Source organism: Phaenicophaeus curvirostris, chromosome 2 (assembly GCF_032191515.1).
Source record: "Phaenicophaeus curvirostris isolate KB17595 chromosome 2, BPBGC_Pcur_1.0, whole genome shotgun sequence".
NCBI classification, from domain to species: Eukaryota; Metazoa; Chordata; class Aves; order Cuculiformes; family Cuculidae; genus Phaenicophaeus; species Phaenicophaeus curvirostris.
Genome location: NC_091393.1, coordinates 121,620,790 through 121,692,878, shown reverse-complemented (window position 1 = coordinate 121,692,878; position 72,089 = coordinate 121,620,790). Strand labels below are relative to the sequence as shown.

At 37.3% G+C, this 72,089-nt stretch overlaps 1 protein-coding gene across 1 annotated transcript; it reads left to right on the top strand.

Annotated features, from left to right (window-relative positions):
* Positions 1-18,915: 18,915 nt before the first annotated feature.
* Positions 18,916-55,792, top strand: APOB (apolipoprotein B). The gene is made up of 29 exons (XM_069850587.1): positions 18,916-19,046; positions 20,623-20,661; positions 23,306-23,421; positions 24,197-24,342; positions 25,597-25,750; positions 25,935-26,090; positions 27,073-27,197; positions 27,394-27,479; positions 28,232-28,451; positions 29,451-29,678; positions 29,864-29,981; positions 30,104-30,250; positions 31,267-31,478; positions 31,833-32,070; positions 32,614-32,790; positions 33,092-33,283; positions 33,960-34,127; positions 35,342-35,553; positions 36,095-36,277; positions 36,502-36,623; positions 37,248-37,458; positions 38,741-38,916; positions 39,045-39,232; positions 39,494-39,639; positions 41,928-42,304; positions 43,263-50,840; positions 51,639-51,753; positions 52,571-52,754; positions 53,782-55,792. Exons 1-29 carry the CDS (start codon positions 18,989-18,991, stop codon positions 55,606-55,608), a joined length of 13,899 nt encoding a protein of 4,632 aa, XP_069706688.1. The 5' UTR covers positions 18,916-18,988; the 3' UTR covers positions 55,609-55,792.
* Positions 55,793-72,089: the final 16,297 nt, after the last annotated feature.

Sequence of the window (72,089 nt, the reverse complement as noted above, 5' to 3'; positions counted from 1 at the left end):
ACAACCATTTAATAGAGGTTTGATAAGCCCGTGAAGTAATCACCTTTTGTCTAACCATTTCCACTGCCATGTCTTATACTGAAAGCATTTGCAAATCACAGAGAGAGATACTCAATAAAAGGTTTTTCTTTGCACTCATTTTACATTATTTTTAGTTTAAGAATGCTATTCTTCTTGGTTTGTACAATTGTAAAAGGGCATTTGTACACGTGTGAAATTGCTACTCAAAATCTACACATCTGCTTATGGCACCGAGCTTGGAGCAGTGCTTAATTCTATACTGTAGGTATCAAACACAAGCAAATGCTGACATTCTCTCTTTTATAATTTAAATGAAGAGTTAGGAACTTTACAAATTTTATTTTAGAGTTAATTCATTGTCCTTGATACAAGCAGTGCAATTTCCCATACATTGCCTTCCTGAAGGAGCAGGTAAGGGATCCTATTTCAGATTATAAAAGGTAATTTATATTTTATTCAGTCTCCCAAGTAGTAAAAGTTTTATTGTTGGTTTAGAAAGTACTGGTAATGGTGAAATAAATATTGAAAGCACATATGAAAACAACCTAGATATCTATGGAGCAGTAACTTAATCCCATTTTCCATAGCTTTTCTTATAAGGAGGAGGAGTAATAAAAGTTTAGACCATTTAAGAACACCCAGAGGATAAAATTCAGCTCAACTTATGTAACTGTAAACACACAATCATTAAGCATCTATATTAAGTGACTCATCAAAGTTAGACTAGGTTAGATACACAAAGTTATATGAAATAATACCTGGGTAATTAAGATATTTATAATCTCATTTGATTTCAGCAAGACTTAAGACTCCCAGGGGATGTATTTTAAAAATTCTTAGATGCCAAAATGAGAAAGTAAACACTTTCTGAGATTTTATAAAATTTCTTTATATTTTGGAATTTAGAAGAGTATCTCTTAGAAATATTTACAGTGTACCATTAAAGTCTGAATCAGCTGTCCAAGATAGTTTAATATTCAGTGGAAAAATGTTGGTATATTTAGCTTGAGTCAACTGCTCTGTTTTAGATACAACTTTAGGAGGAAATGAGTTCTGCCTAGAGACCCCTTTTTCTCACATTAGGTATGGGAGGAACCTAGGTGCCAGATGAAATACATATATTTGTATTAGAAATGTTTGGTCCAATTAATCCAAACAGCGAATTCAAGATTATAGATACCCAACCAAAGTTAGGTGAAAATAACTCCACCTTCATTCCATACCTGTAGGTAACTAAATCCCATTAAAATGTTGCCTGAGGATGTGAATCAAGAGAAAACAAAACCAACAGTAAACTGGAGGTGTTTTAACATAAAATGTCTTGCTATTACATGGAGCCTTCTGATGTAGGGAGTCCCTCTACAACCCCAGGACATTTCGAGCAGCTGAAAGTAAAATGTTCACACTTCAGTAGGAAAATATCCTCCTAGGTGAAACAGGAATAGACTGCATAAACAAGGACAGAATTTACTATCTAGTGTACACCTAAAGGTTTTTTTCTGAATAGGGTGAGTAAATCAGTAATTTCCCACAGAATTTTTTTCTATGCTTTGCTCTACTCCTTTTTCTACTTGTAACATTGTGATGTTAACAAACATCTACTTGGTTTGTTGGAAATGAATGATCAGATTTGTTCTCTGGGTATAAAAAGATAGAAAAACATGTTATTAATTTTCAGAGGAACCCAAAGGCTGATACAGCAAATCTGTTTTAATCCTTTCATTTGCACATGTTACATTTTGTGTGCTTGTTATGAGGAACATCATAATCATTTAAAAATGAGAATCTTCATTTTGCTCCTTCTGTATGAGGTTCTAATAATTCAGCATTTTCTCTGGCCATAAGGTGCATGATGGGACTGGTCTGGCAGCTACTGGTTATCTGTGGATGAACTCTGTCTGTGTTTGGAACCCTGGGGGAGATCTGGTTTTACCCTAACTGGAAAACCACAAGGGTTAACAGCACAGAGGGAACCGAGGAATTAGATTCATAAAAAAATGAGAGAAGAATAAAAAAGGGAAACAAAATGAGTGGAAGTTTCTATTTAACTCAGCTTGCAAACCTTATTCTAATGGAAGATACGTGGTACAGAAATTAGGGAATTAGGGAACATTAGGAAAAAAATTTTCACAGAAAGGTACATTGGGCCCTGGCATAGGCTGCCCAGGGAGGGGGTTGAGTCACCTTCCCTGGAGGGGTTTAAGGGACGGGTGGATGAGGTGCTGAGGGACATGGTTTAGTGTTTGATAGGAATGGTTGGACTCGATGATCCGGTGGGTCTCTTCCAACCTGGTGATTCAATGATGATTCTATGATGAAATCTTGCATAGATTTTACTAAACGAAACACTTAAGGATACTTTGGCTCCATGTCAGGTTACTTCACTGTGAGCCCCGTGCAGCCCCCTGTACTCACACAAACTTCTACAAACCAGGCTACAATCTTCTGTGATTTTTGTATACGTGTCCATATTTTTCAAGATGCTGACCATCATTTCCTCAAATGACTATTTGCTTACTCCTTAGCCTGGAAACATCATGTGCTCTCTTCAGCTGGGCTACCAAACAAAGAACCAGCATGGAAGCAGTGGTCACATTTGTTGGCTTTGATTTGTCTATGTCCTCAGTTTATGCAATTGTCAAGTGACCACCCTGTAGTTCAGAAAGCCAACAACGTCTAGAGATGTCAGTAATGCTTGCAGTGCATTTGACAAAAAATGATATAGGAAGAATCATAATAAGGCGTTTAGATATCCAGTTTTTTAAGACACAAAAAACCTTTGTCTACCTCCATGAAACATACTGGTGGTTCCATATAAGTGTGATGAGACCATGTCAGCTCTAAAGGAGCCGGCCCTGGTATCCTTTAAAGTTCTTTCCATCACGTCTGGCTCTTTTTTATCTAGTAAAATAGATTCTGTCAGTCAACCATATCATGGCACACTCCCTCATATCACAATATTATTTAGTTTCTTTTTAAATGCCTTCGTTATCTGTTAGGTTAAGAAGTTTATGCTGAATTTCTTTACTTTGATCTTCCTTCTTTTTATCCCATGCACTTTGCTCCTTGACCCCTTCCTCAGTTAAACTGAGTTCGATTGGCATACATCTGTGCAGCGCATGGAGACAATCTTGAACTTGGTGACAGGGGTTCTGGTCTCAAGCAGAGGCAGAGCAGAGCAGAGCTCAGTGCAACTTCAGTGCCCAGTCATGCACTCAGCTTATTAGTTGAGGTTTGCAGCTTGCTTTCAGCTTTGATATCAGGACTGATAACAATCTAAAATTGACCTTCCCTCTCTTTTACTGTGCAAAATCAAAATTCATACTTGGATTGTAGCAACTCACTTTTTAACCAATGTTTTAAAATCTAATGGAGGCTACTAGCTTCCATAAAAATTCTCCATGGTTTTTATTTTACTTGGTTAAATATGCACTCATATTTAGCAGTTAGCAGCCTCATTTTAATTATCGCCATTTTTCAAAATCTTGGCTCAGATCTTTTCCGTCATTAAATTTTATGACTCTATCTATATCAAACTCCAATAAATATGTAACTTAATAATGTCTCTCTCTTAACTCTCTTTATGACATCATGAGTTTTTCACTGTTGAATTTATGCTCGTGCTAGTGAAACACAGTGTACATGTTGTCCCCCCACATCGCTTGGAAATCACCCCCTGGCTGACATAAGTAGCTAACTGTAAGCCAACAGAAAGAAATCTTTAAAATATTCATAAAATTTTTCATGGCTAATGACAGAACAGGAGATTAATAAACCCCTGCAAATATGAGAATAGGTAGTACTTTCTACCAGTAAAGTGTCAACATTCCGTTACAAAATTAAGTGATTTGTGAAGCTCTTTGCATGGCCTTCACATTGCCTGAATTATGACACAAAGATAAATTAAAGCTGAAAGAGAGTTTGACGAGTTCTGCTGTCACTCAGTCATTCATTGAAATGCCTTCTATTCCTCTTAATTCTTTTTTTGCTACAGAATGGTACAAATTATCATGCATATTCTAATAAATAGTGATCTAAAAGGTTGGTTTTATTTATAAAAATCCCCACAGTAGGAAAAATTATTTACAAGCATTTTGGGAGAAAAGCTAGCGAAGGGCAAAATGGCACCTGGCAAAGTGTGACTGTCGATAGAAGTGGCTAAAGAAAGTTGGGGTGACCCATGAGTGGCTTCTTACGGTGTTGAAATCTACATCTGTGAAAATGACTGTCCCTAAATCCTGTCCGTCACTTGCTCCAGACCTTATTACATAGTTTAGAGGAATTATTTTAAGTGTCATTCCTCCACATTAATTAATACTAGAGTGTGGTTAATCAAAATAGTGATCGATATAGGCAAAGTTCTTGGGAGCTTCCTGACTAAATTGGGTTTATCAGACAGTTTAGAAGAACAACACTGTCACACTAACCTAGATACCTCCCTGAAAACTGATGTTTTCTACGAGTTCTAGTCACTGTGGCAAAACAGTTTTAAAACTCTTTTGCATTATAAGAACTTGGATTTTTGTTTGAGGTGCAATAAGGCTAATTTCATTATTCAGGGCAAAATTTGAACAAAGATGTTAAGGGAAAGAATCTCTCAGAGAAAGAATGTAGCCAATCGTAGAGCAGTTGCTATGGCAGAACTCCCAGATGTATTACTATGATTGCACACATTTTTGTATATACTGGTAGCCCTATGTACACCATTAATAGCAGAGATTGTGGAATCAATATGCAACGGGCTAATATCCTTTAGGCACCTAGTTTCCATTAATAGATTGTTCTTGGTGGCTTTGAAAATCCTGCTTTTTGTCTTCCTCTCTGTTGAAGCTTTCCTTGATAGAATCATATAAACATAAGAAGTGCAATACTGGGCCTGAAAATTTCAATGTCATAACAATTTAATAATCTGTAGACATGCTTCTTATTTTAGAAGCAGCACTCCTGAAATCTTCGATGTAGGATTCTAGTGTGATATTTTGTCTTCTTGTTTTTTTTAAAAACTCATTAGTGTTTGAGGAAAAATACCATCTGATGTTGCAATGGAGGGGCTTCACCTTTCAGGATAATGTTTAACCTTTCGTGTAAATGTATGCAAACAGAAAAGTCTTTCTGTAAGAACTCTGTAGATTCGGTCTACTCATCTTGTCAAAGAATCAACCATTATGTATTTTCGTTGTTCTCTTAATGAATATCTGCTTAACAAAGTTCTGCAGCATTTCTGAAGCATATAGCTGGAAAGGACTATTGAAATCCATAGGACCAGAGTTCTACCTGCTATCACAAGCAAATATGTTTTCTCCTGCTAGTCATAAATGTATTAAATTAGGCTCTAAAAAAATATAGGTTTTGGCCTCTTAGATAGCACAATTCCATTGCAAAGGCTCAGAGATTAGTGCATAATTTCCAGTTTTCAGCCTGGATGTACCTTAGACTCCTTTAATTTGGACCTGTAACAACATCATCCTTAAACCTGTGTGACTCTTCCTTCCTATGGATTTACAGGGATCAGTCATAGCCCTCTTATGCTTTTCTAAGATAGAGGTGTAAGGCTGCTTTGTTCCTTCTTGAAAAAACACATTTTATTTCAATATTGATTTGAATAGTTCTTCCTTTCCCTTCTAGGTTGAATTCATGTTTGCTGAATGTGGGTGACAAGAAGCACTTAGGATGTTCTACATGAGAGCCCAGCAGTACCAAGAGAAATGATCAGTAATTGCTGTTACATACTAATGAGTAATTAATAATGCATCCCTATCACTAGTACAAATACTTTCACTGCTAGAGCCTAAGATGACAGCTGCTCTCCACTTATGCTACAGCTCACTATTTACAGTTATCCTACCTATAAACTATATATACAAATCCTTCTCTTCCTCTCTTTTTTTTCCTAATATTCAACTTCCTAGCTTAATTCAGAAGTTCTTCCTATCTTTTCTGAAATTAATGACCTTTCCTTTTGTACTATTGAAATTCACAGTGTTCCTAGTGTTCTGGTTCTTAAGATCATTTATTTCCTTCGTGAGTGACCTTCTGTTCTCTTCTGGTTTGACTATAGGCTAGATCCATGGAAAGATGTAGTAATAGTCAGTCAGATTTTTAATTTTGGTGGTTTTGCTGCGTAGCTCACTGTCTCTGAAGGCAAAGCAATTCTGTTCCTGCATGTGCCCCAGGCTTTGATAGTGAAAATTGAGGTTGATGTCAATTTAATTTTCAGATCAAGCTTAACAATATCTATTAACCCTTTTCTTCCTATCCTTCTTTTGCTTTCTCTTTTTCTTTTTTGCAGCACTCACACTTTCCCTCTAGAGTTTTGGCAGTTCTCTCTTAATCCTTCCAAGATCTAACTTTTTTGCTGATCTGATAATTTTTCTTATTCATTGTCAATGTTCTGCTTATTTTAGTAGTATTTTCTGACAAGGTTATTTATTCAGTTAAGCTTGGAGTTCTTCCTTTCAAATTTCTTCACCTTGTTTAATATGCATATTCCAAAATAGTATTGCAGCAAAGAAGTTGCATTCTTCCATATACTTAAGATCATGCTCTTCATTTGAATTTTTTCCCTAAGAACGTTTCTCTTTTCATTAATCCATGTCAGTGTCTGAACATTTCTGTTTCCTAGGAATACTAATCAATAATTTACCTATTTTCCTTCCCTTGTGAAATCTTTGTCCTCCTCCTTTGGAAGAAAAATATCTCTGAAAATCCACAGGAAGAATCACTGGAAATAAAACCACTCGCTTGAATGTTATCCCTAAACTGACATAATATAGACCTATTGGAGTATGAAACGAGCAGAATTATTGCTTTCCAGCTCACCTGAAAATGAATAGTTTTTCAGGCTTCCTCAGATTCATATTTCATATCTTTATGTTTGGCAAATGTTGCATACTTTTGTTCACTGAATACACTTTGATGATGAAATATAATGTCTTCAAGGGCTTATTAAATATTTCTTGCTAAGACACTTCCCAGGTCTTTAGGCCTGACTTCTCCTGGAGTTGAGAGGAATCCCAGCATTTTTCCCCCCTGCTTTTCTTCAGTCCTCAGGTCACGGCATTCTGTTTAATCTTGCAATTCTTTGTATATTATCTTCATGTCTCCTTGGACTCTACTCTCCCAGGCTACACCTACACTAGCAAACTAAACAGGACTATGGTAATTGGGCCTTACTTTTTCTCACAGCTAAATGGCATAGTCAACATTATTTTTTTAGCCCAGCCTAACAAGCACCTTCCCGAGAAATGCCCATTCACCTCTTCAGACTTATCTCAAATCAGGTACCGTTCCTAATACACATATTGCATTTGAGCATCTTGCTTGATAACATGAGAGAATTTAATTTGATGAACATGGACAGTACTGTGACCCTTGACCTCAAAGCCAGAAAGTGATCTTTGGCTCATTTCATTTTTTAGTACAAACAAACTTGATTGTCCTCATCACCCTTTAACCCTTGAAATAGTTTCATTTCTGGTTTTTTTCACCAGACATTTTCTTTTTTTTTCTTCTTATTCTCCACTGCAGCAAGCCTGTTTGTCAAATCAGCCTTTCTTTAGTATGAGGTGTCTTAATTTCTCTTCATGAAAGCTATTATCTGCATTTCTGAGCATCTTTAGGTATGCAAATATTTGAGTGGTCCATTCACTCTCTTAACTTCTCTGTTCCATCCCTATTAGAGCACCACCTTTCCACTCCTCTGAGTTTTTCCCTTCGTATTCTATTTTGTAAAATATATAACTTCATACAGGGCTCCATCCAAAGATAACATACATTCTAGCTTTCTGGAGCTTCTCTTTCCTAACCATCATCATCATATTCTCTCTCCAGACCCTAATTTTACAGAAACAGGGGAAAATTCCTGTCTAAATCATCTGTTTGTGGCCTGTTTGACTTCTCATTTGGTCTTCCAGTCTAATCCTACTTCACTGCTGTGGCTGAGTTAGGGGTCCATCAGCAATGGTTAAAGGCAGAAAGCTTCCAGCACAGACTCATCTAAAAGCTGATGTGGAAATGTTAATCTCATGTGTAAATTAATTTCAGAATATTTTTTTACTGAAGTGTAAAGTTGTGGGAGAATTTCAAACATTTCCCCAGCATAAATGTCAGATAACTGAAATACAGCTTTAGCCTTGAAATTAGTCACATGAAACAATAATAAAAAATGCTCACATCTAAAATTCTAAGCACAATGGTCATTTTAAAGAGTTTGAAAAGTTTTACATTCTCAGCTTTACATGTTTCAAGCTCTACCATCCATCACTACAAAACCTAATTCTACGCTCTACATTCTTCCTTAATCTACATTCTGCACTCTTTCTTGGCTGCAACAGGAATTGCTTCACTTAAGATACATAAAAGCAAATGTCTATCAATTTAAGTCTGTTGAGAGCAATTTTTATGTGAGAATATAAATGGGACTTCGAAATCATTTTCTAGCCCCACTAGAATCATGCCTCATGAGTCAGTATTCAGGCTAAAATATGGGTTTATATAGAATAGACAGCAGACATACAGAAACAGCTACACTCTTTCCCCAACAATGTAAGGTGATTCACAGAGAAATGTTCAAAGCTATCAGGAGGAGTTTTAGAACAACCGTCCTCTGAAGGAGAATTCTTATCTCGTGTGCTTAAGTGTGAATATTTGGATCGCTTCAAAATGAAGTTGTGATATAGGTTTCTGCAGGTAATCTAAATGTTTAAGTTTCAATTACAGTCAGTGGAGCTCTACATGTTTATTGAGATGCCTAATGTAAAGCGTCTGATGCTATTTGAGTTTCCTTATGTTACTGAAGTAATGACAATTAGGATACAGCATCTAGAAGAGGTTCTTACCCTTTTGAAGAGGTAGCTGAAAATCAGGCAAGATACTCTGGTATATTAAATGACTTAAGATGTCCAAGCTTTAGCAAATACTTAAATTACCATCCTTTTATCTGCCCGATTCACTCTCTTTTGAAGCACCATCTTGTCAAGGAAAGAAGAATTCTTTTTTGTCTTCATAAAACACCACTGTGGTATGGTTCAAGTCCATATAGCATGTGGCATCCAAGAGATAAGCTAAACCAAGAGGTACATAAATGAATAGACTTAAAACAGGTCTCCAAAGCTACATGTGGTTCACGTTTAATACTCAAGAATCATAGAATCATACAACAGTTGCCTTGGAAGAGTCCTGAAAAATCATTTAGTTCCAAACCCCCTGCCATGGGCAGGGACAACTCCCACTAGATAAGGCTGCCCAAGGCCCCATCCAACCTGGCCTTGAACACTTCCAGGCATTTTTAGATATTTAGTTAGTTTAGACTTTATATTCAGATTTATTGCCAACTTTCAGATTCACTGAAAGCAAAATTAAATAAACTTGGGCATATAGTATCATTTTTTACTCAATAGATTTTCTCCTCTGACCTTCAGTTGCTAACTGAGAAAGGTGCAAGCTTCCTGTAAGATCCATGTCTTATCTCCATCCAGGATACAGATGTCCTTGATACCCAAAAAGTCAGAAATAAAACTGGATGTCTGTGTTCAGGAACTGATTCCATAAATAAGCCCCCTCCCAAGTGTCTTCTAGTACTGCAAGAAAAGGAGACTCTCAGTGCTTTTCATCCTTCTCTGTATTTGTAATTGATTTGTGTGCCTTTATCTTATCTCTTCTTATCTTATCTTCAAAGCAAACAATCAGTCTCTTCAGTCTCTTTCAGTATGGAATATTTTCCATAGCTCTGACCCACCTATCTCTGATCCTTCTTATTTTCTTCCATTTGTCCTTTCAACTGAAATCACAGGACCTGAATAATAGCTCTGTTTGCTTCTATTACTGTTACTGTTGAGAAGACACCATCGTTTGCATTATTAAAATACGGTTATATTTTGACACTTTTCTCCAGTCTCTTCACTATGTTTGCTTTTCTTTTTTACCAACCTCTACATATTAACCACAATTTGGAATCGCTCACACCTGCGTTCACATTCTCTGCCCACCAAAACCTTAGCCTTACAGTAGAATACATCTTACCTAAACTTTCCACCTGAACATTGTAGACCTGAAGTCTACATAAGAGTGGGAAACAGCGTACAAGCATTGCAGCATAAGTCTTGGAAATGGGCAGAGGATTATTTCAGGAAGCCACACAGCAAAGAACTCTGAGGTTATACACGGTTTAAAGCAACTGAAGTGGCTCTTTTAAGGAGCTGAAGTGGTGTGTGATGAGAATCTGCTTGGTTGTTCTTGCACAGGAATTCTGGATAGGATAATGGATGATTACAAGGGCTTAGTGAACAGGAAGATAAGAGATTTCAGCCATTTAACAACAAAGTAAGAATTAGCAAAATGCTAACTCTGAGGAAGAAGCAGTGAAGGTAATATTGGGATAGTGTGGGATATAGATAATGTGCTGAAACACAGAAAATGGGAAGAAGAAATGAAAGAAAAGCACTAGAAAATAGAATTCTTTAAGTGCAATTATGGCAAGCAAAAATTAAACAGAGATCCTGGATACAAGGGGAAAGATGATGAAAGGTCAAGGAATAGAAAGACAAAGGAGTGAAGCCATGAGTAGAGAAGCAGCTGCTGCGAGGATCAAATAAGAACAAAGAGGCAGCTTCAAAATTGAGACAAATCCTCCTATCAGACAGAATAATATAATTCCATCATTATCAACAAATTCCTTCCTGCAGATAAAGTGACTCATAACGTTACATTTCTCTAAGAAATCTGCCCTTTTTCATTAAATGATGTCACAATTGGCATGATGTTACGCTGGGGGGTTGTGCCAAAAAGTGTAATTCTGAGATATTCTTTCCAATTAAATAAATATTTAGATTTTTTTAATTTAACTTAATTAAGCCTGTTTTCAAAGAACTTAAAAGAAATGAACTCCTGGAAATTTTCCTTCTGTTACTAAATAACATCTGAAAAATAGGATGTTCCCTCTTCTTTTCTGAGCCTCAGCTGCTATTGAAAGATGAACTTTAACCTATTTTCGCACTTTATACCTTATCTTACCATTAATAGAACAGGAAAACAAGTATGCTTACCAGAAAAATGGTACCCAGACAGAGGGTAAAAAGACTTATCTTCTCAGAGGACTTTTCTAAAAATCAAGAATTTTGGTTGTTGCAATAGAATTGTGCTGTTTAATTAGAAAAATGCTGAGGTGTTTGAGCAAGCTGAAGATATTTCAGTGATACAATGCAAAATGCTGAGGTGTTTGAGCAAGCTGAAGATATTTCAGTGATACAATGCAAAGCCTCTTTAGGGATAAAAGGCAGGGTTGTTTATTTTTCTCAAATTTCCGTGACTCCTGGCCTGTACTAGAATTTAAAATCACAACCACTACAATAATGTTTCTAGTTTTGAAAACATTTTTATCTCAGAAAGGAAACTGAACCCACTGCTAATTAAGACTCTTTTTACAAAGGGACTTGAAAGCAAAAAGCCTTTGATGTCAGTAGCAATAAGATGAGTGACATGTCCCCTTCCTTTCTAACTTTTCAGAGCCTCAAGCCTAAGTTCATCATCTAGTAATAAAATTTATAACCTGGTCCATATATAGATTAAAGTTCGGTCCCCACCTGACAGCCATACCTACTATCACTCTCATGGCTTCATACACTTCGTTATCACTTCTGGTAATGTCATGCAAAAAGTACTGACTCTTTCTTTTTTTTTTCCTTCCTTGTATAGCATCAGCTCCTTAGTAAAATGAAAATATAAGAAATCTCTTTCTCTTCCTCAGATGAGACATTGGGTAAACTAACTGTTTCCTTAGCTATCACATGAGAACTTAGTCTGCAGAGCATTCCTTGTGGTCTTCAAGCAGCTGATGTGTCACAGGGGCATCTTCTGGAGTATTGATTATCTGCCATTAGGTGTTCAAGGCCAGGTGGGATGGGACCTTGAGCAGCCTGGTCCAGTGGGAGGTGTCCCTGCCCATCACAGGGGGTTGGAACTAGATGATCTTTAAGGCCCCTTTCAACCCAAACTATTCTATGATTGTATGATTCTGTGATTCCATGATTCCATGATTCTATGATTAGGAGGAAGCTGGTAGTGAGGACTTGCTATGCTCTATAAGGCAAGTTGGTCCATTTGTGTTTCTATTCCCTATTGTTAATATGAAGACAGGTTTTTTATTTCCCTACCTAAGGAGAATAGTGTCTTGAAAAGGCTTAGAAATGTTCTAGTAAAATTCCATGTAATATTGCGCAGAAATTTGTATTGTATGATACCAGTCAGTTAAAACTATCAAACTGATGGATCAGCTCAGGCACTGGGTGAAGACGATCTGTCAGACTCTTTGACTCTGAGTGATTACTGAACAGCTCTCAAAAGCAGAAAGAAAAATCAACTGCTCAGAATGTTGGAAAACTGACCTCCTAAAACAACTGGGAAAAATCTAAGCATTACTCCTCAGTGTATTTTTGAGCTGTGGAAACCAGTAAAAATAAAAACAGCAAGTCGGTACTTCTATGAAGGATAATTCTTACTTTCAAATCTTCCATTTAATTGAAGTGCAGAAAGCTAAGCTAAGGTCTGGAAAACCAACTGAATCTCTGAGAAGTGATCAGATGCAGAGGTGTGGAAAAGCATCACAGAAAGCATAGTGGTGGTGTGAATTAGATTTGGGAAAACAGTTGGAATTCTGCAGGCAGAGATGGCATCCCATGTACATGAAAGCCTGTGGAGACAGCATGAGCTCTAGCAGTATGAAGATCATGGAGGGCTGAAACCCTAGGAGAGATGAAGCAAAAAGGTGCACAGATTTTTAAGCTGGAATTCTCGAAAAAAGCAGTTTACTGGACACTCCAGTGGAATATGATATTTTGGCAGCAATATCTGGGCTGGCAATACTGGAACATTACAACCTGGACAACAAGGATGAAGAAACTGCCACTTCTTCAATGGAAGTTACTAGAACAGCAGCATGTAATTTTCCTACAGGAAATCCCTAGATTATCACCATGGAAGTATATGGATTATTTCTTAGTTTTACCTTTTTTGCAGATGCACTGAACATCATCTGTACCAAAAACAGTGGTATTAGTGCTAAAAGAGACAGTAGAAGATTAGTTTTCCAGTGGTGAGCTTAGAAGAGAGTATTTGCATGGAATTTATATATAAATAAGAAAATAGAAGAAAAGGAAAAAGGACAAAAATGCTGACTTAGAAATACATGGAGCACTTCACCGTGTCGTCTTGTTGGTTAGAAAGAATAAAGTAGAGGTTTGCAACATCTTTGTAGGAAACTCTTGGCAGAATTCAAACTTGAATTTAGAGATCCCAACCTACCACAGTTCAAAAGTACATTTCTTTGCCTCGGGACAACACAAAATGAAGGAAGTGAGGTGGTTTAATACTTTGAAAGGAGGTTGTGAATAAAAGTTTCAGAAGAATCAGTACTTTTTCTTGTTAGTGCAAAAATAAGACTGACCCTTTGCCCAGGAATATACTCAAATGAACTAAATAAATATGTAAAAAGGAAACATTTTCCACTACCTACAAGGAGAGAAATTCTGGAGGAGATGGTTTATGCCAAATATTTTTCTACTCTTGATGCCTCAGCAGGCTTCTGGCAGTGGTTCTTAGACAAACAGAGTATATGTTTATGCACCTCCAACACCTCCTTTGGGAGACACGCTTTCCTCCAATTGCCATTGGGTTATAGTTAGCACCATAGGTGTTTCGCCAGAAAATACAACCATTTTTCTCCGGTGACGGGCATGCTAAGACCTAAACAGATGACACTGTGATCTGGGAAACACAGTAGAAAACTAAACCAAATGTTCCCAAGGAGCTCCCAAAGAACCAGAAGTGCTGGACCTTGACCTGAATAAGTAATAACAAAAAAAAAAAAAAATCATGTAATGTGTCTATTTCTTAGAAAAGAAAAGAAGAGAAGGAAGACAAAGGAAGGCAAAAGGAAGGAAAGTAAGAAAGAAAAAGAAAGGGGAGAAAGGAATGGAAGGGAAAGTACACAAGGATTTTTTGAGGATTTTTGGAAAATAAGCAAATTAGTACCAAGCCTAATTGTTTCCATAAACTGTCTTGTTGCCTTGCAAAAGTCATTTAGTGAAAATAAGATGCAAAGCATAATAAAGGATCTAAATGAGTTAATAGAAGAAGGTCTTACCCTGAGACAATACAACAACAAGCACAACACAAAATTTTTCATGCATGTGTCCAGTGAAGTTGTTATCACATCCCTCTCTTAAAAGTATTGTCAAAACATTTGACCAGTTACCAGTGATAGAAAAAGGAAATGTCAATATCATAAGCAGAATAAAAGATCATGGTCTGTAACATATAGCATAATGTTATATATTACATATGGTATAATATGACATATGTGCATATAACATAGATAGAGAGAGACATATAATACAACATGAACACAATAATATGTATATATAAGTATAGAATATATAATTTAAGGTTAGTGGATTTTCTGTATTTATATTAGTATTAATGAAGCCATTGTTGGCATTGCCAAAATAGACATAGCAAAACCAGTTCCTCACTGCAAAAGACAAGTGGAGGAAGGAGCAGGTTCAGTTTCAGATGAATGGTTTGATGAAGCTTCCTCTGTGCAGCTGTGGGAAAAGTGAAGACTGGAGACAATATTTGAAAAAATAAATTATTATGTCTAGAATGAAATATAGACTGAATACCAGGAGAACTACTGCAACAAACACTTTCCAAAAAAATAAAGTGTTAATGGAAAAAATAAAGTGTTTCTTAGGCTAAGAAACAAATTTCAATCTATAATTCTATCAGTTTAAGAGGTTCATTTAGAGTGTTAGGTAGGTTTTCTGTTTTAATGCTATTAATAATATATATACATATATATATATAAAAATACAGAACACCACAACACATGTTATGGAATAGGAACTATTAAAAATGCTTTCCCCTGCTCACTCCCAACTATATGCTGGCATTAACTGATTGTGCTCAGTTTCCTCAGCTTTTCTAGATACTAAGGTGACTGTGATCATCAAATCAGTTCTCATTATAGGTGATATACTCATGTGGATGATGTACCAGGGCTTACAAGTGTGAGTTTCAGCAATTTGGAAGTAAGCAATATATATATATTCAGTCCTGAGCCATTGTGCCTACTGTGTGTATTATGTTTTCATTTAATCCACATGTTCAATATATAAGTAGCTGAACCCAAGGCTTCATGCTCCCAGATCCATGTCTCAACATGCACAGGAGTCGCTTCATTATTTATCTGTTAAATTTTCCGTCTCTACAAACTTCAAATCGTGGGTAGAGAGTATTGGAGGTTCATCAAGAGGGCTACTTTTAGCCAGAATTATATCTAGCCTTGTACACAGAACACTTATATGTAGGATTACACCCTCTTTTATGTTGGCAAAGCAGGAAACCGATATTTCTTAAGCAAGTGTTGTAGTTCCAGTGGAAAAGCAGTTGTTGCAGGCATTTAGAGTACAGTAATGCACTCAGATACGTATCTTCTTCATGTATGTGTGAGGAGGCAGCAGCCTGCAGCTAGATTGAGGTCCATGAAGGACAGAATGTCAAATGATTATGCCTTCATCATTCCATTGAACTTCACAGTATAAAGTCCAGAGCAACCTGATCTAGTTAGATCTGTTTTGAGTGTGGGGTCACACAGGATGACTTTTAGATGTCCCTTCCATACACTGTTTATTCTCTGATTTTAAAATTTCTAAGGCTTTCACATCATGTTGAAGATTTTCCGTATCTAAAATACCCATGCACAAATTATCTCTCTGTACAAAATTAATTCAGCATATCACAAGTATTGTCATACCTCAACATTTCATAGGACCGTTGATTCAGTCTGTACGTGGTATGTGTGATGAATGCTTGAAGTAGTGGACTTTCTGAATACCCAGTCTGTGCATGTACATGTGACACCTTTCAGTTTATCAGTCGTTCTTTATGTATATGATCTACACTTTGTGTTTTGCAAAGAATATTCTATGGTTTTTATTTTTAGGTAGTACCACGGTACAGACATGAGGAACATCCTAAACCAACGGCAAGATTTTAGGAAAGAAAGAAATCATAACTAACAAAATTCATGAAATGTATGATCGCTCCAGCTGGCTTCTTTCATCAGCATTAATAAATGACTTACATTTTCCTCAATAAGCCGTGAAACTTTATTTCAGTTACGGTTAGTTAACAGATGCCGATGACATTTTTATCTCCTTCAGGGTATTTTCCTCTTCCTAGGTTCTCCTAGGAAAAAAGATGTGAAATATCCAGAAATAGTGCCTTTCTAAATATAATTTCATTATTCTTTTTTAATAACTTTTAATATTGTTTCAGTTTTTTAAAGGTATGGTGAACAAACTTAAAGGTCTCTGGCAGTACCTAGTGCCTGAACAACGGTATTGTGAACACCCAGTCCCAAACTGTCCTTATTGCCAAGTAATGTGGGTTAAAGCAAAAAATTCTTAAGGGAAAAGAAACATTGAACACAGCAGCTCAGATATCTTAATCCCAAGACAGTTGCAGAACTCCCATTTAGGTGTTTGATTTTGGATCAGGACTAAATATACGCAGATAAGAGATATAAAACATGTACCAAAGACTGGAGTGACTTCCACTGTAGAGCATCAGGGAGTAGCGTTTGAGGATTCTCCCATCCTTTCTTTCTTCAAATCTACACCAATACCTTCTGCCTGTCTTTGCCACGTAGAATGCAAAAATGTAAGATCTGTGATACAATCATCAGAATGGTTCTATCAACAAAGTTTTCATTTCACTTCCAACAGATGCAGTCAGAAGAGTGTTGTGACTTAGCCAAAAGTAAGTGAGAAACATAAAGAATGAAATGAAATAATATGATTTAAAACAGATTGCTCTGGAGGATAAACTGTGTTCCGAGGTCAAAGCCTGTAATTTCACAGAAATAGCTGAAATAAGAACTTTATGTTGTCTAACTCCATGTGAATATTGACTTCTTCCAATGATCTGAAAGCATGGGGATTCCTTGATGACTGAATAGATAAAAGTAGTGCATGGAATTTTGTTGCACCTGTTGTGAGAAAACTGTGGTCCCTTGACTAGGTAATAGAGCAAAATAAACCTGTCACGGAAGAGTGGTGCACCCATGTTACCTTCATGCTTGTGGGCTGAGTCATAACCTCTGTAATCTATTTATGTCCATGAAATGACGTATTAATATAATTAGTCAGCCTCAGCTTGACCCCAACCAGCTGAAGGTAGCGAGGAGACACAGGCAAGATAGAGAAACAGCTAACAAATCTCTGGGCACTCCAGAGCTCTATTTATCTGTGCTGCTGAAGTGAACAAATAAGTAGATTTGAAGTTATAGTCAAAACCTCTTGATGTTTTGAATGCAGAAAGGGATCAAATGCTACAGGCAAATGTATGATCTTTTTACACAGTCTATTTGGTAGAATCATACTTCAAAGTAAAATAATTAAATGTCACAACACATACTGAATGAGCAGTGGACACAAAAGTAAACAAAAATCTCTGTTGCTTTTTAGATGTAAAAAATAATAATTGGCTATTGGTCATTTTATTTTCCGTGACTGGTATAAGCCAAGGACAGAAACTGAAATGGAAAAAAATTTAAGAAATGCTTTCCTAGTGGTGCGTCCAATACTGATGAATCCAGGAAAGAAATTTCTGCAAGAAATCAATCTGAAATATCATGCTTTTGTCAATGGCATCAGAAAAAATCCTAATTAAAAGGAAAAGGTCTCTCTTACTGGAAATTACAACCCATTGTACATCAATGCTTACCATCAGATTGAACTGCTGTTCGGAGTTACATGATCACAGTGCATCCTGGGAATTATAACCTAAATGTGAAATCTGAGAGACAAAGAGTATGAAGAAATAAGAGACTTTAAAGATAACTGCCCTGATGCCTAGTAACATGGTAACTTTTCAAGGGAAAAGAAATTACTGCTTAGCTAAGTCAAAATTTGAATTTTTTATTTAGCAAGGTAAGAGGAAATATTTTGACTTGAAAATGTCAAAACATTTCAGTCTGATCAGATATATGAAAATTAAATTTACTGAATGAAATGTTCTTACCTGTTTCCCCCAATCAATTTTTTTTACTACAATTAGCTTTGATATATGTGGATAGAAAGATAATTCAAGCTACTAGAATTTCTCATTACATAAATCAACTCTTTTTTATCAATATACGTATATGTATTTTTATTCGGTTTATCTTCTTCGTTCAGGTAAGTTTTATGATCTTATTTACATATTTTTGCTATTATTGGCAAACAAAAAGAAATGGAATCTAAGAATAAGGAGGTAAAAGAATTATACAGAGCTTACTTTCAACATGAACATGATCTGGTTTACCAGAATATTGCAAGTAAGTGTCAACTTGTATTTAGAAAGGTCTATGGCAAATTTTAGTACAACAAAGGAAAAAATATTAAACTTCCATTTTCCTGTCTGTAAAGGGAAGATATCCCAATTGCATAATACTACAATTTTCTCAGGTGCTCATACTCTGAGGTCTCTCAACATCCATGCTGCAGTGATCAGTTCTCCCAGCTTTAATTTATGCATCGTAATGATTCCTGTGTAGATGTTGGAAATTTATTTGAGTACATAGGTAGAGTCTAGCTGAGGGATTTGACTTTTAAAACTCAGTGAAAGAAAAAAACCCAATGAACTGGAACAGTGACTTATCTCCAGTATGTGCTCTGGCTTCTGCCATCAGGGACTGAGCAGAGCATTGCCTGGAGTGCAGCGAGGATCTGGGACTCTCACCTTTGGACCTTTGGCAATTTGCTCTGAGCTTTCTAAACCGTGTGCCTCAGCTGCTTGCTACAGACTATATAAATGGAAGTCCAAGTCAGAAGGCTCATTCTCCCTCGGAGGTGGTAGAGGAGAAGTGAAGAGGGGAGGAAAGGCAAAAATATAGGAAAAGCAAGAGCAACAAGAGGGTTCGGGGCTCACCATGGGCCCTGTGCAGCTCTTGCTGCTCTTGCTGCTGCTCAGCAGTGATGTTCTCACACGTAAGTACCGCCTTTTATTTTAGAGCTTTTTGATGCTTTATTTATGAACCCATTAAAACAACAGTAATGCAAAAGCCAACAGGACAATAGCTGTCAGAGTTAGAGAGGGTAAGCGTGGCAAAGATGTCATCTCTTCCCTTTGTACAATCACAGGATGATCCCAGCATAGAAGAAAGTCACAACTGTGGCTTGGCATCTTTTGATCAGATTTATTGTAGCCTGGAGGTCTCATACAGACATATCCCGGCTGTTGCTAACCTATTTTCCAGCAAATGTGATGATGGAGCAATAAAGCAACATGTATTTGGCAGGCAATACTGATATCTGAGCTAGAATTTTGTGTAAAAGCGACATAGTAATCAGTAGTTGTAGTAAAAGAAGTAGGCCAGTAGAGTTTCTTTCCTAAGATCAGTAAAGAACCTAGATCAATATGATGCTGTGGATTGTGAGCTATCCTTGCTCCCCAAGAAGTGGACTTTTAGAATATGATACTGTAGTGTTACTTAAGACTTCAGGTACCTTAAGGAGTAAAGTGAGTCTGGGGCCAGTTTTGCAGGTCTGGTTTTATGTGCAGATTGAAATAAAATACACCTTTTTTAACTAATATTCTGTTTTTAAATTATAGTATACAATTCTGAAGGTTCCATTTGTTTCTAATGGTTATTAGTAAAGTTAATGCTGTAACAGCAATAGCAATATTACAATTAATATTACAATTGCTGTTGCTTTTACTATGACTAATATTACACTCTGTATCTATAGCGTGATCAGCCTTACAATTCCCAGAATGAAAACTTGGAAACTACAAAGAATATTTCAAAAAGTGCTGGAATTTATGTGTGATATCCCAGAGAATGACACAGCATGGAATGAATGCGGCAAATTTACTAGATTATATTCTATTTTATTTTATTTTAAATAGATTCATATGGGATGTACTGCACACAGACTGGAGCAAATGATTGTTCCTAACTTGAATAGGTTTCCAATCAATATTCTTTTCCTCCAAAGAATGAACTATCAATATTCAGAAACGATTTATAAGCAAAGAATTGTACTATTAATGATAAAAGTTGTACCTTATTCAAATGCACAAAAAGCAAAATATAGCCATTGATCCATTATGCTATATTTTTGTGTGGTCAAATGGGCTAAAATTTTAAAGTAAAACATGTTATATGGTACATTTTATCTGTCTGCCTCTACACTTTGTGCCTATAAACTTTCTATTTCACGTACCATAGGGCTTTTAAAACTAATTGTTAACCTAGAAACAGATCCCCCTCAGTTTAAATCAAAATAATTTAATTCAATGACTTAAAGATCCTGTTTTGAGATCTTAGTTCACAATATCAAGGCAACTACTGTAACTCTCTTAAGAGAGAGTAGACTGTACTCTTAATGTTAATAGTAGCATTGTTATTTATGTAAGTGTACCAAAATACATCAAAAGTTGGTATGGATTAGAAAAGTCTTAGAACCAAAATGTAGTGTTTCCGCTTATATTTCCATATCCCTTATTTTATAGTTGTAAAGTATTTTTCCAGCTTTTAATTCTTGTTTTCACTCTTTACAGAAGAAGAAACGCCTGAAAGTGGAAATCCAGGATGTTCAAGTAAGTGATTTCTTGCGTTTGCTTTTGTTATCTTATGTCACTGTATTAACTGAATAGATCCTATTCTATAAATCTCTTCCTATGAAATAAATGAAAGAAAAGGGATGGCAACATTCTGAAGTCTGTATTGCCATTTATTTTAAGTATTTAATTACCTATAAGGCTTGTCTCAAAGAATTTCAAAAGTTTCAAAAGATCAGAGAAGCTGAGATTACATTTCTGAACTTTTAAAAAGCTCCCTTTAAGAAACTATTTTCCACTGTTTTGGTGATTACTTAATTGCCAGGGTGCAAATTCCTTAATTGAGAAGTCTCTGTTTATCAGATGTGTAGCTTTAGCAGTGGGATTACGTACCTTACACTTCATCATATGCTGAATCTCACTTCTTGTTTACCCTTCATGGTTTGTGCTAAACCCACAGAATTGCAGTTAGCTATCTGACTAAGTACCTGTGGTATAAATCATCAACTGTGTCAGCAAAGACAGCAAGTTCTTTAAATAGGTTGAGACTCAGGAAATGCTGACTTTTTCCCTATCTTTATAATGAACTCTGACTGGCCCTGACTGCTCGGTTAGATACATAATGTTCCACCACAGGGTCAAAGTAACAAATTAGCTGTTTTGTTCTTTATCCCTTGGAACTTCAGGGTTGGGTTTTTTTTTCCTTATTGGATGCTTTAGCACCATCTCCAGGCAATTTGGCTTATTTCAGCTTCCCAAACCAAAACTTCTGGGCTTCATTGCTAAGTTCTATCTTGTTGATATAATAAATTGTTAGATATTTTCATTTCTATTCTTATAATTTCCCTATTGCTTTTCCATTTATTTATGTTTAAAAGCAGGAAATAAAGCAATAATTATACTTTTGGCTTTAGCATAGTAGATGCTGTTGTGGCAAAAATTCCTGAGAATGTTCAGTTAAGCTGCATTGTAGTCCAGGATAGCCAAAAGTGACAGGAATATTGTTGATTTTTTTTTTTTAGAGCTCTTAATTTTATTGTTAGTTAGATAACTTAATTCAGTTCACAAGTTTTTGTAAGATACTTATTACTGTATGATAGGTTGTATTATTTACATCAAATCTGTTCAGCCATTACAATAATCTGTTAAAACACTACTAAAGCATCTAAAGATCATAAAAAATGATAGTCCAAAGAGGAAATTTGAGATTTATAGCAATATTCTATTCTCCTTTATAAGTACACAGTTCTATGGCTTAAACGGCAAGATCATTGGCCTCTGACATGACAAATATTTTATGTAAGAACAAGATTAAGCTACATTCATGGCAGGTATAGACAGGCAAAATGATACAGATTTGATGGTAGATGTGGGTTTAAATTGAGGTGACTTTACCTTTTTCTTCTATTAAAGTAGATCAAGATTTTATAATAAAGTTATATATAATAAAGTATAATAAAGTTTTCAGATAGTCATGAATAACCACAGAGGAGCAATTTAGGAAATTGCTTTTCACTCAGCATCACAACAATGTCACGAACCCAGGGAGATGCTCAGCCGAATCAGAGGGGAACAGTTCTTCTGGTTCAGACAGACCTAAACTGCTCTAATGTGGTCACTTAAAATGCCTGAACAGATTTATTTTAAAATGATGCCTGCAGTTATAATTGGAGTGAATTGTAATTGAAGACATTCTTTGGCCTGCATTATGCATTCCAGACACCAAAAGAAGATCTTATATCCCTGTATTTCACAGGGAACCAAAATATTTTCTTCTTTATACCTCTATTATCACATTTATTCCTGCTTGTAGGGTTTAAAATTATAGGTGAATTGCCTCAGAAAGCAACAGGGACAGATTAAATACTGGTGAAATTAATCCCTTTGAGGAAGCCCATTAGGTTTTGGCACTTCTTTAATAAAAAGAGAAAGATCTCTGTCAATACACCTTCCTGTCTTATTCTTGCTTATAAATTAGGGCTTTTGCCCTGTTCTGGGTGCTCCTCATATAACTGAAATTGATCTCCTTTATAAAGAGTCTATCCTAGTAAAATTTGCTGATCTAATAAATTTATTAGAGCAAATCATATTTCAGGAGAGCCTGGGGCAGAAAGATACTCTGTAGATTCAGGTGAAATGATATTAAGGAATGTTAGTTTTGGTGTTCTGTCTCTTTCTGGGTTTATTTGCTTTCAGTCTCAGTTATGTGACTTAGATAAAGTAGCTCCTTGTAGCTGAATTGCAATGAAAAAATCTGAGCCAAAATAGAGACTAATATTTGACTGTTTTAATTTAGAAGAAGTAGGGTAATTTTTAAATCAATTCGACATCATGTGTTTTCTCCTGATTTTGTCATGAAGTTCGATGGGGCACAATTCGAAGGTCAGATAGGGTCGTATTGTCAGATCTCATCAAACAGTGCAGTGGACACAAAAACTTATTCTTCTCCATACAAGATTTCTCTTAGCTATAATTTATGCTTAAGAAAGTATCCAGCTGACATGAAGTCATTGTTTCTTTTTCTGAAAATTCTTCTGTAGCAAACACAAAAAGAAATAGTGCTGGGGTCCTAATGCTGATGTGACATTCATTTTACTTACATGACAATAAGGGTTAATTGTAAAGTTCTACATATGCTTATCCTGCCCGAGTTATAAAAGTACTTTTGTTTTACTAATTGCAGAAGACGCAACCAGATTTAAGCACCTCAGAAAATACATTTACTCATATGAAGCAGAAACGTCAAGTGGGATCACGGGAACGGCAGATTCTCGAAGCGGTTCAAAGATCACTTGCAAGGTAGGGAAAGAGAAGTAAATTCTGTTGGGACTGTATAGTGAATACATGGGAGGTGGCAACTGGGGAGCATCCTTCAGTGTTTTTCCAAAGATCATTATTGAAAGGCTCATGTTGAGCGTCCTGAAGGGTAAGGCTTCCCTGTCCTAGACAGGAGGCACTAAGGAGGCACGAGTCCTTCATACCACTGCAATTCAATCTTCATGTGGCCATACTGTTACGTGGAAGAAGGAGAAGACCTGATAGTTCAGTTTTCCTTGGCTCCCGAGCTGAGTCTACCAATGTCCATCAAACAATTCTAGAGTTGAACTAAGCAGTTCATTGATGTCATGAAGTCCTCTTGATAGCCTGCAGGTGGTAGAAGTCAAGCTGCAATCAGGGCTGTTGGACGTCTACCTGATTACCCAATGTCCCACAATCTTGCCCAAAATGTTCCCATCACAATTTTTTTTCTGAAGTGCAATAACTGGGGAAATTATTTTTTATTTTGCACACACTACTCTGATAGAGTCTAAACCCTGATCAGTGTAATAACTAAATTTTTCATTTAGTCCTACTAAAAATCTTCTACTAGAAATTTTCAGAACCCGAATTGCTTGTTTATTGTACTTTACTCCATACCATTAGCCAAGCAAATACCACCTGCTTTCATATCTTCTCCCTCAAGTTACCTTTCCTTGGTGCCTTGGGATTCTGACACTTTACCCAACCTGTAACTGGATGATTCTGGAAACATAGTAATGAAAAAAGGATAAAGAGACTGTATTTGTGGTTTCAGGTTGAACTGGAGGTACCACAGCTATGCCACTTCATCCTGAGGACAATGCATTGCTCCCTGAGGGAGACATTTGGTGTTGACACTGAGGGAAGGGCCATGCTGAAAAAGTCAAAGAACTCAGAGGACTTCGCAAGTGCCATGTCCAAGTAAGCAATATCAATTATCAATAACCAATTCATCAATACTTGCAGCCTTAACATTGAACAGGCTGTAACATTACAGTCTGCCCTGACCATATCTTTCCAGACTTAGAACATATTTCGTGATAAATGGTAGATTTATAAGGTGGTTGCGTAGCAAACCTTTCCCTGATGTAATTTAGGGCTAACTTGGCACAGTTCTCAGTAGCCAGTAGGGAAGCATTTTATTTTTTACAATAAGGGTGGCGAAACATTGGCACAGGTTGCCCAGAATGGTGATAGAAGCCCCATCCCTGGAAACATTCAAGGTCAGGTTGGATGAGCTCTGACCTAGTTGAAAATGTCCCCGATTACTGCAGGGAGGTTGGGCTAGATGACCTTTACAGGTCTCTTCCAACACAAACCATCCTATAATTCTATGATTCTTAGGCTTTTTTCCATCCAGAATTTTCACCTGGAGTGTCTTTGTCATTTATATCATCTACATCAGGAAACAGTTGTTTAGTCCCCTAAAAGATGATTGCAAGTGGAATGTTCCTTCTTGTAAGCAAATTCTCAAATGGCTGTCTGCAGTCATTTTAAGATAATTTTTCTTTGCTGACATGGTACAAAGACTGTGCAATAGAAGAGCATTTGAGACTGAAGTCCAGGTTTCCTATCATGGTCTTTAATGACCTATGCAACTTATCTTTTCCTTACTTATCTTCTTTCGTAAGTTATTGCTACTGCTCCCTCCACCCAACTAGTTTCCAGTGCTTGTGCAGGCTTGTTTTACTTATGCGCTTTCATGCTTGTTTCAATACCTCAGCATCCACTCCAACTTGTTGCAAGCCATAGATCTCAAAACAGTTGGAGACAGTATATTTTTCAGAAAATAATCAAGGTTTTATTCAAAAACTGCAGCTAGTAGAGAATCATTCCCAGTATTTTTTTTCTTAGCTAATTTCAGTAGTTAATAATTACCTCACTCAAAAAATTTACTTTTCTCCTTGCTGAATTTGTGCAATTCCAACTTCCAGCAATTGACATTGATATTTGCTTGTCCTTAAATGACGTAGTCCACTGATATCAGGGTGTCCTTGGTTAGAATTTTGCTGCTTTAATAGTAATATTCTGTAATAGTAACAACAGTAAATAGTAAATAACGATAGAACAAGACAAATATGTTGCTTTAGCTACAGCCCAGCAGTTTGTTGATAATGTTCTTTACTGGCTGCTTCTAACATGATTTCATACTAAAGTCGGGGATTTCTTGGACAGACATGAGCTAAAATTCAGCATTCAAGATGGAACAAAAGTGAAGCTGTACCCAGAGAAGGATGAACCTTTGAATGTACTGAATCTCAAGAGAGGCATCATCTCAGCTCTACTTGTGCCAACAGAAACAGTAGAAAATGTGAAAACAATTTCCATGGTAAGTATTTTGAAAAGCGTTCACCTTATTTCCTTAAGAAATAGAAGAAACCTCACATAGTAGAGTCACTCCTGAATGAAATTTTCAAAAGACCTGAAAATTCAGATGAGAAAGGTGCCTTTCAGCTAGATCAGAAAATGTTTGACAGCATGAACAAAGACACTGACTTATTTCTTCTTTACAGGATACTGTATATGGAAAGTGTGACAGCGAAGTTGAATTCAAATCTAGAAAAGGAATTGTTGCAGAAGATATTTCAATTAACAGAGACCTGAAAGCTTGTGACAACTTCAGTCCCATCAGAGATTTTGTCAGTCCCATTGCTATTGTAAAGGGACTAGTAAGTATACCATTAAAAATTCTAACATAGAACATTCTTCACCACATCACTTAAAATTCTTAACAGCTACTATAACAAGTAAATTTTGTATTTATCTAGCAAAAGCTTAAATAGGTTTTCTGCACGTTTGCAATAGATCAGACTGTGGTTTTGTTGGCATTCAATAGAGAAAAACAGATGCAAAAAGAGTAATAACCTTCTTTCATGTTCTTCTCTTGAATTTTTAAAGGAGAGCTTTTCATAGATGGAGTTGGTTGCACACTAACCTATGAGATTGTATCTTTTTTTTTTATTTGGTGGGCCAAAATTTTTTACATTCCCATTTCATGTAAAATATCACCAAAACCCTGATGTGTATATGATGTGCAGGAGGAGAGGGTTCAAAATCTTCCGAAGTAAATGGTTTGACGTGCTGTTCAGGCTACCTGTGAATCCAGAAGACGAAGTGCAGATTTTACATTAATCTTGGTAGAGTTTTTTCTGGTATCTGTACTTTTGAATGTTTTCTCTCAAAGGAAATAAAAATCAGGATTTCCTATCATGCTAAAAAATCCACATTTTGTAATTTCTGCCATTTTTACAGCTTGTTTTAGAAATCTTTAGAATGCGTGTAATAACAGTGGAATTAAAAAGAGCATCAGCTATTACAAGGGGCCTGAACTACTCTAAAAGTTACAGACTGGTTTCTATGAAGGAGTCCTTTGTTGTGGGCAGCAGGGGATCAGTCATGAAGTAACTACTAAGCCAAACACCTCAGTAAGGCCTGAGGGAAAATTCAGTGGGATTTTTGCCTGTGAAGACTTAAGACTAGAGATTGACGCTGGCACAATTTTGTCTTTGTGTGAGAGTGATTCCAGTTAAGTACCTTGGTTTCCAGTGTATTGTAACTGTTAATATTACAGGAAAACTGTAGAAGCCTTTAAAATGGTGTTTGTTACTTATACTATTCAGTAAAATCACTGCCAAACTACTTTTTTTACAGAACATCCCATTATCTACCCTTCTAAGGAGCACCCAATTCTGTCATTACAATATTGATGCAAAGAAAAGGCACATAAGAGATGCTGTCTGCAGTGAAAAACACCTGTTTCTGCCTTCCTCATACAAGTATGTTACTCGCTGTTTAGCAAGATTCTTTCTTTATAAATATTAATTTTTAATAGTGATGTATCACATTGTGCCCTGACTTCATACCCAAATATGCCCTTTGTTCTCAAGGAGGTAGAAGTCGTGGCAAGACACTTCAAAGGTGCCTTAATTCAACTAAAGAACTAAATTTTTCAAATTCTTCTTTCTTTGCCAGAAATCGCTACGGCGTGATGACAGAGGTCAACCAGACGCTGAAGCTTGAAGATACCCCAAAAATCAGCAACAAGAATTTTGATGGAGGTATAGCTGCAATTCTCAATAATACAAATATAGGGACAAAATCTAAGTACAGGTCAAATGCAGGGTTTTGGGTTTTTTTTTAAATACTGAATTCATTAACAATGAAGTTGAGGGGACCAAAATGATCCATAACCTTTAATGTAATTTGATCAATTCAGTCAGGAAAGCATTTATGTAGGAAATGGGAAATTCTGCAGTTTAAAACCACTCTGTAACTTGAAATGCTTTTATCTTTCATTTTAATTTTTAAATTATTCTTTACATTTAAGAAGTTATGATTTATTTGGAAAGCAATTTTAATCTTATTGAAAATTGCTTCAGTGATCCCATTTTTGGAGTAAAATTCACTTGTGCAACTTGAAGCTTCAGCTGGCAAATATAAACAGTCTATGATTACTATACATTTGGTTCTGAAACAAACTTCTTTGGGGTGCAGTTGTTATTCCTATTCTTAACATGCTTCTCCTAAGACATATTCATCACAACCTGAAAAAGCAAACTGAGCTAATATAAAAGGTGGTAAGAAATCATCTTCATAAAAATTCAAAGCAACTTATGCAAATAGGTACTATTAATATTTTTTTAAATGGATATTTAAATTCCAGTAGAATCTGTTGAGCTGTTAAACATCAACAATTTTAGTATAAAACAATCTACAGAATTTATTTTTATACTTAGTGCATGACAGAAGTTAAAAATTAACATAGTTCTTTGATAATGCCATAAAGAATGCATTTTTTTTTAATTGCTAGATGAACTGGAAGAGAAAGGACTTGCGCTAGAAAGTGCAGATGCCAGATTTCCCAAGCAAGGTGATGCTGTTCTGAAAATCCTTCAGGAACTACAGAAACTTGCAGCCTCCCAGCAGAATCAGCAGAGAGCAAGACTCTTTTACAAATTTGTTTCTGGACTTAGGAGTTTACATAACACAACTCTCCACTCTCTTGTACCGAAGATGATAGAAACATCAAGGTATGTTACAATGGATCATTGTGCCAGAATACCACATATCCATGCCACAGTAAATCCATTCTAAAGCTGATGATTTGCTGCAAATGGTTTTAAATTAGAGGTTATTTAGATGTAAAGAGTGTATTTCAGAAAGATAAGTATCATCAGAATGTTCTAGAGAGAGAAATAAGGAAGAAAGAGTAAAACCTGTGGATTTCACATTTTTCTATCAGAAATGCTTGCCTGCTAATTGGAACCTGAACATTAAATATAAGTCAACAGCTTAAAAATTCAAGTAGATATGAAAGTTCTAGCTGTCTATGAAGAGCTAATACTTTGTTATTTCCCAATAAAGTCTTCCAAACTTATTGGAGAAGCTGAGCTAGAACTTAGAGGATAACACAGTACAGTACAGGGATTTTCTTCTCACCATGTATGCTAGATGCAATCCTATGGATATGTTATTATAGCCAAATATCTTTCGTGCAGTTTCACTCAAGGACAGTGACTGCAATAACAAACTTCTAAGCCTGACTTATCCAAAAGGATACAGTTTTGAAAGTGAGATTTTTGGCAATGTGGAAAGGCACAGTTCTTTGGTCTGACCCTGCCCTCCACTCCCATTCTCATTCTTTTTTCCTAGCTGGATTTGAGTCAATCTTCTCATACTTTATTTCGTCAATCTGTAGAGGGACTAGAGCCTCAATCTGGTTTAATATATTACATTATAATACAAAGTTGTGGGTAAGTCTGCTGTGGAGAACAAAAATATGTAATGATAGTATTGTTAACACTGTCTTGTTCTTCATACCTAGTCATATTAGTGACATAACTTGTAAAACTAAGAAGTTTCTTTTTGGTAAGCAATTGTGTTATTTGCTTTTAGTCACACATAAGAATACATCATGTACATCAAAACACCTTAATAAACCTGTCAAATGTTTGTTTCAATCACACAGCATGTAGTGATAACTGCAAACAGGGGATCAATTGAACAAAAGTCATCTGTTTTCCTTTCAGTTCCATCACAGTTCAGGCCCTGACTCAGTGTGGGACTCCAGAGTGCTATAGTGCAGTCCTCCAAGTACTGAGAACTGGAAACGTGAATCCACTTGTGGTAGACCTGGTCACATATACCCTGGGACTATTGCCTTCTCCGACTCCAAAAAGAATACGGGAAATTCTTAACATGGCCCAGTATCAGCCAAGTAGAGCTTCTTTTTATGGCTTGAGTCATTCTGTTACAAAGTAAGTAATGACAGCATTAAGCAGTATAAAATGACCTCAACAAAACATTAAAATGCTCAGGATAAACCCTAAGAGTAGTCATTTTCTAAGGATTCTTTTATTATTGTCAGGAATTTGGTCAGAATAAAATGTAAGTACTTCCCATTTTCCCTATTTGTTTCTATTGTGTTTCTCTGTTGGTTTAGGTTCTACAATGAAAAGATGATTGTGACAGAGGAAATAACAGATGTTGCAAACTTCATGGTATCACTGCTCGGCGCTGATTGTTCTGGGGAAGATGAACTCACATACCTCACTCTCCGGGTATTTTTATTTCCGTCTTTCCTTATGCAGGCTGTCATTTTGGACTGTGACACATATATTATTCTACTTCTTTTGGGAGAGAAAAAATACTTATCATCTTTCTATGTTTTCATCACTAACAGGCTATTGGAAACATGGGTGCAGTAATGGAGAAAGCTAAACCCAACCTGAAATCTTTTCTTAAGACATGTATCAGAAATGAAGCTGCATCACTTTCAGTTCAGAAAGCAGCCATCCAGGCATTCAGGAAAATGACTGTTACTGAAGAGGTAAACTGAGTCACAATAACCAGCATAAATTGTCTTCAGTTCACCTTGACTGTTTATAGAAGTTATTGAATATGTGAAAAAGTTCCCATTATTTCATAGTTTTGCTTTCTCCTTTTTAGCTGTCTTCAGCTTTTTTGGAACTCCTTTAGCTAGTTTAGTCTCCATCCACATATCTGAAAATTTCTGCAGACTTCTGACTTAGTGGGTGGTGCTCCTTCAAGATACAGTTGCTTTGTATACACACTCTCAATTTCAATAGAAAGTTTTTATCTGCTCCTGTTAAGAGTGTAAATTGTTTTAACTCAGAAAAAAAATCAGATCTCTATTTTATACTGATATTTTGTTGTTATTTTTAGTAGTACTGGTTAGATTTATATTTACACTACAGTGACATCAAAGCATTTCCTACGGATTTGGTGTTATTACACAGAGCTTAACACCAACAGTTTCAATATCAACAAATTTCTGCTCTAAGAGACACACTCTTATTTCCAGACAAGGCTGAACAAGTCTGGGAGCCTGGAAACGCCTGGAGTTCACATTCTCATGTTCAGTTTAATTTCAAGCATTTAAGTTTTTAATATTTTTTTTTTTACTTTTTCCATATATAATTTTCCTGTAGCAGAAGATTTTAATCGTTAATTTTAATGTTTTTCTTAAACTGAATGATCTTTTTTTCCAAAGTCTGAGAATTTGCCTGCAGACCAGAACACTTATAATTACCAACAATCAAAACTCAGTATTTTAATCAAAAAAGTAACCAGTTAGATATAGGATAAGAAAATCACTTTTAATAAAACCATAACTTCTGTGACATTTTCTATCAAAAGAAACTTTATCAAAACAGATTCAATGAAACATTTTTGGTCAGTTAGAGAAATACGGTATAGAAAAAGCTATGCAGTCCTGAAAAATATACATCCTGGAAATCATTTCACCCTATATATTCCCAAAAGGGTTTACCAATATCATTGACTAGCCAGCTCATCAGGGTGAACCTTTCTTTATTTATACAGGACAGTTCAGCACTTCTGAAAGTTTTCCAAGAAGGGGATGCACCTACAGAAAAGCGTCTTGCATCTTATCTCATACTGATGAAAAATCCTTCCCCAGCTGATCTCACAAAGATTTTGAGGGTCCTCACAAAGGAAAGGAATGAGCAAGTGAAAAGCTTTATCGCCTCACACATTGCCAACATCCTAGACTCTGAAGAAGTAGGCATTGAAGAGTACGTAAAATTTAATATATTCTGGTCTCCTAGGAAGAGCAAAGTTCTGACCATAATTGCAATGGCTGTTATTTAGAAATGCTTTTTTTGCTTATTTTTTTGTTTGCTTGTTTGTTTTCTTTGTTTGAACAAGAACATCAGCTGACCAAATCTATGGCTTTGTCAGAGCAGTGCCAGCTTACAGTCTTTCCCTTAAGCCTTATTTTTATTTTTAATATGCGCAGAGAGCTAGCCATTTACAATCACCTCAGTTGTATGGATGTGTGCAAGTGACACAAGAAATCTCTCAACTAAGACTAAATGTGGCTTTGGGATTTATACTAATAACATCTGGATTGCTATCCTCTTTCCTAGCCTAAAAAGACGAGTTGAAGAAGCTCTGAAAGGAAACCAGCTTCCAACAGCCAAAGATTTCAGAAAATTCTCACGAAACTACCAGATTTCAAAAAGAGTTTCCCTACCTGTAGTTGATCCTGTCTCTGCTAAAGTAGAGGGAAATGTGATATTTGATCCAGCAAGCTATGTTCCTAGAGAGTCTATGCTAAAAACCACCCTGGACGTGTATGGATTTGGCCCAAGCGACATCTTTGAGGTACGAAAATTATGAAAAACTTTTGCTAGCATTCAGCTGTTTTCTTTCTCATTTCTGTTTGCTTATAACAACTTTCTCTGGATAATGTATTGTTTTTACAAGCTTTGAGAGGAATATAAAGGCCACTATGCTTACAAGGGGACATTCATTTGATCTCAATAGGCTTTAGAGCAAACCATCTGTTATGTGATGTCACTTGCCACTGACTGGATGGATGACTCTGTTGGAGTTATTAAAGGTCTCAGCTAGGGTAAAATGAACCCATCTGTAACAAATTGACTTCATGCTAATGAATCATTACTGACATACTGAAGTAGTCATAGTAGATTTTAAGTGAGATACAGCCTATGTGTAGGTTTTTTGTTGGGCCTCACCACAGAGATAAAATTAATTGTAAGACCTAGTATTCTATATCTCCCCTTAACCATCATGGACTTTAAGGATAAACTTTAAATGCATTGTTTGTGCCCTAAAAAGCCTGTTGTAAAGCTCCAAAGAAACAAGGAAACTGTCTCAATTATTGCATTGTCCTGTTCATTTCAGCTTGGCTTGGATGGAAAAGGATTTGAACCAACACTGGAAGCTTTGTTTGGAGAGAAGGGATTTTTCCCAGACACTGCAAGCAAGGCCTTGTACTGGGTTGATGGCAAAGTGCCAAAGCAGGTTTCCAAGATGCTTTCTGACTACTTTGGTTACTCCCAGGATGGCAAGCAGGATCAGGTACAGCTTGAAAACATTCTCTGCAGAGCATGGCATTCCGATCTTTCCATACTAATTATAGCAGCGCCCATTTTATCGAATATAACTTCTCTGCTCTTTGATAAACTAAAATAGAAATCCTTAGTCCTATTCAACAGTGGTTTTTTTTCTTAATTGTATGTGGGAGGGACCTTTGTCTGAAGTCAAATCTCTAAAAGGTGCATGTGCAGGTTAGCTGACATTCACTGAGTGACTGTTTTACATATTTGATCTTACAAATTTCTCATAATTTTTTTTTGCTACTTTCTGACTGAATTTTCAGGATGTCATGAAAGCAATAATGCTTAACTTTGAAAAAGTGCTGAAAGAATTGCGCAACAAAGAAGCTCCTGAAGGAAGAGCATATCTGAGAATCCTGGGAGAAGAACTTGGGTACATGAAACTCAGTGATTTCAAATTGCTGGGAAGCATGATTTTAAAGAGCATTAAAACTCTTCAGACTGTGCCTGAAATGGTATGTTTGTCCGTGTAAAGAACAGATGTTTGATACCAGCATGAAAATAAAATGATTTAAAATAAAATATCCAAATTTACTCTGATGGACTCTGAGAAACCCTAGAAGACTCCTGAATAAATAAGTGGGATCTTCCTGGAAGGTGGTGGAGGGGAAGGAAAAAGAAAAGGTTCACCTCTTATTGTATGATTGAGATATTTACTGGAACAATGCTCAAGATCTTAATATTGGCCATTATGTTATAAAAATGTACATTAATATTAAGCAATAAGTCATCATATTAAAATAAAGAAGACGTAGAGCAATTTAGGAATAATTGGTAAAACCCTTCTTTCACTGAAGTAAAAAAACACTTTGCCCTTAACTTCAGGGAAGCCAGAATATTACATGTAATCTAGACCAATTCCCCTTTGTGTGTGTAAGTCAAGGTAGATGACCGGTGTACATCAAGGCAAGTGATAAAACCTTGTATTTGTTTAAAGCTGAGATTTTGATAAACAGTCTTTAGTACATTTTTTGAAGCAAGGAATCCATAGAAATTAGTTTCTTTACTCTATATGAAATTAATTTCAGGGTTATACAGTTAGAATCATTTCATGATCAATTTTTCAAGTATAAAATGTATGTTTTCCAAATTGTGGATGTGATAGTGTTCATTTCCATGTTTGATTCACAGATTGCACAAGCCATCTCAAAAGGCGTTGACAGAGATTTATTTGTCCACTATATCTTCATGGACAATGAGTTTGAGCTTCCAACTGGAGCAGGTTTGCAACTGAAGTTTGCTTTGTCTGGAATAGCAACACCTGGAGCCAAAGTAGCTGTGAAGCTTAATCAAAAAAGCGTAAGTCTCAACAACTGTCTTTATTTTGTCTCTTCCTAATAATCTATAATCTCCTTTAGGGTTAAAACTGTAACACCAGAAGAATTTTAAAGATTATGATATAAGCCTGAAATGGAAAAAAGACAAGTTACTTGGTAAATTTGAGTTACTACAGTAAATTTGAGTTACTACAGTAAATTTGAGGATGACGTTTACATTAACATAACATGCAATGCATATAATAAATTAAGTATGAGAAACAACAGAATTTATGAACTAAAAGTATTTTAATCATCCTTTCAAAAATAATCTCTTTAATCTCTGCATATTTGTCTTTCCCAGCTTTCACATGAGAACAGTACAAAAGCAACAGCATGTGAATTTGCTATTCAAAACACTTATTAAAAAATTTTGATGTGGCAAATTCAAACTGAAAATTGCAATTTTCAGTTACAGGAAATATTGAAAATTGAGTTAAATGAAACATTTCTGGATCTGACAGGAAACATTTTAAAACTGCAACAATTATGAAGCAAGTGAAACAAAATTAATTGTCCAGTTAAAATAAAAAAAAAGAAATATCTCCATCCTTTTTTCTACTTTAAATAACTGTTTTTCTCTCATCAATATTTTGTATGAATTTCTCAATAGTTTCAGTTTGTCTGAACTCTTAATTTTCCACCATATACATGATTAAAGTAAAAATAATAATAATAAAAAAATCCTCAAATTTAGTACTGCTTGCCTTTTAGTTACCTTTGGAATCTTTTCCAGAATTTTACATTCTATCCCTTCTTTCTGCAATGGCCAAACCAAAAGTTTGAAAATAAACTGGGTTTTGTTTAGAGAAACTCAAATCTTGGATCTATTTCTTTTTTGGCAAATAGTTACTCATTGTTTTTGAACATTGCTACGTTTTTTTACAATGGAAAACTGGCTCTTGTGTTCTGATTTAAAAATACTTGCATGTACAAAATCTTTCTAAAGCATGAGTATTTTTACATTAAAGAACATCTGTAAGGTTCCTTAGTGTTATCATCTTACTGTATTTGTTACATTACAGTCACCTTTTATGTGGTCCCTTGGCTTAGATGACTGGGACATCAAATTTTTTAATAGCAAAATCAATTCTATAAAGCCTACCTCTAGATTATCAAGAATATTACATTTGGTTTATAAAACCAGTAAGAAGTGTATTGGGCAAATAAATACACCATTGTATTTTTATTAAATAGATGCAAGCAGATCTCATGGCTAAACCCTCAGTAGCGATTGAGTTTGTGACGCATCTGGGAATAAACATGCCTGAATTTGCTAGAAGTGGCGTGGAGATGAATTCCAATATATTCCATGAGTCTGGAATTGAAGCACATGTTAGTATGAAAGCTGGACATCTGAAGTTCAGCATTCCTGCTCCAAAGACTCCAACAAAGCTCCTCAGTATCAGGTAATGAGAACTGATTGAGGACTTCCAAGGCTATGTCCTTCCCTTCTCTTCCTGTTTTTTATGGTGAGGTAATTGAGAGGTTAGGGCGGGCGGACATGGAGAAATTTTCCGTTCAGAAAATCCCAGACATTGTAAAACTGCAATAAATTCTTTTGTAAGATAAGCAAATAACACAGGTAAATGTTGACTGGGAGTCAAGGCTTACAGATTTGACACTATTTCCAGAAAATTTCAACAAGATTCTTACTATTCCTGTTATTTTATTTTCTTTCACATAGAATTATTATAATAACAATCTATTTTTTAGATTTTATTTACATGAACTACTTATATTAATTTTAGAGAGGATAAATGACTCAATACAGAGAACTGTAATTATTAAGAATGATCTTATAATAATAAACTATTTCATCATTTAGCCACCAAGTTACTCCATTAAGCCCCTATTTTAAAGGTCATTTTATTCAGAAAGTGGCTTTTTTAATAGGTCAGTGTCTGAAAACCTATCCTGGGGATAAGTGGCTCTACTTTTCTGTTCCAGCAATACTTTACATTTGGTGTCTCCAGCCAAAACTGAAGAGATTCCACCTCTGACTGAGAACCAAGAAAGCTGGACTTCCTGCAAGCCTTTCATTGCTGGTCTAAATTTCTGCACCAAATTATTGTACTCTAATGCCAGTGCCACAGAGGCAGCTCCATATTATCCCTTGACTGGAGAATCTAGGTAAATATCTTTAAATCACCTTTAATGATATTTATTTCGTGTTGACTAAACTTTCCTATTAAGGCTTAGTATCTACACTACTCTTTCACATAAAGCTCAGCTTTAAAAACCTTTAAAAACAGGTAGTGGGTCAGAAAGAGTTTTTGAGAACTGTATAATTTCTCCTGTTTGTGGTCATGTACAAAATAGTTATTTACCAGACATTTGTTTACTCATTTTTTTAGATTTGAAGTTGAAGTAGTATCCACAGGTGAAGTGAAGGAATACTCTGCAAGTGCTAACTATGACCTGCAGAGAGAGGGAAATGACCTGATAGACACATTAAAGTTTGCTGTCCAGGCAGAAGGTAAGAGTCTGAAAAAGCAGTATGGTTTAGCTCAGTTCTGAACTTTGTCATTTGATAGGAAAAGGATATGTACGAATAAATCATAACAGAATTCTCTACAGTATAAAATAGAATATCAGTTTCACAACCAAACAAGTCAACACTTCAACTCATATTTCATTTTATATATGCAATTCTTGTGCAAGTTTTTCATGATTAGAGGCTGATTATTTTATCCCCAAAATGCTCCCCCGTGATTTAAATAAAAGTGGTGAGTGGATGCAAGTAAAGGAGAATTTAATGAGTTCTATATAAGCAAGAGAAAAATCTCATTTCTGATGAAATATGGAAGTAAAGCATACAAATTGAGAAGAACTTCATAAACAGCGAGTTTTTCTAAGGGAGAATCTGTAGGATGGCAAGTTTATGTTACAAAAGTAGTAACAGTATTAGTGGATCATCCCGTGGTGGGTTTAGAAGATGAGGACAAAGAGGATAAACCAGTTTCTGATTCAGAGTCATCAAAAGTTGTGTTAGATCTTCAAGGTGACATATTATAATTTCCAGTTGATCCTTATCTCCTTTTAATAAAAGTCCAAACAGATTCCATAGCTGTGAATAACCAAAGTACATCTTATTTTCCAGGTGAAAAGCAGCATGAGGCTACATTGACCTTCAGGTACAACAGGCACAGGAAGATTTTGACCAGTGATGTCCACATTCCAGATGTTGATGTTGACTTTGGCACAAACTTCAGAATTACTGATGAATCCACTTATGGGAAGAAAGCATATACCTTTGTCTTAGACTTTAACAACAAGAAGATTCCTGAAGTTACTCTTACTGGCCAGATAAGGTAACTCAGAAAAGCACTTAGACTTTTACAGACGCATTTGAATGCAGTAGCTGAAGGTTCTGTGGAAAGTAGAATATTTGGGGAAATTTTATTCCATTTTGGAGAAATTGCTTCTACAGAAAGACATAAAACTTGTCATTCAAACCCTCTTTAAAATACCTTGAAATATTTTATGTGTAATCCATCACTTATACATCAAGTGAATATAATACACTAACTGATCTTTCCTACTCTATGTGTGTGTGTGTGTGTGTGTATATATAATTTGTAGTAAAAGTTCCTTGAGCTAGTTCTTCCCTATGTGCACACACATAACTACAAGATTGACATTGTGCTAGTGTTATTGCAGGTGTGATAATCTGAGGACATAAACAAGGCAAGGCTTGTCCACAGTGGTATTACCTTTTACTGGATATGTTCAGCTCTGAAAAAAGTTATTACATCTCCCTGTGAAGAAATCCGTGGGCACTCAATGGGCAACAAAACCAAAAATAACTGAGAGCTTCCTGTAAAAATTCCCACGCTTCATGATGAGAATATTTCCGGGAACATCTACAGGGGAGCTAACAAAAATGTTCAGCCTGCCAGGGTTTCTAAAATTGTCTGGCTGACAAGCCCATGGTGAAATGAGCTGATCACATTCTTTAATAAACCTCAATCTTCCATGGAATTCTGTGATCTTGATGGTGCCCCAGGGAGTCTTTGTCTTTGCTGTTCATGCAGAATTGCCTCTGATATCAGTGGGAGCTTTGGACAGATGTCAGGGACCTCAATTCCCTTTCATTTGCACTAACATAATATTAGAAGTTTGCTTAAGTCAACAAAGTTACAGAGATATAAAATAAATGTGAGTAAAGGAAAATGAAGCCCAGTAGCATAATATATTTTGTCAAGTATTTTGTTTCTGTGATTCATGGCCATGGTCTGTGTCCTTTAGTAGAGAATTCAGTTTGAGTAAGGAATTCAGAATTCAGTTCAGGTACAACATTACCAAGACAGGTACATATTTCCATCCATTTCAATATTATAGACTCAATAAGGAATTATTATTGTGTATATCTGTACAATAGCATTATAATAATTTACCATCAACTTCCCAAAGCTACTGGCACAATCTGTAAACATTCATTGAATTGGAACAGTTTACAAGTTTGATCCAATCTGTTTTTATGGCACCTATTCTGCCTTTTATACAGATTTAAATCTGGAAATTGCTCCTGAAACATAGGTGAAAAATTGAAGTGAAATATTTTATATTCACATTTGCTTTTTGATTTTGCAGATATGCTGGAATAGAAGAGGCAATGTTAAGAGGCATCATTTCTATTCCTCGCCTGCAAACTGAACTGAAAAGTGAAGTATTAGTGAATTATTCACCAGCCAAAGGATATATTCAGATAAGCTCAGCCACAACATCTCATGGAAACTCAATTTCAGAAAGAGTTCATCTCAGATATGGTAGGAGAAAAAACACCATCCACATGTAGAACACATAAATTTAAACATCACATTACATTAGTTCATATTGTATCCTTAAATAGAATATTACTAATTTTACCCTTTTATTTTAAATGAATGATTTTCAGATGCTGAGAAAGTGGAGCTAGAGTGGAATTCAGGTGCCACTGCTGCTGTGAAAAAAATATCTTCTGGCTTCCCAGTTGACTTTTCAGACTATCCAAAAGCTTTACAGAAACGTGCCAATGAACTGCTGGATCGGAAAGTGGCTCATACCGATATGACACTGCGACATATCGTGTCACAATTTATTGTGGTATGTTTCAACGTACAGTAGATATTACAGCTTGGCCACATGGCCCAGGTGAATTCTTGCCTCCCCCATGGAAGCCAAAATGGGAACTATTTGTTAAAGCACTGACTTGGATGAGATGTGCAGTTCCAGTTTTGATCTATCCAGTCACTTGGTCAGATGCCTAGAGCTCAGTATAGGGATAGTTACAATACCTTTCAGAAAACTTACTGGGAAGTCCTAAAACTCATTATTAACTTTGAAAAACTTGTCTCCTCATTGCAGGCAACCAACACCTGGCTACAAAAGACATCAAAAGATGTCCCCTATGCCCAGGCTCTGCAAGACAAACTAAGTGCGCTGCAGGAACTGAACATTCAGAAAATTAACCTGCCTGTTATCACAATTCCTGAAGAACTTTTCCTGAAAAGGTATGGAGAGAAATTACGATAGCCACACAGAATACCGAAAATAGATATTTGTTCATATTTTTTGTTATTTTATCTTATATTACTTTATTTTATAAAACAAAATGGAATTGCATAGATTTGAAATCCTAACAAATAATTTTAAAACAGAGAAATGGAGGAAATAATGCATGATTTAATACAGATTTGACTCTACAGCAGTCACTCCAGCAGTATATGAATAAATCCTGAAGTATTGTGTTATATAGTAATAAAAACTAAATAAAAATGCAGTATTGAACAATCTTTACTCTGATCCACAGAACTAATAAAGCCAGGTTTCCCATAGATTTGTGTCCTGTATGTCTACAGACATTTTGTCTTTGGCCATGACCTAATATCTCTCTTTATTCCTGTGCAGTCCTACTGGACAGTTCTTCCCATTCCTCTACACAGACTGCTTGACCTCCACCAATATAACACCCTGACCTCTTTCCATATCTGAGTCCATCAGTCGCTTGGTTGTACACATATGGACTGAATGCTTGTGCTAGTTCGGACCCATCTCCTCCACCTAATAGCGAGTTTCACAAAACTCGTATGAATGAAATTGCCCTTGATACATTTACTTTTCTGTCCAACTTGATAGAAATCATCCAAATCATTAAAGATTTCTAAAATGTAAAATTTGATCAACAGAAAGAGACACTGGAAAGCAGATAAATAGTGTATTTCTTCTGTTTCTAGGAAAACAGGCTATAAGTCAGCCAGAGAGGATCTAGACTTTAAATGCTCATGCACCTGCCAGGTTTTGCTCTCACTGCATTTCCCGGCACATATTGCTCTTGCCAATTAGTGTTCATATCACACTGGTGCTCTGCCTGTGCATAAGAATTCAGGGAACAGTGTTGCTTGGTAGCATCTTCAGAATACACCCACAGCTCCTACTGTGATAAATAGAAATATGTCTGTATAGTGTTCCCATGAGCTAAGGAAACATTGATGGCTGAAATGAATGTGAAGGGCGACAGAAGCTAGTGTAAGTTTGGATTAAAAAAACAGATGGAGAATAGTCTTGCATTTTATCTCCCTCAGCACTGTTTTTCCTTGTACTATCTCTCACTATAGTTATATGAAACTGTATGTTAACGACACATATCTCTCTTGCTTCCATGGTGTTCCAAAGATAAGTATAAGCAAGGAAAAAACCATTTTTTTCTCCTAAGTTCTCAGCAGTGCAAATTAGAATAATAATAACAGGAATTTCTACTGCTCTGTGATGTTGCTTTTTTAACCATTTGATGTAAGGTAACAGAATTTTTAAGCGTTTCCTTAGTTTTCATCTTAGCATGTAGCTCTAAGTGCAAAAAGCAGATTTTGTAATATATAAGATCACTTAGGCAAAAAAGAAAATCATCTTTGCCAGCTTATTGTTCATGCCAAAATTAAGGCAGAGTTTCCTCCTGTTTTGCCTCTTCATAATTACTCTTTTTCCCCACAAACTTGTCAGCTGATGATCCATGTTTTTCATTTCCAGCTCCCAGTTAAATAGTTATTTGTGTTCATTTTTATTCAGAATAAAATAAATGATGAATATTCTGATGAAATTTTTGAAATGCCTATAATCAGAAAGATAAATTATTGACAATTTGAGTTCTTACAACTTGCAATGCTAATGAGACCTTTCATGCATTTCTATAAGAATGCGTCACTTTTTTTAAGAATATAATTGCCTTTTTTCTGGTACTCAGCATGACACATTGCACAAGTGGTCTTGGAGGAATTATTTTTCCTATATATCAGCTATTTTCATTCAGATTCCTTCGTTTTGAGGATCATTTTCAGGCCAATACATCCTTTCATGAATGTTTATTCTCAGAGTAGAAAATCAAATGCAAGAATCGTAACAGTTGTGTGTTTAGCCCCTTGAATGGCAGTCTCCATCTGTGAGCGAAAATCAGTTAAGCTCTGAGCAAAAGACCAAAAATTTTTTAATTCTAATGCAAGGTTTTACAGAAGAAATAAGTTTCTGGACTACTTGACCGATCAGTCTCCTTGGTTATGAAATAAAGGGGAAAAAAATGACAGAATTCACTGATATCAGAAGTGCTTTCAGTGAACTCTAATAGATGAGCACTTCTAAATTCTGGTAATGAATTATGATCACTGCATTTCTCTCTAAATCTAAAGTTGAGACACTGATATAAGCATATAAGCAAGCTCAGTATCATGGGAATAGTAGGGGTCATGGAAATTTCTGTATATGCATTCATGGAGTTACAGGTTTTAATAGAGTCCCTTTTCTTTTTTAGTGAAGGCCAAATCAGATACTACTTGAATGCAAACAGTTTTATAATTAATATCCCATTGCCATTTGGTGGAAGATCATCCCGTGACATAAGGGTGCCACAGACTGTTAAAACACCTCCTCTGGTTATGGAATCAATGGGAATAAGTGTGCCATCTCAGGAATTCAGAATTCCGACATTCACTGTTCCAGAATCCTATCCTGTTCGTGTGCCTTTACTTGGCACTTTGGAGCTCTCTGCTAACGTGTACAGCAACTATTACAACTGGTCAGCAGCGTATACTTTGGCGAACAGCACCACAGAGAAAGCATCCAGCATAAAAACTACTTATACCACGAATGCTGATTCAGTTTTTGAGCTACTTTCCTACAGTGTGAAAGGTAAGAACGTGTGCTAGTACTGCCATGTTGCAAAACCACTTTAACGACTTTATTTTCCATGTCTCAAGTACATCACATTCACTTCCCCATGGCTTATTTAAAGAAAGTGTCATCTCAGACCGCTTTTTCTTTGCTTTTTAAAGATATTATATGAATCTATCTGTTCAGGCGCTAAAGGTGAGGTCAGATCAATCCAATAAAGACTTTCAAGGTACATATTTTCCTAGATATTCTCTATTGAAGAAAAAGTCCTTCAAAACTGAACACATGATTCTATAAACGCTTTTGTACCAGACAAGTCAACTGTTTTCAAAATAAGATGTGCTGTTGTATTTGTAGGTATGACCATAGTTTATTTCTCTCTGTATTTCTTATATATATGCATTTATAAATACCTATGCATGTATGTATATTTTCACTTATATATGTCTTTCTGCTGTCATAACAACATAACAATTTTCCTGGACTCAGACTGGACAGGTCTTAAAACTGACATTTTTAAGTTAGTTCCTCTCAAATTGCAGTGTGAGTTCTCAGGTTGCAAAAGGACAAGGTAACCATTTTTTTCTAAACTTTCCACTGTAAATGATGCATGATAAAGAAAACATTAAAGTATGTGAATGTTAATTATGAATTATTCTTGAGAGTCCATCTTCTCATTTTAAGTTTAAATGATGCCATAACTTTGTGACATTTTGTGTAATTATATCTAGTAGAGTGGTATAGCATTTAGTCTAGTCATAATTCAAAACTTTAGCCTCAAATATCAAAATAATAACAATTTATATAGAAATATTCAGGATTCACCAAAACATTTTGTCCTTGAAAGCAAAATGGTATAATAATAGTAATTGCAATTGAGAAAGTAACATGAAATCTTAGTGACATCAGACAAAGTCTTAAAGACAAAAAGTTAGAAATTACATCATTATATTGTGTCTCCCTTTTCCTATTGCAGGTTCTGGAGAAGCATCATATAGTAGAAATGGATTCACCTGTGCATATGAAAATCACCTGAAGCACAGACTCTTAACATCAGATTTTAAGCTGGCCAGGATAAAGACTTATGAACCTAGTCCAGTTGCAAACTACACCATATCACTTACAGCAGCCAGCACTCTGGGTCCTCAGCTTTCGTTTTCCGGTGATATTGTTTCTGAGAAGACGAATAACATGAATATCAATAACATCAAGATGGAAGGACAACTGGAAGCAGCTTCTATCTTTGCAAGAAGCAGTTATACTCTGTCAAGCTCCTACAATGAAAAGAGACGGGTTTTAGAAGGAAAATCAAATCTGAAGTTGGATTCTTCTTACCTTCAGGCTACCAATCAGATAGCTGGCAAATACAGTGAGGATTTATTTTCCGTTACTTCAGTTTCTGATGTACAAAATGGGCTATTAAAGAACACAGCTTCACTGAAGTACGAAAACAGCCAGCTGAAAATGACATCTGAAACAAATGTTAAGTATCAAGCCGTTGCAGGTGTCAATGAGCTTGAAGTAATTTTGTCAAAGAAGATGGCAGCGCTTCGATCCGAGTACCAAGCCTCTTACAAGCAAACCCAGTATTATGCCTTGTTTGCAGGTTCTCTCAATTCCCAGGATCTTGTTTTCAACACCGATATCTCTATGACTGATCAAAGGAATCGAGCTGCGCATAAGTCATCACTCAATTTAAATCAATATGGTCTAGCCAGCAGCGCAACCACAACTGTGCAGTTTAGTCCTCTGACAATGCAGAGTGAAATGAATGCCAAACTTGATACTTCTGGAGGCTCCGTGTCACTGTCCTCTTCTGGGCGCTACGGTAAAAACAATGCAAAATTCAATCTAGGTGGAAGAGTGAGTCTCACGGAAATTACTCTGGGAAGTGAGTATCAGAGTACAGTTCTGGGCATGGACAACAAGCATGTTTTGAACTTCAGAGTTAATAGAGAAGGACTCAAGTTTTCAAATAATTTGCTAGGGTCATTCAAAGACATCAAGCTGGAGTATACAAATGACTTGAATATTCCTGGTTTGTCCTTAACATATTCTTCCAAGTTGGACAACAGCTTCAACTCTGACAAGTTTCACAAGCATGTTTTTGACCTACAACTGCAGCCTAGCTCACTTACAGCTAAACTAAGCAATAACATTAAATATACTAAAACAGAAGTTTCCAACAAAGGAGAGCTGCTTCTTGAACCTCTGAAGCTGAATTTGGGTGGCAATGTCAGAGGAGCCTATGGAGCAGATGAAATAAAGCATACCTACACCATCACATATGATTACCTGGCTGCAAACTTTAAAACGGATACAGTCGCAAATATCCAAGGTGCAGCAGTGAGTCACAGAGTTAATCTGAATGTGGCAGGACTGGCTTCCTCACTTACTATGAACACGAACTGTGATTCCAAATCTCTCCGTTTTAGCAATACCTTGCGTTCCACGATGGCCCCATTTACTCTCACTGCTGACATACATACCAATGGTAACGGAAAGCTGATCGCTATGGGTGAGCACACTGGAGACCTTTACAGCAAATTCCTCTTCAAAGCAGAGCCTCTTGCTTTCACTTTCTCCCACGATTACAGAGGATCTACCAGTCACAGCTTGAAATCTAGAGGAAGATACACTACCCTGCTTGATAGCAAAGTTCATATGCTTTTTACTCCACCAGAGCAGTCAAGTGCCTGGAAATTGAAAAGTCAGCTAAACAATAATGTGTACTCACAGGATCTCATTGCTTACAATGATGCAGAAAAGACTGGTGTGGAACTTAGTGGAAAAGCTTTAGCAGACCTCTCTGTAATGGATACATCACTCATGCTACCATTCACGTCTGAAGAAGTTAACCTAATTGATGTATTGGGCCTGAGGGACAGTGTGTCAGAGCCTCAAGAATTCAGCATCTCTGGCTCTGTGAAGTATGACAAAAACAAAGATATGCATGTTATTAATCTACCATTCTTGGAACGCTTGCCAGTTTACTTTGAACAAATCAGAGGCGCCATTCTATCCACGCTGCAGGCCATACAAACTTACCTGAAGAGCATTGACATAGAACAACACATGAGAAAATACAAGGCAACTTTGGATAAACTCCCACAGCACATTAATGATTACATGGACAAATTAGATATGAAAGGCAGAATCAGCAGCATGAAAAATAATTTGGTTGCTTTCACAAAGGACTACAGATTAACATCCGATGATCTCCAACTCATGCTGGAAAAAGCCATGGACAATCTTCGAGAAATACTGTCTCAGCTGCAGGTCTACCTGATACAAATTGAGCAATACATCAAAGATCATTATGAGCAGTATGACATTAAGACACTTCTTTCACAGCTTCTTGACAAAATTGTTGAAAAAATGGCAGATCTAGATAACAAATATAAAATAAGAATGACTATAGTTGACACTATTCAGAAACTGCAAATTTTTTTTCGCCAGTATTATCCTAGCAAAATTGGAAGCAACACTTTAGCTTGGATTAAAAATGTAGATGATGAGTACAGGATTACAGCTAGGATACAGGAAAAGCTAGAACAACTCAAGATTCAAATTCAGAGTATTGATGTCAGGCGTATTGCAGAAAATTTGAAACAGCAGATTAAAACGTTTGATGCTAAAGAATTTATAGACAAACTGAAGCATTCATTACCAGTTGAAAGAATTACTGAGGTTCTTGAACAAATCAAAGACTTTATATTGAATTGGATGGAGGACTATGAAGTATCTGAGAAGATCAGTGCTTTCCGAGGTCATGTACATAAGCTGATTGTAAAATATGAAATTGATAAACAGGCATATTTTTTAATGGACAGAATGATAGACCTGCTTAACCAGTACAAATTAAAAGAAACTGTCCAGAAACTGATGATCTACCTGAAAAATATTGATGTGAAGTCATGCTTTGATAAAGTTGTTGCTTTTATTGATGATTCTGTCAAGAAAGTGCAAACCTTTGATTATGAAATGATGATAAAGAAAGTCAACAAGTTCCTCGACGTGATTATTAAAAAGCTCAAATCTTTTGACTATAACCAGTTTGTTGATGACACAAATAAAAAAATCCGAGAAGTGACCCAGAAAATAAATGAGGAACTCAGAAATCTGGAACTCCCACAGAAAGCAGAAGCACTGAAACAGTATATGAGAGATTTTAGAGCTGTGATTTTAAAATTCATGGAGCAACTAAAGGACACCAAGCTTGCTGCAATAATTAACTGGTTCAAAGAGTTCATAAACTCCACAACATTTGCTGCTCTGAAAGCCAAGGTGAATGAACATCTGGAAGACATACGAGATAGGATTTCTGAAATAGATATTTCCCAGGAATTCCAGTTGTACCTTCAGAAGATAAGTGAAGTCTACCATTCTGTTGTCATATACATTTCTGACCAGTGGAACATAGCTTTTAAGAAAATCATTGCTTTGGCTGAAGAGTCTGATCTAAAAAACTGGGTTGAAAATTTAAACCAGTTTGTTGAAACAGGATTTCAAGTCCCTGAAATCAATATTGTTATAATCACTATACCTGCCTTTGAGGTTAGTCTCCGAAGTCTTCGGGAAGCAACATTTCGAACACCAGCCTTCATTGTTCCACTGACTGATCTGCGTATCCCCTCCTACGAGATAAATATCAAGAGACTAAAGGACATTAAAATCCCAATGAAATTTACTACTCCAGAATTTACAGTTCTAAATACCTTCAAAGTCCCTTCCTATACAATTGATTTGAATGAAATTAAACGACAGATGGTGAGAACAATAGACAAACTCATGTCTGGTGAACTTCAGTGGCCAGCAACTGATTTGTATTTTAAAGATCTGAAGGTGAGAGATACACTTTTTTCCGACATTTCTTTCCCAGAAATACAAATGCCTCAGTTTCAAATACCAGAATTATCAGTTCCAAAGCTAAATCTGAATGAGTTCCAGATTCCTAACTTGAAGATACCAGAGTTTCAGCTTCCACCTATCCCACACACTGTGACTGTCCCTACGTTTGGCAAATTGTCTGGTGCCTTCAGAGTCACCTCTCCATTCTTTACACTGTCTACACAAGCTGGGGTTCAGAATACTACAACATCTGCAAACAGTCCAGAATTTGTGACCTCCCTTTCAGCTCAATCAACATCCAAATTAGACTTCCTAGTTTTTAGTATTATTGCAGACTCACGTCTCTTGGCACCTGAGATGAAGCAGCTGAACCTTAGAAATTCCATGAAAGTCAACCACAGGTCCCTTAAAGTTGATCACACCAGTGAAGTGGTATTTTTAGGGACTTCGGTAGAAAGTGAAGCTGAAACCAGAGTAAACTTCTACGCAATGAAAAATTCATTAGAGCTGCAGAATAATTTAATGATCAAGCTGCAAAGAAGAATTTGGATGCAGAGTGGAACAACGTATTCTCACAGACTGAATATTCCACGAGTGGATTTCTCCAGTCAGGCTTCTCTGATTAATAATATGACAACAGAAGTGGAAGCAGGACACATATCATTTACCTCCACTGGCAAAGGAAACTGGAAATGGGCTTCTCCTGATTTCTCTGATGAAGGCACTCATGATTCACATGCCTCTTTCAGGGTTGAGGGCCCCATTATTACATTTGCTGCCAACAACAGAATAAATGATAAGTACCTGAAAGTCAACCAAGCTATGAAATACGAATGTGGTTTCCTAAATTATGCAATGCTTCAGATTCAATCCGAAATTGAGTCACAGCGTGTGGGACGTAGCATTCTGAATGTAAAAGGTACAGGAGAGCTTGGAGGAATGAAAGTAGAAGTAACAGGCTCTCACAATGCTCGGCTTAATGGACGGATTTCTGGAACTGTGAATAATGAGTTTTCCTTCCTGGCGCTGCCTTTTAAGATTCATCTCTTAACAAACAATGATGGAAATTTGAAAATCGGCTTCCCAATGAAACTGACTGGCAAAATTGACTTCCTGAATAACTATGGGCTTGCACTCAGTTCCTCGGTTCAGCAGGTCAGCTGGCAAGCTACTGGCAGGTTCAATCAGTATAGATATTCCCATAACATGTCTGCTGGCAACAATGATGACAGAATTGAAGCTCGTGTCTCAATGAATGGAGATGCCAACCTGGACTTCCTAAATATTCCTCTAACCATTCCCCAGTATCAGGTTCCCTACACTGCAATCAAAACTCCTCAGCTGAAAGATTATTCACTGTGGGAACAGGTAGGCCTGAAGGATTTATTGAAGACAACAAGACAATCTTTTGATTTGAATTTGAATGCTCGGTATGAGAAAAACAAAGACATGCACGTAATCCCACTTCCTTTAGCAACAGTGCATGAAACACTAAATAAATACATCACTTCCTTCAACAAGCATTTTGAGAGAGGAAGACACACCGCTTTAGATTTTCTCACAAGATCATATAATGAAGCCAAAACAAAATTTGACAAATACAAAATACAGACATCACTAAACAAACTACCACGGACATTCAGGATTCCAGGATACACCATTCCAGTTTTGAATATTGAGGTTTCTCCTTTTACTGCCGAGATGCCAGCCTTTGGTTACATACTTCCAAAAGAAATAAGTACAACAGGATTCACAGTCCCATTTATTGGCTTTTCAGTACCATCTTACACGCTAGTCTTGCCTTCTCTCGAGCTTCCAGTCCTTCATGTCCCACAGGATCTACGCACTCTAAAGCTTCCTAGATTCAGAATCAACAGCCCATCGAACCACATCTTAATTCCTGCCATGGGAAACCTTACCTATGACTTCTCGTTTAAATCCAGTATGATCACTTTAACTGCAAATGCCGGGCTGTTCAATCAGTCAGACATTGCCGGGCTACTCAGTGTCTCATCCTCTTCTGTCATTGATGCACTGCAATTTAAGCTGGATGGTTCAACGAGTTTGATAAGAAAAAGGGGGTTGAAGCTGGCCACAGCACTGTCCCTGACTAATAACAAATTTCTAGGGGGAAAACATGACAGCACTATCAGTCTCACAAAGAGGAACATGGAAGCTTCAGTGGCAACAAATGTAGAATTCGACACATCAGTTTTAAAAATTAATTTCAGCCAAGAACTTTCTGGAAATACCAAGTCTAAACCCACTCTTTCTTCAGGGATAAAATTAATATATGATTTTAATACTCCTAAATATAGCACCAGTGCTAAGGGAGGAATTACTCACAAACTTGCTTTAGAGAGCCTCACATCTTACCTATCAGTAGAAAGTTCTACAAATGGGAATATTGATGGAAGTTACACTGGACTTGCATTTGCTGGAAGTCTAGACCATGAGGCAAACACCTATCTGAATGCTAACGGAGCTCGGTCATTTCTCAAGCTTGAGACCCACTCCAAAGCAGATGGACTCTGGAACAATGAAATGAAAGAAATACTTGCAATTGAAGCATCTACCCGTCGTGTTTATGCAGTCTGGGAGCATGATGGGAAGAACTATGCACGATATACACCTCTTTTCACAACTACGGGGGCTCAGAGAGGCAAAGCAACCTTAGAGCTGGTTCCTTGGAGTATATCAGCAGATCTTCAGATTCAAGCCACTCAGCCAAATTCCTTCCTGGACATAGCCTCAGTTAATCAAGCTGTCATAGTGAGAATCAGTCCTGCAAACCAGAATGTTGGCTGGAAGGGTGAAGGCCAAATTCAGTCAGTATCTCTCAGTCATGATATGAAGTTATCAAATGAAAAATCAAAGGCACAGTTTGATGTTTCTGGATCTTTGGAAGGATACATGGACTTCCTCAAAAACATCAAGTGTCCCATTTCTGAGAAGAGCTTATGGGATATCTTGAAGTTGGATGTCACTACCAGTGCTGACAGAAAGCAGTACTTAAACGGTTCAGTATCCCTCGTGTACACAAAGAGTGATGATGGTTACTTTTTCCCCATACCTGTAAATAAGCTGACTGATGGCTTCACTATCAGTATTCCTGAGTTACACCTAAAGGCTCCAAGCCCTGTTCTCAGCACTCCAGATTTCAGCGTTCCTTTCACCACAATCCATGTCCCAGCATACACCATTGATTTGCGCAACATAAAAATTCCACAAACGCTAAACATAATGCCATTTGATGTCAGTTTACCAGCACTGCCAAAACTGAGATTCCCCAAAGTGGATGTAGGAGCCAATTATATTACATTAGAGGAATATAAAATGCCATATTTTGAGGTGACAATACCTGAATACAAAATAACCGTGTCTCAATTCGTTCTTCCAAAGACTATTTCTCTTGACAGTTTCAATATAGATCTGGATGAACTAGCTAATAAGATTGCAGATTTTGAGCTGCCTACAATTACAATTCCTGAACAGAAAATTGACATCCCCTCTCTCAAAATATCCTTGCCTGCTGGAATTTACATCCCATCATTTGGTGCTTTGACTGGATCTTTCAAAGTTGCTTCTCCTTTGTACAATGTCACCTGGAAAACAGACTTAACAAACAAAAAGGACTCTTTCGAACAGTCCATCGACTCTACCTGCAGCTCAACATTGCAGTTCCTGGAATATGATTTGAATGGTAAGACATTAAAATTCTATATGTTTTGCGGGCAATCATGTATGTTGGTTTTTATCCAGATTTCCTCCCTCCCCCTGGACTTTGTATTTGAAAATATTGCTATCTAGTTAGCATTGACCTTAGATTATACTTCTTTTATCATCAGCATCATTTTTTCATAAATTATTATCAGAGTCTCTGTCAGTCACCCTGAAGCCTAATGACTAGATGCATGCATAACTAATAGCATATTGCAGGAAAATGGAAAAGATCTCTTTTCTGTGTAGAAGTTTCATGCTTCAAATTGTGAACAGCACAACATTCTCTCATTCATTACAATAAAACATGTACAGGAGAGAAGGCAGGCTGACTTTTTATCTGATATAGTTCAGATAAAGAAATGTCTATCTTTTTCATTAAGAATTAAAGCTATTTGACCTAAAAATTATTACAACTCAGAAAATTAGGGAGTACCATTTATCACTGAGTTCTAGACTTTATAATAATACTAAAAGTATGTAACAGAATAAAACTCTAAACTTTCTAGAAAATAGAATCCCCATTTATGATTGCATGACTGCAAAATTTTATATCGATGTTCTTGAAAATACAGTGAAAAACTGAATTTGAATATACTCCAGCTGAGCAAACATTTTTATATTTTATTTGGGGTATTATCAGCATTTGGTTTCTTGATGCATAATTTTACCTACAACAGAAACACTCCCCAGCTGGCCATCTAACATACAACTGGATACGTATTTTGTAATGTTTGCTGTTAAGTTCTGGAAATACCCACATCTGAAATATTTTTCACAGTTGTTTCAAACTACAAATACGAAGAAGGCATGTTTGTTATGAAGACAACTGGCAGCTTTTCACATCGTGACATGAGTGCAAACTACAAGGAAGACCTTACTGTTTCAGGAATTAGGTAAAGATTTGCTCTAATAATACAGTTTGTAATAGACAAAATTGTTAATTATTTATTGTTTCTTCAACCTCTAATGCCCCAGAGTGCTTTGATGCAATTAATAAGAACCTGTGTAGCTATCCTATCATTTTCAGCAGTGAGTTTTCCCTCTGAGATAGCTGGAAAGCTGTTCTCTCTCAGCATTTCTAGAATAGCTTTCCTCAGCAGCCCCATTTCAGAAAACTGCTGAGATATAAACACAGTATTTTATAATCAGAGCAGTTCTAGATCTGACCATCAACATAGTCGTGTTGTTTTTTCACTGAATCCCTCTGTCACTACAAGCCATTAAGGAGTGGTTTTTATTTACAAGTACCAGTACTAGGGATTACGGGCTTGGTCTTCTAACTGTCTTTTTTGATCTGCAAGAGTTGTGTTGATATATCCAAGGGACAGAGTCTGAGAAGGCAAGTACAAAAGCAGATAAAAATATTTGTGTAGGTGGAAAAAGTTGCAGTCAGCTTGTTAGAAGTCTGTAGAAAGCTGGCAGTGGTATAGCTATGGGTTTTATTTTGCTGCCCTAATTTAATGAAAATTCTCAGCAGAGCTCAACACAGTTTTATCTAAAATAGGAAAACTGGAGTGATGTGAAGTTTTGAATATGTTAGGCTGAATCCAAAGAAATGTGGACAGTAAAACCCTGTATTTTCTTTTGATGACAAAGGCATTGTTTGCATACATATATACCTATAAAATAATGGGTCGTATTGTATTTAGACATACTGCCTTGGGCTTGTACTTTGTGAATTGCTCCATGACTGTGTATTCGCTGTTGTAGAATCATGGAGAACACTGCATCACTAGACATCATCAGCCCAACTTTTACAGACGTTCATGTGCGTTATCAAGAGACTGACAGGAGCTCCTCTGGCTCAGTGTCTTCACCCTCTGCTGGGACCTTGGGCTACATCATCGAAATGGACACCGACATCCTCACAGCCAAAGTTTACTACCGAACTCGGGTAAGCTTGGCATGAAAGACAGAAATTAACCACCTTTTGTCCAAAAAACCATATGTAGTTGGTAATTAAGTTTTTTGCTTCCTATGCCACCCTTTCCAGTACTAAAAGTAGCTTCTGTGTGAAAAGTTTGTTTTAACTCCTTCGCACAGTTAATTTTGCCATGAAGACACACACACAGAAAGTGAAGGGAGTACGAAGCCAGCTTTAGATAACCCACCCATCAGGGTCAATATATACCCAGCAGGCTACTTATAATTGCTATTATGGCTATTATAGGAATCAGGCCGCTTGAAAAGGTGACACCATCTCTAGAATGGTTTTTTTAGACTATTAATGTATCACAATATGTTATGAGAATTAAAAACTTTATTAGGTTTGTGAACAAAACATGTTAGTAATATTAGTAGTGGCCTACTATAACAATTTCCAACTTAAAAACATAACTTTCCAAAATTATATACTAATATAGGCTACACAAGCAATTAATAATTCACTATTTACTAGAGAATTTGTTTATGTAAACAGATTCTCATTCCAAGATTTTTAATTACTGCGAGTAATTCTCTAAATTGCCTCATTGATTTAAATGATTAGAAAATGAAAAAAAAAATCCTCTAGTATTTTCATATGAAGAAAATTCTTTTTGAATTCACTTTAAATTATTTCAAGAATGAGTGGAAGCCTTATTTTCCCAAGTAATTCACATTCTTTATGAGACATGATAGGCATTTAATACAAAGAAAGGAAAAATTTAATTTGCCATCAGTTTTTTAAAAAGACCAGATTAAATAATGTTCTGGTTCTGCTGTCTGAAGAGGCACAAAGTAGCCTGATACAATGCAATTTTTTCCAAAATAACCTTTCAAGATGAGATCAAACACACAGCAGGCAAAAATTTGCAGTATATTTGTCCTAATATATGATAAAATTGTAAAATGTAAAATGAGAATTTTGCATTTCAATCATAAATAATATTGGAAATTTTTATATTCAACCTAATATATCTTATTCTGTTCCGTATTTTCAGTCTGCTCCCCAGAAGGACATTGACATATTAAAAGGTGAGATATCCTTCAAGAAAGCTGACCGCATTCAAATGAAATTCAACTGGAAAGAGGATGCTGCCAAAGACTTGCTGTTTGGCCTAAAAGAAAAGGTTCCTAAAATGACAAATGCAGTCTATAGGTATGCCAATCAGTATCATAAGGAGTATATGGGACTGGAAATCAGTGCTGCCACCTTAAAGATGAAGAATATCATGCAGAATAAAGCTGACAAAGCATACACATTTGCTGTAAAGCAAATAGATCAAATAGATGCTCAGATTCGCACAGCTGCAAATGAGGCCTCTGGCAAATATCAGGAGATGAAGGGCAAAGCTAAACAGGTATATCGAGAAGCAGCAGATCAAGCTGGACAGTTTGACTATGAAAGTATAAAAGCAAAGCTTTTGGATGTTACAATTAACATAATAGATGAGTATCACATGAGAATAAAACACCTAATTGACTCAGCCATTGAATTCCTGAAGACCACAAAATTCCAGGTCCCTGGACTGTCTGAGAAGTACACTGGTGAAGAAATATACCTTATGACTACAGAGAAAGTGGCAAAAAATGCTGATTTATGCCTTTCCAAACTTCAGGAATACTTTGATGTCTTGATTGCAGCTATCAATGAGCTGGAAGTCAGAGTTCCTGCTTCTGAAACAATTCTTAGAGGTCGAAATGTTCTCGATCAAATTAAAGAAATGCTGAAACGCTTGCAGAAAAATGTCAGGCAGACGTTTGCAATTCTCCAGGAAGCTGACTTTGCAGGAAAGCTTAGGCAACTGAAACTAGTAGTGCAACAAGTTTTTCAGAAGGTAGAAGACATGGTTAGAAGCTTGCAATCCAAAAATTTTGAAGACATCAAAGTCCAAACGCAACAGCTGTACAAAGATGCAATGGCCTCAGACTATGCACAGAAACTGAGATCCTTGGCAGAAGATGTTAAAAAATACATTTCTCAGTTTAAAGATTTGAGCCAGAAGGCATTCCAGGACCTGTCAGAAAAGCTGCGCCAGCTGCTTCTCTATGTAAAGGCTTTACGGGAGGAATACTTTGATCCAACTACACTTGGATGGTCAGTGAAATACTATGAGGTGGAAGAGAAGGTCCTAGGGTGGCTGAAGAATCTAATAGATACACTGGTGGACTGGCACAAAAAATATGCTGGAGATCTTGCTGACTCGGTTATGCGCCTGACAGACCAAGTAAGAGAATTGGTGGAAAACTATCGTCAGGAATATTATGACCTCATAACAGATATTGAAGGAAAAGGAAAACAGAAGGTCACGGAGCTCTTATCTGCTGCTCAGGAAAAAATCCAATATTGGTCTGCAGCTGCTAAGAGGAAAATCGATGAACATAACAAGCAGGTCAAAGAAAAACTCCAGGAGATCTACGAGCAGCTTGGTCATTCCCAAGAAAAGCTAATCAGTGAGGCCAAAAGGTTAATTGATCTAACTATAGAAAACTACTCTGCATTGTTGCAGTACATCTCAGAGCTTCTTCGTTGGTTTGAGCAAATAACAGCTGAGAACATTAAGCCTTATATAGCTGTTCGTCAAGGAGAGCTTAGAATAGATGTGCCCAAGCCACTTGACTGGGAGTCCATTTACCAAATGCCCCAAAAAAGCAGAGAAGCACTCAGAAAAAAAGTGGAACTAACACGCACACTGATTCAGCAAGGCATTGAACAAGGCTCCAGGAAATGGGAAGAAATGCAAAGATTCATTGATGAACAGCTTGCCAGCGAGCAACTGAGCCTTCAGCAGATTATGGAAAATATACAGCAGCGCATGAAGACCTGAATGGACAAGCAGAAGAAGAGAAGTAATAAGTTTGTACCGCAATGTATTTAAAAATGACAGCAATCAGCATACTGGAGCTTCAGGTAGATACTGTTTGAATCTGAATTTGTAAATGAAAACTGAATAATCTGCACTAGGTTATTTTAATAAGTTTAATAAGCCAATAAATGAGTTCTTTATTACATTTTTGTGTCATTCATTACAGCTACTTTTATTTGGACCATAAGGCTTAATCTAACAATTGTCAAGGTCAATGGGAAGTCTTATCTTTGATTTCGCTGTATGTTGGATCAAGCCAGTAATGTGCAATACATATTGTAAATAGTCACAAAAGCTGTGGAATACATAGAATAAACAGGTTTTAAGATAAAGGTCATATTCATAAGCCAGTTGAAGAACAGTTTTGAAACACATCTATTTTCCAGCATAGAAATACCTTCATAGATAAGTTCAGGAGAAAAAGAAGAGGAAAAGAGCATGTAGAATAATATGACAAAAAATATCAGTTCTGGAAATAGCATCAAAAAGTGAAAATAAGAGTAGAAATAGGAGCATACGTAGAAATCTGACTACTGAAAAACTGCAGATAATAATACCAATGTTCTGTTAAGAAAAATAAATCTATGCATGTCTCAGCTTTCAGAAAACTATGCTAAGAATTTTAGATGGGTTTTCTTTCTACTGGCTAATTTATGAATCAGAAATGCAGGGTTTTCTTACCTGTTTCCCCATGATATTTCTGGTTTCACGTCAACTTTTACTTATCATGAGTTTAGTTAACTGTCAAAGTTTCACTGGCATCACTGTATGGTGGGAGTCTAACAGTTTTTCCCTCAGTCTCCTAGGCTGAAGCCTAGAGCTCATTTAAATGAATTCTCGATTTAAAGATGAATTTAAATAATGTTGAAGAATTCACTCACAAAATAGGACTACTTTTGAGTGGAAAATGTGTGAACCTGTTATGGTTTATTTTCAGCTCTTGGAATACTATATAGATAGTCCTTGAGAGAGGCGTGTTCAGGCTGAAAATAATGTTGCCTTTTCAATAATAAACTCATTAACAAACTACCCTAGAAATTTTGTGTGCATGTGTACTCTGATGCCATCACTTCACTCCATAATACAGCTGTTGCGTGGTCATTAATGGGAAAACAGAGAGTCTGGTTTCATCCCATGGCAGGACTTCGTGCTATGATCTTTGTGGTATGACGCACATGAAGCAATGGAGCTTACAAATGGAGTTTACAAATACCCAAGTAAGGTTTATGCAGCAGATACCTACTTACAGCACAAAGCAGCACGATTTTAGCTCAGGTCCTCGAAACAGGACAGCCCAGTGCCTATGCTGGTCCACACCAGTCTAGCCAGATCTTAGCAAGTTGAGCTATACTACTTCCATATCCCTATTGCTACATAATATTGTTATCAGAGTAAGTCTGCCAGTAATGATTTTTTACCATTAACCCCAAAACCAGAACCCAACAAGCAGGCTAAAATACACATACCTATCTAGCTGTCAGCAGGGTGGGTATCAGCTACAAAGGCAAATACATTTTCTCTTTAGAGCTTTCAGCTATCACAAATATAGCAATAATTCTCTGCTAAGGAGATGGAGTAATCTCCTGTGAACTGTAAAACAAGGAGCTTTCATTCTGAATAGAACTAATCTGCATGCGTCACCCTGCCCAGAGGAACCAGAAGTATAAAAATCCCTGTTTACATGTCTTACTGAATATCCCAGTAAATAAAGATGTTGGCTGCAGAGCCATTTCTCCTTCATTCACAAGGAAACCAAAGCTTATGTGTCATCCGATCTTTATTTGATGTCAGATTGCACAACTCATTTCCCTGAATTTCACAAACGTTTAAGCACTACCAGATTTCTCAGACACTGTCTGCTTCTTGCTTCCCCTCGCCATGACAAACAGCCCTGTGAAACAAAGGACAATAGGAAAAATTGTAAAAGTTATGAGAGAAGAGAGATTTAAAGTTTTGTTTTCTTTTGTTTTCCCCCTCGTGGCTATTTATTTCTATCCATCATCCATAGTTCGTGGGAGGGTTATAAACTCTAAAAAAGGGATTTACTTATACGGAATGGGTTAACTGAATAATAAATATGCCAAATAGCATAAATACTGGCTCTCTTTGGCAAGAGTGAAGCTTCCCAAGAGCAAACACAATAGTTAGTTTGCACACTAAACCGTGGTTAGAGGTTAGAGGAGATTTCCAAGTCTCATAGCAGTGTTGCCGCCAATTGGATTAAAGCTTCCAATCCTGTAAACGGTGTGACAACCATTTTGCAGTCATCCCACAATTGGTTTTGGGAGGGCCTGGAAGCAGAAAGTTGGTCTCAAAAATGGGATGTTACTGGAACTTAGCTGTTGTTAAATCCCCACACCAGAGAGGTCATCTCCAAGCACCCCTTTGAAACTCTGGGAAGGTGTGTGCATGTTTGCACCTGAGCATAGGTATGGCCCACAAGCAAGTACAAACAGGTGTGACTTCAATATCCATGGCTTTTCCTGGTTTTTGTTTGTTGATTTTGTTTTCTTTCAGGTTCAAGCAGATTTTAGCCTTATATTCCATGAAATAGGTTATGGAAATGCAGACAAAACCACAATTATTCAAATTATACTGCAACGCACTCCACTTACAGAATGACTGTAATATAATAATTTGAAATACTATTAGTTCTATTTTAGCCTCTTTTTCAGCCTACTTTAAATAATTAGAAATATTATATTTCATTATATTGAAACGTGTGGGAGATAAGAGGAAATCAGCAACTATCTGGGACTCACTGACACCGTTTCTTTTATTTTTTTCTATAATCTTCATCATCTGTCTTCTCATAAATGTCAGAGGGGCCTTTTCTTTATAATTTACAGAAAGTATCAGACATAGAGCAGAACTGGTTGTAAAGTTTAATCAAGTGAAACATTTTAACAAGATATTCAGAGAACAATATGCCCTGCTCTTAACTAAGTGATTGTAGAAGTAATGTTGACAAGAAACGCGTGTGTTCTTAAATGAAAAACTTTTGCAAACGTAGGACAGCAAAAATTCCAGAATTTTAGATTATGCTTCTAACTAAAGCTGATCTTATATTAGGTGATTTGAAAATACATGTATAATTTGATGCGTACACAGAGATTCTACACACTCATCCACGGCCACACACACCATAGAATGCATCATCCACCTCTGGCTCTAAATTTTGCTCTTGATACTTGTAGAGCAACTGTCACTATGGCCTATGGATACTTTACAAAGTTTATATTGAAACATTTAGTTGTTCAGTAGGTGACACCAAATTTTTTACTACTCTTCCGCTGGAAGATTTATTGCTCAGGTGGGAAACCAGAATTTATTGAAGGCCATACGGATATACAGAATTACTTGTATTCCACACAGCTAAATCCTGGCCCAAATGAAATCAATGGCAAAATGTCCATTGGCCTCCGCAGCAGTAGGCTTTGGCCAGTTAGATGTATAACTTGAGAAGCACTTTGGGATCCTGTAGGACAAGGGCTATATTATTATCTATAAAAATCTACACAAAAATACCTTTGAAAAAACATGCCAACAGGAGAATTAATCACTAAAAAATTCAAGACAGGACAGAATGAATGTTGCCTGTGTAATACTAACCAGAGCCTCTTTGTATATTTTCACCCAGTTTTACCTAATATCACAGAGAAAGTCTGTCAGGGCCAAGAATCCTGAGTTCTGGTGCAAAGCTTAAACATGGAAATACCCATATACCTTTCATCACCCTTTCCTTCATTTCATTATCCACCCAAAGCATTAAAGGAAACTGATACCTTTTAGAACAAAAGTGCAAGTTGGGAGGTTTGCAAAGTTTTGAGCAACTCAGTCTGAGTTGAAGGTTGCCCCTGCTTTAAGCAGGAGGTCGCACAAGAGACCTTCAAAGGTCCCTTCCATCCCAAGCTACTCAATGATTCTCTGTGACTAATACAACTTCAGGGTGCCACACTTCACACCTTACTTAACCTTTGGTAAATGATGTATGAGCAATTGGCTTCATCATCATTCTTATATATCATCATGGAAAGAGAGAGAAGTTTTATGGTATTCCTGCATATAAATGCATTATCATTCTGATGGCAACCATGAGTCAGAGGCTTCAACACCAAACTCGGATGCAACCACCAGTTAGAATACTTTCTGTCACAAGCCTTCTACTGTTCTGGCAGCACCAAGCACCACACTTGTACATAGCCAGAAGTTCTGAATGTTATCAAACTGGTATGATGAAGGCATATTTCAATAGTTAGAAACTGAAACAGTCCAGTCAAGGCAAACTAGATCCCGTCCATCCATCTTTTGTATCCAGTTCAAGCAACCTGATAACCAGTCGTGGGTGAGATAGGAGGAAGTAGGTGTCAGGAAAAGTTTGCCAAGAGTCTTGAAATTGTGTCTTTAGATTGACAGTCAGATATTACAATAGCTCTTTCACCATGTTTCTATTCCAGCTGCCTTCTCTCCAGGAAATAGCTTCATCCCTAACCATAAAACACACAACCCCTCTAGCAAACTGCATGGTTCCCAGGGTATTATCTGCCAGCTACCTGACATTGTTCTTTGAAATAATACATCATTCTCTTAACCCTCGATATCTGTAATACTCACTTGTATCAACCTGTACCGTCTTCTGCAGAAATCTTCCTTAATTTCTCTCTAATATTCCTGGGTTCCAGGCCTACCAGAATATGTGTGTCCAGGGGATCTCATACCTATTTTAATCTAGAGTGCTGGAAACCTTTTGTTTCACTTGCTCTTGCACAAAAAAACACATCTCACTCTTTCTTTTAATGATGACACTGTCTCTTCAGTGGAGATGGGCCAAGGTCTGCCCTTGCCTTTACCTTCTTTAAAGTATTTTTTCTCTACAAAATCAAGTGGTTAGTTATGGGTTACAATATGGGGCAAATTCTTCATGGCTAATGCTATCATTCCTCACAAATATATTTTTACTCTTTATATGGCACATAATCACTTTGCAAGCATCGTAAGTTCCCCTGAAGCATTTCAGCAATTCAAATGTTCTCAGCCAGTTCTGTATCTTTCCTCTTCTTGTTATTCATGTCCATTTAGACAGAAGCACCCCTCTATCTTATCAGACAACAGACACATCCCCAGATGGCATAACTGATGATAAAGTATGCTATGAGTCTTACCATTTATATGCTTACAATGTGATTTTGGTAGCTGCTAGGAGAATAAACAGCAACATTAAATCTTCTCAGAATGGCTGGAGAGGTGTCTTCTGCTAGTCCAGCCACTGACAGAGTGAGAGGATCAAGCGCGCGGAGCAGAAGTATCACCACCAATTCACAGAAATAACTAAGGTCATATGAGATGCTTACACCGCACTTTTGTTGTGAAGAATTTGCCAGGTGTTTGCTGTAAGCAGAGACCCACCACAAGTTATAACCTCATTTTTATTTCCCAGAAAATGATTTCAAGTGGACATGCTAGAAACAATTTTGAATTTATGGATAAATCTATACTGCCTTCGGGATTCAAGGAGCAAGTTCTGGTCTCTGAACAAGTGACATGAACGAGTTCAAACATTATATAGCCTGTAGGAAACAGGAATTGGAACAACTCTCTATTCAGTATCCAAGTTTCCTTAAAAAGGGAACTTTTGATTGTTTCACACTGGAGCCAATATGTGCAGTATAGACGTCTGGGGGACCTGAGACAGAGTGAAGCAAAGAATGAACCAAATGGGTAAAAAAGAGAGTATATAGAATGAAAACACTCACCACATCTACCCTAGAAATGACATGATTAGATACTTAGAGGAAGCTAGCATTGTGAGTAAAGATGGTCCTAATCAAGGACATCCATGCGGAAAAGTAACAGACTTGCAGCTCTCCAAACACTGCCTGTCATTTCTATAATAACTCTCCGTAAGTTATACTGAAAGAGCCTGGGGATTCATGGGTTTCTGGGCAACATGGTTGCTCTGACAGAGATAATATTCCACTTTGATTTCTGTACATCTCTGGCTAAGGATGGAAAGCAAAGAGTTACCCTCCATAACATACTTTTCTTTCCCTGCACTAAGATGCATTCCAATATTGTTGCCAAGTAGAGGAAAAAAGTGAACATAAGCCTACTTGTTGTTTTGCAGTGGTACCTTTTCTGGTATTTGCTATGATTACAGGACTATATTTCTAAAAGGTTTGATAGTGTTTTTGTTCAGAACTGTTTTCTGTAGAAAGCGTTTTATGGTTGCATTTGTATTTAACTCTACCACTACTCTGAAAGCACTGGTAATTACAGCTCTTATTGCTAGATTTTATGTATGGAATGTTTTTGTGGTAGAACCTTCAGAAATCACTCCATCTACTAATCACTCCATCTCTTTTGTCACCTGTTTCTTGAACTTCCACACACAGTACCCACCAGTGATTCTCAAATGCCATTTATTTCTTTTCCTTCTAAAGCTTTTAATATTCTTAAGTTTTACATCAGTGTCTAGCCTGCAAGGCAGTTAAGATCCAAAACCAGTAACAAGATTCTGCTTAGACCCCTATGCCAAAGCAATTGCATCAAGACTCTACATTTAGCCAGAAAAATCCCCTTTTCCCAGGTACATGCTAACTCTCGCATGCTGGACACTCCCATTGAGTCTGCATCATAATATGTTGCCAAACAAGGAAAGAAAAGTGGTGAAGTGATAATCACTGTCTCTGACATTCAGCATAGGTGGCAATTTAATATATTTTAAGATTACTATATGATAGGCTCAAAGAGACATTAATAAAAAGGTGTCTCACAAACACCTCCTACTTTTTGTTGTGTGACACTTTAGATAGATATCTCACATTGTTAACAAGCTGTGTCTCTCATTAGTGCTCTTTCTTGGTTGTTATTGTATTTGTTTCTTTAATTAGCCTTTCTTTTTCTTTACGGTAATGACTGGCTTACAGCTACTTACAAACAACATGGAAAATTATGCAAAAGCATTTAATTTTAAAGTTGCAGAACAGAAAACCAGCCAAATGGGAAGGAACACACATCCCTCACACATAGCCCATATGCACAACACTATGATGTCAAATATATTACAGCAACACCAACCCCACCTTGATTCTCTCTCAGACACATCTGTCTATATGTGCACAGATCCATACAAACACATGCACACGTACAATGTACATTGCTGTCAAGTTAAAAGTCAAAAGCTAATCCTTAGGTCAACCCCTTCATTTCAGCACATTGAGACAGCCAAGTCTTCCCAACATGCGTGTCAGCAGTTAGCTGACGTAGATATTCCCACTCAGGTCCCATTAATTCAGCGGCTTCACAAACAGTGTTCCACCAATTTCATCATCTAAAGCTTCAATTTTTGTTTAAATACAGAGGCAGAAAGTTGAATTTTTAGATGTTACAGTAAGGCAAATGACTTCATTTTGTTACCCTTTTAGCTGAAAAGGGTCAATGAATTTGATGTACAAATTTATGAAGTGTTACAGTTATCTTATTCAACATTGGCCTGTTCCTCCTCCAAAAGATTTGAAGTGAAATTTTCTAATACTTTTAGAAACAAACTTTTATTTTCTAAAACTCTATGGATATTTTGCTAGCCCAGTAATGACCTGATGACTTCTTTGTGGCCTTGTCTATGCGTGTGTCATCTGAACTTCCATGTCTTCCCTCTTAAGGTTTCCACTGAATGTCATCATCTTTCTGCTTTCTACACATCTTCTTAATGTATATCTCCTGTCTGATTACCCTTACAACACATTGTCCATTACATAGACAGGTTCTAGTTTTAATAGTTCACAATCCGGATGAGGGTTCAGTTCCTGGGCCAGTTTTGGATCCGCTGCATGATTTGGTCACCACATTTTCTCATATATTCATTTCCCAGCAATAAAATGGGAATTCTACTTCTCTGCTTTACAATGGAGTTCTCAGAATAATACTCATTCATGAACTGGAGATAATCTAGTAACTCTAATGGTTCTGAAGACTGTGAAGTAGATAGACATAACTGTAAGGACAACAAGAAATCAAGATACATGTATTGACTTCTCTCTCCCATCATTATGTTTATTGGTTTAGAAACTTGGAGTTGATTTCATGTGTTAAATCACTCCGAAACACTCTAGTCCACCCCAAAACCATCACACATACCAGGCATCAAACATATAACACTCTCATACAGATAAATGATCCGAGGAATGGACTCAACGGCTGCTAGCAGTTAATTTATATTGTGGTTTCGCCATAAACTTTTAACTTTGGAAATAATCTGCCACCCGTTTCAGTTTTTGGCTGCCACATAATGCACCTTTGTGAAGTCACTTCTCTGTCTAATAGAGATGTTTCTTTTTACGGGTGAACATTTGTTTAAAAATAACAAATAGTTATCTCATTTACTGTTCACAAAAAGCATGCCACTTAACCGTATGTAACCAAGCCCCATTTCATCTGGTTTAATGTTTAGCAAGGCATGCAAACTAGTCAATATTATAGGGAGAAGATGATTTATTTAATAAAATTACATTACTTTTTTTTCCCATTCAAAAACAAACAATTGCAACAAAAAGTTTTAAAGTAGAAAAGCATACCCTGCGAAGATTGATACTGAAAAGTCAGCACATACTGGAAAGTCTGATGCTAAGCTCAGCTGCCTCTTCACCCTGTTTCCACTTCTGCTCTGTATCTGGTGTGCAGCCAGCCTCTGTTTCTGAAGTCAAGTACTCCCATAGTGATTACTGATATCCACCATAATTTAGTTAGCAGATAGCCCATTTGTTCCGCTGTGGATAAGGTTGCAATAGAACTTTTTTAAGCACACTTTTTTTCCCTTAGTGAGGATAAAGTTTAGGATATATACAGATACAATACATAATATGCCATGTGTAATATGTACATCTACATATTATATCTATGTATTTCTGTACTCCATGTGGACAAGAAGTGGAACAGGAGTCAGCAGTGTGGTCTTTTGCCCAAGAAGGTCAATTGCATACAGGGAAGTTGTAGCTGGCAGGTCAGGGAAGTGATCAGTCTCCTCTTTGGCATTTGTAAGTCCACATCTGGATTACTGTGTCTGGTTTGGGGATCCCCAGTGAAAGAGAGCCATGGACATACCAGAATGAGTTCAACAGTGGCCAGGTCTCTAGTCACGGGGCTGAAGCATACAGCGCATTACCAAAAGGGAGATAGATGGGTTTGTGGAGCCTTAAGAGGAAAAGGCTAGGGGGAGACATTATTGCTGTCTTCCAGAACCAGTTACATGGTCACAGAGAAGACAGAGTCAAGATCTTCTCGGTGTGAAAAGCCAGAAGTGATAGATAAATGTCCTATGAAAGAAAAAATGTCACCCTTTGAGTGTTCAAATGCCAGCACAACAGATCCCAGAGAGGTTGTAGAATCTTTTTCATTGGAGATGTTCAGACCTCAGACAGGCACTGTCCAAAGCAACTTCATCTGACTTCAAAGCTCAAACTTGGCCCTACTTTGTGTAGGGTATTGGATTGGATCTCCAGAGGTACATTCCACCATGAATTACTCCATTTCTTTGTAAGACTGAAACTCTGTAAGCACCCTAAAAAAGTGAGGGGTGTGAGTTGATAGCTATTTAGAGGCAGAGATTCCTCAAAGTAAAGCTCAGTTATGAATGCCCCAGACACAGGAAAATCTTCCAGAGGAGCTCACAATCAACCACACAACACAGATGTGTTTTAAACCTGGCTTCAACACTTCTTGTGCTCCCAAAAATATTTAGTGTATATAAGTGGAGGAAGTTCACTTTTCCCACTCACATTGAAGTCACAGAAAATTGTCCTAGATGACTCATGATGGTCATACACTCCCTGCTTTGCTGCTTTTGTTTATATTCAACACAAGTAGAAACTGTTTTTGGAGAATGATAATCCAATAAATGCGATCTTTTGATTTGACATAATGCATTCCTCTTACTTATCAGTTGCCATTTTGAGATCAATCTAAGAATGTTGCTCGTGCAGTTAACCAGATAGGGGTACTTTCTTTCTTTTGAGAAAGCGAGGGGTGGGACATATACAAATTTTTTGGCTAGAGCAACACAGACACTTTATGTAATTTGCCCTTTGTTCTTAAAATAAACACATAAACTTTGCTTAAAATAAGAACTAGTAGAATTTGTTATTAGAATGCACTTGTGACTAGCAGAACCATTAACCAACAGCTGTCCTTTCCCACTGTGTAGGATGACCGCACTTTCCCCACATTTTTTGGAGGACAAGAATGGCATGTACTATGATGCTAAGGATGTCAGAAATGTTGAGAATGCCTTTTAAATTGCATTTACTGCTCTGTGTTTCTCCAACCAAAGAGACACTGTAAGAAAGCAGGGAGACTGAGCAAGACAAACAGCCTGTGCCAAATTAATTTTCTCTCTGAGCTTGTCTTCTAATACCAGATGGTGAAGCATCGTTCGTTTGAGATAGTGGGATAAAAACACACAAAAAAAGACCATTTGTGCATACATACTTCTCTTCCTAGGAGCGTCTGTAGCACTGCAATATGTATACCAACTGCAACATGCACATCAGAGCTTGGGAACCTTTTTTCAGAGGGCTGTGATTGCTTCAGTCCCACATATTCAAAGCTATTTATACCCTGTTCATGTCCCTTCAGCTAGTGCCCTAGCAGTGTCTGGTAGAAAGCCATGGAGGATTTCTCCACATGTTTCTTCCCTTTGTTTAAGCTACTCATCTGGCTGCCAAAAGGCACAGTGAGCAACTGTCAGATCATGCCCTTGTTTGTTAAATACTTCCACAGAATCAGAATCACAGAATGGTTGAGGTTGAAAGGGATTTCTGGAGGTCTTGTTGTCCAATGCCCCTGCTTAAGCAGAGACACCAAGAGCCAGTGGCCCAGCACCATGTCCGAATGGCTTTTGAATATCTCCAAGGAGGGAAACTCCACAACCTCCCTGGGCAACCTGTGCCAGTATTCAGTCACCACTACTGTAGAAAAGTGCTCCCTGCTGTTCAGAGGGAAACTCCTGTGCTTCCATTGTGCCTATTGCCTTTGGTTCTGCAAGTTAAAGAGGATGCAGCAGTTTTGCAGTGAATGAGGAAGATGGAAGCTAACTCTTCTTTAATTCCAAAGGTGTGAAATATTATTTTCAGTCAACTTGATAAGCATTTTTTTTCCCAGAATTTAACCTTCAGACTCACAAATTGCAGCAGCAAGCAGCAGCACAAGTCCTTAAAATTGGGCAGTGGATAGGATTGTTGCTACAGCTACTTAACTTCCCTCCCCAGCATTATCAGCTGTTGTTCATTATTATTATTTTGTTGTTGCTTCTTGCTTGAGTGGTAGAAGATAATAGCCATGCCACAGCAACGCACCAACACTGACAATGTCATGGCCACGTCACAGCAAGCAGCCACCAGCTCCTGGTACCACCCTGGTCATGCTGCAGCCATGTCACAACAAGCAGAATATTGGAGGTGTTCGTGTCACAGGCAGGTTGGTGACACAGCCAGTCCCAGTGGGTGTAAAAAGGGCTGTGTCAGCTCAGGATGCCAGACAAGTTGGCTGAGTGAGCAAGGGCAGGAAGAGGAAAGCAGGGCAGAGCCAGATGGTTGATGCACATTTGTTACTTTTCTTATTCATTACAGCTGGACACACAGACAGGGATGCAACCAAACCACAGCATGGTCCTGTCTTCTCCCTCTGGAAAGCTGTCAAAGCTCTATAGGACAGATAAGTACCCCACCTGTACCCCATCACAGTCAAGCAGGGAGCTGGAATGTCTCCAGAGCCACAGGCAAAGGGAGCTACCCCTTTTACTCTGGGTAGTCAAGAGCTGGCCAGGCTCCATGTGATCTCCAGGCACCATCCCTGTTGATGAAATGGCCTTGTCACAGTGGGGCGAGAGACACAGGTGGCCCAGGAGAATGTCTTTTGGGTATCAGGGAGGGCTGTGACAGATAGCCTTGGCATGAGGCTGGGAGGCTACCAGGCAATGAGGGAAGGGTTCTCCATGGAGACGGAGGATGGCTGCTTTGGCTGATAATTCTCCTGTCGCTGGTAGCCACAGCCCTGAATATGAAAATGAGGAGATCACAGTCTCTGCTACTCGGCCAAAAAGTGCCACAACTTTCTAAAAGGAAAACTACATAAGATACAAGAAGCACAGAGCTCAGTCAGTGCCACATCATAGTCCTGCTGGCAGCTGGAGATCCCTCACAGCCCTGGACAAGGAAGCACTACACCACCTACCATCTCTGTGCCCACCATAGTCCTACAGGCAGATGGAAACTCTATTCGCAATAAATCTGCCTGATGCAGCTGAAGAGACATTACACTATTTAAAGCTAGTTTGTCTCTAAAAGCAAGCAGGATTGCAGTTGGGGAAAATATCATTGTTACATAGATTTTAGGGTGCAAAACGCTTGTGAAACACCAGTCAGAATAACACAGATTCTGGAAAAGCAGTGCGGCCCACGGAAGCCAAATATTAGCTTTAAGAAATGGGTATTATCCAAAAGGTCACTCACGACTAAGGGCATTCTGTGCTAAGAGTGAGGCAGCACCAGATCCAGTGAGATCTCTCGCCTTATCTAGGGCTTTATAAACACATGGATGCAAGTGGAGGAAGAAGAATCTTCTTAAACTGATCTTTTCCCCATATTCAGTACATAGACAGGCCTCATATTATGGCTTGACCTTCACTGGTTTAAAACACTTGAAGTTCATTACTTTTGGCAGCTCTACAGTGGGGTCAGCAACCTCCAGCAAGAGCCAGTAACAAAGAGCTCAGGTGCAATAACATCTTAAATCACCACAGCTGTTTGTTTGGCACATATGAGTCACGGGTCCAAATGGATGAGTATAAAAACCTACATCTATATTAGTAAACTAAACAGTGTCGGGGCCATCAAGGCATCTGGAACAATCTGATTGCATCCACAATATTAAACTCTCTTAACCTCTAGGACAGGACAGCCTCCTGAATGTTGCCTACTGGCAGTGGTCCCTGGCTCGTACTAACATGCAAACCATACCTCGTAATTGTTTGGGAGTCAGTTGATCTGGGCCAAACCCACACCAAGGACTGTTCTAACAATTGACCAGCATGGATGAGTAAGTTGCAGTGTCTGTGCCCGTGTCTTGACACTGTTTAATTTACCAGAATACACGTACCCATAGTTTTCCAAATGTGTCACTTATCCATCTGCTGTCCCTATGCATTTTGGTCTCTGAATTTAAGATATTTAAAACATATGCAGCCTGACAGTACCTTTTTACTCTACACGCTCATAATCAGTGTGTTGGCCTGCTGCTTCCAACTTTCCTCCATAAATATACATTTTTTTGATGACTTCAAATGAATACATCTCTACTTGGAATAAAAAAACTCATGTCTGATTAAGCCAAGCATACTTTCAGAACTGGAGCAGTCTCTAATGCACATCTGGAATGTGCATGGTGTTAATGGATCCTGAATACCAGAAAAGCAACAAAACTGGGCTTCTGGAGCACAGGATTTACTATATTCCTTTCACAGGCTTTGATTTTCTCTGGTTGTCAGGGCTCTGTGGTCACTGCTCTGGTATGAAGTGTCTTGGTACTCTTAAGACATCAAATCTTGGTAGAATTCAATAAGGTCTCTGGTTCTGGTCCTGCAAACACATGCTGGAGGTATTTCTTGTATAGCACCTCTCCTAGAAAAGTGAGGTCTTTCCTTCAACCACCCTAAATGCAAAACCATTCTTAGAAATGTCTGAAAATATATGCCCAAGCAGGCTGCATGGGCACAGACATAATCAGGCACCAGTCAGATGTTCCAGTATACTACCACAGTTCTTTAAGAGCACACAAGGTCATGTAGACCAAAAACTCTAAGGGCAACAGGTCTCCACATCCTCTCCACCTCCAGCATGCTTCTCATGCTCCTTGCCTCAGTCTGGAGAGTGGGGAGAGTTTGGTGTGCGGGCCAGGCTGTGTCCTGAACACACGTGATGTTGTGATTGTCAAATTTCCTCTTTCCTCAACTCAACAGCAGAAGTACAGATGGAAAGTACACCATCAGGATTAAGCCTTTTCAGGACTCAGAGGGCTCTTGATGGCCCTAATTATATATGATCACAGAAAAAGAAAATTCATTCTCAAGACCCTCAGAGTTTTCCAGTTAATCAAAATAGCACAGGTGTGTTTTGCTCAAAGATTTTTGAGTTCACTACCAAAAACACTACAGGTTTGAGCATTGTCTGTTCTACCCCTCGCTGCTTCTGCCTTTCCCATGGAGAAAAGTGTGGCAGGTTATAACTTAGGGGTAGAAAATACTTAGGGACAGTAAATGCAGAAACTTGAGAATCTGCAAAACAAGCCCAAAACGTAACTTTTCCTCTTTAAGATGTTGGCTTCTTCTTTGCTTTAACCTGCTTTCCTTCCAAATACATGACAGTTTTTTGAACATTTACATGTAACATGCTTTGTTATCATTTACTTAGTTCATTCTTATTACAGATCCCTAAGCAGATCTCAGTTATTTATACATGAAAAAAATCACTTTTCACAGAAAAACCATGAGCCAAAAATTGTTCCCTACCTCCCCACAAGAAAGTTTCAGGAGCAGGAAGATTCTACCATATAATTTTTTTTTTTCCCAGTTGTTTTGACAATGATTATTTTTAATGTGGCATCAACAAATCCATTCATATTTGGAGCAATGTTGGCTGAAATAGAGAAAAATTTCAAAAATAACCTTTCTCCTGTATATGTACCAATAAATAGGGTCATGTTATACTCTATAGTAATTATGAGGCAATCCTATAAACTATTGTCCAGTGATTCGTATTATTCTATAGACTTTAGGTCATAAACTTCATTTCAAGCTGAAAGTGCTGCAAAAGATATACTAGGCTCTGGAGGAAACATGGAAAGAATATAGTGTGCACTCTGTATTGGTATCATGGGAGACCTAGCTATGAGAAAGCACTTCCCACCAAAATACACTGAAATTACTGCAATGAACCTAAGCTGAAGAAGCAACTGGAGTGCATGTTTCCCTGCTGACTTGAGAAAAGGAGGTCCTCAGCTTGTCAGCAGAAGCAATGTCTAGAATTAAATATCCATAAGTTCTTTGTCTGCTCAGCGCTCGACAGATTAACAGTAATAACATTAACATGGTTTTGCTTCACGACGCGATTTATGATAATGTGACACTTTATAATAAGAACCAACATACTTCATTCTTTCATAAAGTTTTCTTTAGTCTACCTGAAAATTCTTTCCACGGGAGGCAAATAGACCTGAATTTTCAAGGTGGGAAACAGACATGAGCAACTAAAAGTGAACTGTGTCCCACAAGCATGTAGAACACCAGAAATCCAGCTGGGAGAGGAGGGGAAAGGCGTACATCATATCCTTCTGACTTCCCAAGCTTCTCAGAAGGATCAATGCTCCTGAAGGAAACTGAACAACCTCTCTCTGATCAGTTGATACTGACAAAAACCCAAACTTACCTCTTTGAGAATCAACCAATGCCGGCAGGAGGAAGAAGTAAACCCTTCAGTAACTGAGAAATCTAGTTTGCCCATGCTGATTTGTTCAGTTTTGGAGTTTCCTGATTCTGAGTTTTGCCTTTCCTTTTAATTAACAGCAGAAAGAAGCGTCTTGTTCCAGGAAAATATGTCTCTGTTACCGAAGATGAACAGGTCCCTCCACAACTGAATTTCTCTCCACAAAGACTAAGCACAGCTATCCCTCCCTTTGCCTCCCAAACTCACCACATTGAAAAAGAGCCTTTCTTCTGTGTCAGTCCCATCTGGCCCATCCTGACTGTGGGCTGCCCAGGCACTGCTGCAAGGAATTGGCTGCAAATTAGGTCAATGGCTCTGGCAGGATCAGTTCATCCCAGCTGGTATCTTCCTGGATATCTCCCACCTCGTATGATATCACCAGCGTGCTGATGTACAATATATGGCAGGGAACGTGCTGAGAAGTCCCCCTGAGGATGGCAGCTCCAGACAGAGCAGTTCATCCAGCCTAACCGGGCTTTCCACCCCACAGCTTGCAGAGCTCAGAAGAGGTGAGCTGTATGATTTTCCCTGCAATAGCATCCTGCTCTCAGGGATTTCCCAGACACTGCCAGCAATTTATACGGCAAGAAAGTGCAAGTGCTTTATAGTTCATATGCATGAAGGGTGATACATCTCCTTTACGTTGGGTTAAGGGCACAAACTCAGATCAGCTTTAGTGCACACATGCCCACTGCTTGACAATGGAGGAATGGAAGCAGATTATCTTCAAGTACTTTCAGAGGAGTCATCCACCCACCAGAACAAGATATTTAGTCACTATAGTCCTGCAGCATGGAAGCACTTCTGCCATGTCTAGCGGGTGGTTCTTTTCCCTCTGATTCTTTCAATAGCATTTTCTACCAATCTGACTATTTGAGATCTCTTTGATATGCTCATGTCCACTGATTATGC

Coding starts and splice junctions, on each gene's coding strand:
- APOB (XM_069850587.1), top strand. CDS start 18,989: ATGGGCCCTGTGCAGCTCTTGCTGCTCTTGCTGCTGCTCAGCAGTGAT. Junction 25,751..25,934: donor ATGTGAAAACAATTTCCATG/GTAAGTATTTTG, acceptor TCTTCTTTACAG/GATACTGTATATGGAAAGTG. Junction 29,982..30,103: donor TCACATACCTCACTCTCCGG/GTATTTTTATTT, acceptor CATCACTAACAG/GCTATTGGAAACATGGGTGC.